This window comes from Suricata suricatta, chromosome 9 (genome assembly GCF_006229205.1).
Source record: "Suricata suricatta isolate VVHF042 chromosome 9, meerkat_22Aug2017_6uvM2_HiC, whole genome shotgun sequence".
NCBI classification, from domain to species: Eukaryota; Metazoa; Chordata; class Mammalia; order Carnivora; family Herpestidae; genus Suricata; species Suricata suricatta.
The window spans coordinates 72,145,017-72,214,304 of NC_043708.1; the positions used below are offsets into that span (position 1 = coordinate 72,145,017).

Here is a 69,288-nt window from a genome sequence, read left to right on the forward strand (position 1 = left end):
GCAATCCATAACAAATTACTAGATTCTGCTTTTTAAAACTGAAATAAACATTCTTATTTGATATCTGATTCTTACTGACTCATACACACCACTGCCAAGAATTCAGGAAATCTCCTTACTGTTTTTTAGTACTTAAGTACTTTACCAGGTCTCCTTACTTTTCATGGCACTATAGTTATTTGCATAAGTTCAGTAAGAATTTATCCTCCTTTTCTAGGACTCAGTTGGTTAAGCATCCGACTTCAGCTCATCTGATCTCACAGTTCATGAGTTCGAGCCCCATGGGGTGCTCTGTACTGACAGCTCAGAGACTGGAACCCGCTTTGGATTCTGTGTCTCCCTTTCTCTCTCTCTGCCCCTCCTCCACTTGTGCTCACTCTCTCTCTCTCTCTCTAAAATAAGTAAACATTTAAAAAAAATTTTTAAAGAATTTGTCCTCCTTTTTACCAGGATATAATGGAAAAATCAGTTATGCAACCAAGGCCTTGCCCAGATGTCATTTTTGAGAATGATCCTTGTTTAATCCAGGAAATCATCTCAGGAAAACGTGTGTAGTACCTGGTTTGCAGGGTCCCAGTTCTGCAGTAGGTGAGGAAGATCACTTCTTGGCAGGCCAGGAACTTTAGGAAATTGTGGGGATTCTGAGAAGAAAGGAATTCACCCAGATGTATAGGTACAATGCGTGAAACCTGGAGGAAAGGGTTTCTTGGGCTTGGTTTTTCTGAACTGAAGGTAGCAAACAGTAGAGGCTTTTAAAAGTCCAATCTGAGATTCCTGAAGGAAACTTCCAGAAAGAAGTAAATTTTGTGGCCTTGTCAATAATATATGGCTCTAGAGTTACAAAGTAGGTTAAGAAGACCTATGAGGTAAATGAACACTCTTTCTGCAAGTGTATAAATAATCAGGCCAAACTAACAGTGTTGCCCGTTACTTTCTTTCTTTCCCACTGAACTGAGAGCTGCTTAGCCTCTCTCTCTTATCCTCAGAGCCTAGCACCATGTCCGGCATGAAGACGGTGGTCCACGTTATTTACTGGAAGAATAAAACTCAGGTTATGAAATTGCATTTGTGCCTGATTCTGCCTGCGAGGCAGTGATAGAGCTCAGGGCCTCTGCTCACCAAGCGGGGCCTCCCCTGCCCAACTCCCAGCTGTAAGCCGGGGGAGCTGTAACTCGCAATTAGCTTCAAAAATACTCCAGGAGTAAATGAACACATAAATAAAAATAATAAAATAGGGAGGAGAGATGAAACAAGATGGGCAAAATGTTGATTATCGTTGAGCTGCGTGTGGTGGCCACTTGGGGATTAATTATACTCTTCTCTCCCACTTCAATGCACGTTTGAAGTTTTCCATATGAAAAGGTTTTAAAAATTGCCTTGGAGGAGAAGAAAATTACACAAAATAAGTCTGAGGTCTCTATGAGAAATGGAAATGAGGGATGAGTGAGTTCGGTCAGTTTCTTTGTTTTGTTTTTGGATTTTTGCAGTGATTCAAACCACTCCCTGACCCACTTTTGCCTTCCTCTTCTGGCTTTCTGCTCCTGGGACATTTGCAGAACACCAGAGGTTTCACAGGAGGGTGTGCCTAGGGAGGGAAGTGCTCAAGTGGATTATTTGGGCCCTGAATGCTGGTGAACCTCACCCCACACACTGGTCCTTTAGCTGAGCCAGGCCAGATCTGAGACTGGGCAGTGGCCATGAGTAGAAGGGGAATGGAATGCTCTCAGGGCTGAGAAGGGGGCAGGAGAGAGGGGTGTGTTTGTCTGAATCAATGGTGGATAGTAGAGGAGAGACACTGGGAAAGTGGGAGGCACAAAAGATTTGTCATTCCCTATCCCAACAGTGACACTGGAGGAAATCCGGATCAAATGTAGTCAGTCTGGCCCTACAGGCGAGGAAGCTGGACAAAAAAATGGGCATTGTTCACTTGCGTTAGACTACAAATGCTCCTTCAGATTACCTTCAGGTCAACATGGCTGCATATGGGGCCAGTGTTATTGGGAAACACAGGATAAAACTTCCCTCATGACCCCTCGTGACTCTTGAGATTTCTTTCCATTACACTCCAACAGAATTCTCCTCTACTAGCTTGTCATAGTGTGTAAGAGTCCACTGTTTGAGATCCATTTCTTTAACATTCATCTCCTTTCTCTGCTTTTTTTTTTTTTAAACAAAATTACACCCCAAAAGACTTGACACATTCGATTGGGCTTACAGTCAATATCAACTTAGTGTGATTCCTTTTAACAAAATGCATTTTCCCTGAGAGTGAAAAGAAATAATAGCTAACATGTAAGGTGCTAAGTAAGTACCAGAGAATTGTGTCAAGTGCTCTATTTACATTATCTCATCTAGCACTGTGAGGAAATGATACTATACCTCCATTTTATAAATGTGGAAATAAGGCTCTAGGAACTTTCAGTAAAATACCCAAGATCGTGCAGTCAGTAAATGACAAGGGCAGCATTTGAACGCAGATCAGTATGACTAAAAATCTCTGTTCTTGGGGCACTTAGTCAGCTGAGCTTAGTCAGTTGAGTGGCCAACTATGGCTCAGGTCATGATCTCACAGCTAGTGAGTTTGAACCTTGCATCGGGCTCTGTTCTGACAGCTGGGAGCTGGAGCCTGCTTCGGATTCTGTGTCTCCCTCTTTCTCTGCCCCTCCCCTGCTCATGCTCTCTTTTTAGAAGCTCCAATGTGGACAGGAAAAGTATGGAAATAGACTGTCAGGTTGGTGGGGGATTCTTGGCAATCCCTGAGGTATATGATGGTACTAGACCCTGAAAGTGAGAAAGAAAGAACACTAATAAAGAAATGTGAGTGTGTGTGTGTGTGTGTGTGTGTGTGTGTGTGTGTGTGTCTTCTGGAGTGGAAATTGACCACTTGTGAAATGGCTTATAGGTAATAACAACTCTTTTAGCATGTCCACAAAATAGTGAAAGGTAACTTCACAGAGAAAGAGCCAAACTTTCAAATGATTGTCATTATGTGATATTTCAACTTGAGGTAGTTGTCAAACAAGCTTTAGTGGAACTCCATTTAATTTAATTGGCAAAAAGCCCCTGAAGTCAAAAGAAGATATACCAGCTAAATTGGTGGCTTCTAATCTTTTAATCACAAGGACAGTTTATTATTCCCAGCCCTCCCGAGTCCGTATAAGTATTATAACGTGCAGCACTGTAACATTAAATTACAATTATTTCTCTTGCTTAGACTAAGATTAGATAACAAAGGCATCCAGAAAGTCCGGATGGCCCCCAGAAAGGACTTCCGGAGGTGGAAGCAATACAATTACATGAGCCCTGTTGGGAACCGTCATCAACTCACATGTCTACACATGATTTTGTCTGTGTATCTGGTGTTTTCTGTCTCACAGGATTGACTACACGAACCACTCCCAAAATAAAACTATAAACAAGAGCTGCACTGAAAAATATGTGCAGAAGGAAATAAGTCACTGATGACTAAAAAGAGAGACCAAACTGTGAAGAGATGTTTGCTGAGTAAGCAGGGGTGGTGAGTAGTTTTGAGGTTCAGTCAGGCCAGGATGAGAATGAGGAAGCATTTCTGACTCTGAATGAAGCACTGAGCCAGTGTCTTAACCCTGACACATGGCTTATAGGGAAGCAAGTCCCCAAATTTAGAATTTCTCTTTCTAATCTCCAAGTTCCCCCCAATCTCCTTCTTACAATATGTTTGCACACCTGTTGGTTTGTATCCTTTTATACTTTACCTTGTCCAAGAAAAGATAAAAGGCACCTTGCAAACTATCTACAATGAATGATAACACAACTCAAATTTAGGTAAGAGGAAAGAGAAAGAATACAGCTTATGGATTAAACTTTAATTGTGAGGATGCTAAAATCACTATTCTTCCCTAAGCCTGCATTTTGGTCCTCAAAACTGGAGCCTGTGGGTTCTTAGTCCGCCCCATTGACAGATTAGTTTAGGTAGATTAGGAGTTTGATTTTACAAATGGTTACTATTTACAAAATGCTGATCTGACCTGACGTAATTCTCAGACGGTACCAAAAATTTTAAGTTTTGCTATTATACTTATGAATCACCACAATATAATTTTCTCATTTGTATTAATAAAAAAAACTTACCAGAGAGAGTTTTTAATAAGAAGGAGATAACCAGGGTTGGCTCAATGGGTTGGTACAATTCAATAAAACTTAGTTTTAGTTAGTATGTTATTATGTAGTTAGTTATTATGTAGTTATTAGTTAGTATGTAGTCTTATTTACAGTACACTTGTGGTTTTCAGAGAGATTTCTAAAATGTTAAAATTAGCTCACAGACCTCAATATTTACAATCTTACACGTAAGAAAACAATCTTGAAAGGACAAAGGACAGCCAACAACAGTATTTTAAAAAACAAAAGAAAGAAAGAAAAACCCTAGGTCAAGAAAACAAACACAAGTGCCCCTCAATCTGCAAATGAGATATTTTCCTGCACAAAGAATCATCCCATGGGGAAACAATAAAAATAAAACTAAAACTTAAGAGTAAAGGGACTTGCTTTCTCTTCATGAAACCAACTCTGGTGCCCTGGTCAGGTAATAATGATTGTTGGGGCAATTAGCTGTCCGAGGAGCAGAAGCTTTTTCCATGGGAAGCCCATATACCCTGGTAGGGTCACCAGATGGACAAGCCAGTCCTACAGCACGGTGCTCTTATATAGCAAGTTACAAAGCCCAGGACAGAAACCACTCACCAAAGAGAAACTGTACCTTTTCTGTACTTTCTTGATATTAGAGACCAAGTTCATTTGGGTCGGTAGACCTTGGTGCAGAATTAGCACAGAACAGGTACACGGTAAGGGTTGGTAAAGCAGAGATGAAGTGAGGGAAGGAGAGAATGAGAAAGAGAGGGAGATATCCCAAAGCAAAGCTCTAGCCCACAGCCTGGAAGATGAGCTCAGAAGAAAGGAAGTGTCCTTTACTCCTGGACTCTAGTGACAGGCTTCCTGGTTCCTACGCTCTTAGAGAGTCTCTTTCTTTCCTCCCCTTGCATAGGGTTGCTTTGGCTTAGCCAGTCAGGTAAGTGATTGAAGTTCTGCCCCCAAAGATGAGAGAAGTAAGAAAAGAGAAAACATTTAGAATCTGTAGTAAGACATATTGATAAGTAAGATATTCAGACCTTCCTGAATTCATACTGAGCTTCTCAGCTGAGACACTGTTGTTATACAGGAGAATGGGTGCCTGGGTGGCTCAATCAGTTGAGCGCTGGAGTTCGGCTTAGGTCTTGATCTCACAGTTTGTGAGTTCGAGCCCCTCATTGGGCTCCCTGTATCAGCACAGAGCCCTCTTCAGATCCTCTGCCTCCCTCTCCCTCTGCTCCTCCCTGATTTGCACAAGCTCTCTCTCTCTCTCAAAAATAAACTTGGGGAGGGGGGAGAAAAGTGAACTGATGTGATGTTTACAACATCTTACTTTCAAATGGCTCAGGAAAAAAAAGTGTGTATGTGGTACAATGCTAACAATTGATGGTGGAAGGCACACTAGTGTTTATCACATTATTCTTTTGAGTTCTCTACAGGCTTCAAGATTTTCAAAGTAATAAGTTGGGGACAAAGTGGACATTAAAATTTCCAAAAAATATGTCAAACCCACTGTCCATAGACCAATCCCATAACAATGCCTATCTTGACTGAGGGATTCTTTTTTGTTCTTTTTTGTTGTTGTTGTGGTTTTTTGTATTGCCCAACTAGTCTACATTAACATTTATTACTTTTGTAATCACATAAGATTTTTATTCTATTTATCTTTATTTAAAACTTATTTTTAATAATAAAATAAAGGTTAAAACAGATTTATTTTAAAACTACCTATTTTTAAAGACCACAGCAAGGACTTTTCCTTCTGCCCCAGTGGCCTCTCTCACTGCACCAAACCCCCAGCTCCATCACCCTGAACCCAGACCCAGCCAGGCAAGCTCCTTACAAACCATACCCCTCGTCTGTGCTCCCTGCATGTCACTAGCTCCGTAACCTTCCCACAAACACTTCCCTCGTAAGCTACTGGCCACCAAAAACATACTCCATCTAAATTGCTCTAAATGGCTTCTTTCACCCCTGACTGCACCTATGTGCAAAGCTTCCACCCATAAACTAGTCCTTCCTGAAAGTTCCTGTGTAACCCTTTCCCCACCTATGCCCTCTGAGTCAGTCCCTGATGAATTTCTCCTGATGTGCTGCTGAAGATTTCTCAACTGCTAACACAAAGGGTTGCCCCTCCATGCCAGATGAAGCAGTGAATTGCTCCCACTTTTGTCTGGGATCAGTCACAGTTCCCATTCCTCATCTCCCATCCTGCAGCAGGCCCAGCAGAAATGGACACCCACGGATATACGGTCATTGCAGCAGGAATTTGCCACCAAGCTTAACTCCTCTTATATTTTATATTCAGACCTTTTATATTCAGTCTAACCATGTTTCAGGGCACCTGGGAGGCTCAGTTGGCTAAGTGTCCAACTACAGCTCAGGTCATGATCTCACAATTCATGGGTGTGAGCCCTGCTTCGGGCTTTGTGCTGACAGCTCAGCGCTTGGAGCCTGCTTCAGATTCTGTGTCTCTCTCTCCCTCTGCCTCTTCTCTGCTCATGCTCTATCTCTCTCTCTCTCAAAAACAAATAAAATTTAAATAAATTAACAAACACGGGATGTGTTTCCACACAATACCCACATGAGTCACTCCCTGTAGATTCAGAGACATGGAAATGGAAATCCTAAATTTGAGTCCTGAGTTAGCCATTCCTTAGCTTTGTGATAGTGAAAAAGTCAGGTGACTTTTCTCTAAGCCTCTCTTTTTTCATCTGAAAATTGAAAATGAGAATAACGTTAATAATACTTACTCAATGGTCTCTATCAATATCAAAAGGAAAAAAAACAAAGAATGTAAAATCTTCTGTAGGCTATAAGACACTGCAAAAATGTTACATGCGTGGTTATTCACATTAAAGGTCCAGTCATAGCTGGAGTGTCTTTCCCCGCTCCCACTAGCGATTAGGTCTTTCTCTACTTGGCTTTTTTTTTTTTTTCCTTAAAACCTGGTCACACATTTTGGGCATCAGTGTGAATGGTTCTTCCGGAATGACTGTGGCAGCGATTACTCCAGGGGAATCTGTCTATAATAACAGTGGTCTAGCCTCATTTAAAAAAACAAATTCCTCAACATAATAGCTACAACTTCCCTCTCTACTAGCCATTCCTCCACACTCAATCAGCTTTATAGTTGCTTCTTTCTCTCCACATCTCAAAGGCTAGCCACATTATTCAAGTAAGTCCCAAAGTTTGGAGCCTTTGGGGTCTTTAAACTAGATTTGAGTGTTGAGGTTCCAGGGAAGTCAGGTTACATTCCCTCTAATATATTTGAAGAGTATGGAACAGTCACTACCTGGCAGGGACCGCCTTGTAGAACTTTCTCTGCTGCCTTCTTATTGACAGCTACCGAGTCAAGCCAGGCTCCCAGTGTAGACTCATTTTCTTTCACTATCAAGGGCCCTTATTGCACAGCCCAGTTGTAACTGTACTATAAGCAAGCCATAAGGCACCGTATCAATAATCAATTAACGGTCCCATTTAACTCCCAGATAATAGCACAACCCATCTAGTCTCCTTCCTCGTTATACCCACGGCCCATTGGGTTCTTCTGATTTCAAGATGTCTCCCATCATGAAAAAATGTTTTGGTTTTAATTTTAAGCCTCTTTCTGTGACCCAGCATTCCTCCTCCAGCCACGACCTCCCTACATAACAAAATTTCTCCAAGAGGTTGTTTGTACATGTTATCTCTTCTTCCTCATCTCTCATCCTTTCTGGTATCCACTTCAACCAAGGTGTTCATCCTTGTGGCTGCACTAAGACTACTTGTCAAGCAAGGATTTGACCATTTGTGGGAAGCAGCAGCAAGGAGCTAGTAGGGAGGGTGTGGTTGAGCAAAAGCTCCGTGCCCTTACCACCCCTGCAACTGTCCCAGTTCCTCAGAGGTTAAATCTCTTGAGATAAGATGTTAATTGTACAAATGTCCTTCAAGCTTCCTGAGTAAAATGTTAATTGGATATATGTCCTTCAAGCTTTGGCAATCATTAAGGTAGTAATGTCTCCAGGAAGTGTGGTACAACGATAACAGTAAGAACAGAGAAAATGTTATCTAGAAGAAAAAAGTCTTTTCACAGCTGTGTCTGTGTTATGTATAAAACTACTTGCATGTGAGAAATTAAGCAGCAATATGAGCACCGCTCCTGTTGTCCCTCCCGTTTCCAACCTTTGATTCTCTCTCCTTTTCCTCATTCCCTTATCCTCGCGTCCCTGCTTCTGTGTGCCCCTGCGTGCACTACATTCTCTTCACTTGCCCTCCAGGACATCCTACTTCCCCCTACCTCACTAATGGTCACTTTCAACTCCTTTACTGGGTCCTTCCTCTCATTCTGATTTCTGTCCCTATATGATATCCAGATCATTTGCTTTAATTCCATCTATATGCTAATGACTTCCAAATTTGTATGTCTAGCTTACATCTCCTCTCTTTGATTTCAGATTCATTTATCCACTGCATACTCCTCTTGTCCACCAGGAGGTCCAGACTTCAAACTACACAACTAATAAAGCAAACTCTTGATTACTCACCGAAAGTGCTCCTCTAAGGGTGTCATCTCAGTAAAGGGCAATTCCATTCATCTAATATATCAGGGCAAAAACTTAGGAGCAATTCTTGATTCTTATCTTTTATCACATGCAATTTCTAAACTAGCAAGTCCTATCAGCTCCATCTACAAATATCTCCAGAACCTGACCTCTTCTTACCACCTTCATTACCGTCACTGGTGGTAACTATCTTTTAGCCTTGTCTACTGCAGTAGTTTCCTATCTGAGCTCCCTACTTCCATTTTTGCCCCCACACCATTGAATTTCTACAAAGCAGGCAATGAGGGATTTTTTTTTTTTAAAGATAAATCAGTTAAAAATCCTTTCAGTAGCCTTCATGCTCAGAATAAAACCCACATTTCTTACCATGCCCTACAACACCTGCCTACATCTTCAACCTTATCTCCCACAATCCTGTTGTTCACTCAGCTCTAATGCCATGGCCTTCTTGCTGCTCCTAAATTGCTAAGTCCTCCTGGAACCTTGATACTAGTTGTACCTTCTACTTCTACACTCCTCCCTAATCATTGCATTGCTCACCCCCTCATTTATTCGGGCCCCTGATCACATGACAGCTCCTCAGGGAGGACGTGCCTGCACTAATCCACTTGAAATTGTTCTCCCCTTTACTACTTTTTTTTTAATAGCCTTACTGAGATATACTTTACATATCATAAAATTAACCCTTTTCAGGTATATCATTCAATGACTTCGTAACTTTACTCAGTGATACAACCGTCACCATAAATCAGTTTGGAACATTTTCACCCCTGAATAAGATCCCTTAATACCCACTGAATTTCGTTTCCACCCTGAGCCCCAAGAAACCACTAATCTATTTCAGTCTCTACAAGTCTGTCATTTTTGGATATTTCATATAAATAGAATCAGAATAAATGGCTTTTTGTATCTGAATTATTTTACTCAGCTTGTTTTTGAGGTTCATCCATGACATAACGTGTCAGTAGTTTGTTTCCTTTTATTGCTGAACATATTCCATATATTTTGTTCACCACTTGTTTTTGTTTTCTGGTTATTATGAGTAATGTTGTTGTGAACATTTGTGTCCAAGTCTTTATGCAGATATGGCTTTCTTTCATTCTTTTAAAGACTTTAAGTAATCTCTACACTCAACATAGAGCTCAAACGCACAACCCCAAGATCAAGAGTCTCATGCTCTACCGACTGAGCCAAACAGGGCGCCCCTATGTGGATATGTTTTTATTTCTCTTTGGTAGATACCTAGAGTGAAATTACTGGGTCATATTGTAGGTTTATGCTTAACTTTTTGAGAAACGGCCAAACTTTAAAGTGGCAATAACATTTAACTTTCCCATGAGCGATGCATGAGGGTTCTTGTTTCTCCATATCCTTGCCAACATTTGTTGATGTCTGCCTTATCTATTATAGACATTCTGGAGACTTGAAATAGTCTGATTGTAGTTTTAACTTGCTTTTCCTTCCTCTATTACTATCCATTTCCTCACTTTGATTATTTTTTCTTAACATTTACCATTACCTTAGATATGTTTACATTCGTATTTATTTACAGATTGACTCCCCCAATTTAAGGTAAACTCCATGAAAGCAGGAATATTTTCTTGTTCTTCTCTGTTCTCTAATCCCTGGAACATTTATTAGGTAAATGAATAGACATACATTCCTCATGTGTTCCTCTTTTTCCTGCCAAGCAGCCCAGAAAAATACACTTGCTGAATGCCTGAGACACTGAAAAGCTTCAAGCTTCCTCAAGGCAGGCAACAGTTTATAAATTGATAATACTGGTTTTTGCATACATGGGCATATGTGCACATACATACATACCAGCATTTCTGTGTATGGCATAATCACCTGATTATCAAAAGGACAAAGTTCAAAATAAATGGAGGGAAAAAATGGACAAATGCAATAGAGGGTCAGGTAAAAGGTATGGTTACCTGAGTGGCTATTATGTTGCTAAATGTCAATACAAGGTGCAGATTGATGGCAAGACCTGACACAGGCATCCCTTGAATAAAAACTGAGGAGGATTATTTATCTCAAGGGTGCAAAATAAATCAGAGAGATGAACATATTTTCCAATTTAGGACTACAAACATCTTGACTCTAATGCCTTTACCAGAAAGGTGTATTGTTACTGAAACTCTAAGTAAGCAAAGGCCCCATTAGACTCTATGGAAATATAGCAGTATCTTTCAGTCCAGTCTAGTTGTACTCATAAGTGAGTGTGAATATGCCCAAAGCCCCTCCTTGGCTGAAGGCACGTCATGTGTCTAAGGGTTCCATGATACACAATACTACTGCAGAATGTGGTTTGGTTCTTTAAGGCATCTCTCTCAGACTCTCCAAGCTAGTAGATCCTTGTCTGAGAACATTCCTGAATTGAGTATTGTGGAACCATAACAGGGATCAATTTCCTAGGTCTTGAGAATCCTGCTAACAAGTCTTTAGACCAGCCATAAAGCTATCTTGAAGTGAAGAGTTAGTAAGTAGGAAATATTCTAGAAGATAGACAGCCAAAAAGAAGGACAGAGTAGCAGAAAATATCTGAAATTACTCCTACCATAACTCTATCCTAGTTTTTTTTTAAACACTAGTGGCTCTTATCCTTTTATAAAGGAGGAGGGAGGGTTGGCAGAGTCAGCATCCAAGGAAATGACCCTCTCCTGGGCCTCAAGTTCAGATACATAATTTTGCATTTCAGGAGCTTCATAGGCTCCCTTACATTCTATCCATGGATGTCCAGAATGAGAACCTTTCCACTCCAAAACAAGTATATCAAAAACAGCCACTGTGCCAAATATCAACTTTATCCTTTGCCAGCAATCAAATTATTTTCATACTTTGTTTGATGGACTGAAACTAACCATGATGGCAATTGTATATTGTTGGAGGAGGGGAGCAGTGAGATATTGAGCTGGAATTGACCTTAGACAACTTTGATGGTTTGCATTTATAGGACTAGAATACGTCAGTACTACACAGAGTAGTACTATATTCCTACTAATCTTTTATGCAGGACCTCAGGTAGAGATAGTTCCAAAGAAAACAGGAAAAAGGAAGACTAAGGCCAAAAAATCAAATAGCCAGTAAGCAAAATGGCATTAAAAAAAAACAAACCATGAGGGGCACCTGGGTGGCTCAGTTGGGTAAGTGTCCAACTTTGGCTCAGGTCATGATCTCAGGGTTTGCAAGTTAGAGCTCACAAGGGGCTCTGGGCTGTCAGCCCAGAGCTCTGAGCCTGGAGCCTGCTGCGGATTCTGTCTCCCTCTCTCTCTACCCTTCCCTTGCTCACACTCTGTCTCTCTCAAAAATAAACATTAAAAAAAAAATAACAGCGAAAAAAGAAAGAAAATAAGAAAAAAAAGAGATTGGGAAGAATGATTGTAAGTTTCCCAAAATGAAAAAAATCAGAACAAAAGTGAAAATGAAAACCAAATAGAAGAGTAGGGGGCCTTTGACCTGAAAAGGTCACTCCAAACAATATCAAATCTAATCTCTTCTAAACCTAAATTCTGGCAAAAAGATTAAAGACTGGAAATCTTCCATTTCCATTCAAGTCCAATTTTACAATAACAGAAAAACCAGGCAGAGAGCCAGTGTTTGTTCAAAAGATGTCCTTTAGAAACACAAAGTGGTTATGAAAAGCAGATGCCTGTTTACAAAGAAAAAAATGAATGCAAATCTAAGCCAAATCAGATTTAGACCAGAGGGCACAGCACAGGAAAAACAACTGTAGCCTCTCCCACCTTCTTTTAAAGGGACAGCAGTGGTATTATCTGTCTCAATTCCTTTGTTTTTTTAAAGTCCTAATGTCCATTCCTATCATAGACTTGTATGTATGTACGTATGTATGTGTGTATTTATAGTGGTGGGGAGGGGAAGAGAGACAGTGAGGAGGAGGGGGAATCTTAAGGACAACAAATACATATTCTTCTTGAATCTAGTATTCTATCTAGAAATTAATTTATGATGCCCTTTACAGGGTAAATGAGCAAACCCATCTACTAAGTCTAAAAAGCTAGAGATGTGCTTAAATATTCCACTTGTCTCTCTAGGACATGTTTTCAGATGGTCCTTCTCATTCCTGAGCCATCTCACTAAGAGCCAGATCAGGGGAAGACAGCTGAACACCACCTGCAATCTCTTGTAACTTCCAAGTAGTTTGCCCATGTCTCCTTAGAGACCTGGATACGTGCTGCTCTGATCACACCTCCTGTGATGACTCAAACATGCCTACGTTTTATAGCCCTGTGCTTTAGCTCACCTTGTGTGAAATCCTTTTACTGCCTTCCATCCTTTAGGGCTGAATTCAAAAGTTTTCTATGAAACTTCCCTTATGCAACCCAGTTCTCAAGGTCCAGTGTATACAACGGCTCTATCTTTTGGGCTCCCATTAGAGATGTAACATGTGCAATATTCTATATGATCCTAGATTAACGGGTAATGGTTTCACAAATATATCTCTTAAGATTGAAGGGCAGTTAAAGAGAACCACTGTTATATTCTCAGTTTAACATTCTTAGCTGACTGTTACAGAGGTAATTCAATAACTTGATTAAAAGAAATGTTTATAAGCCATCTCATTAGATGAACAAGTCGCATACATATCTAAAGGACACATAGTACTTGCCTCTAAACCAGCTTGCTTATGGACAAATGGCAGATGCTAGGAGATTGTCTCAAGGTCCAGGTAGGATTTTAGAGCTGGTGGGGTCAGGTACTTAGGTCAGTTACCAAACAAAGGATGATTTAAGAGGTTTTGAAAGCTTTCCATTGTAAATTGAAATGCCATTACTACTAGAGGCTCATCCAGCTAGATCTTTTATCAAAAGGCAAAGAGGCCTGGGTAGGTAGTGTGGTTTTGAAATATGCCATCCAGCTGGTTGAATGCAAACTGATGGTGAAAATAGTGCAGTGAACCAACAAGGGCAACACCTGATGTTGTGTGACAAGGGGGTTCTGACTGAGCAAAAGTGAAGAGAAAGGCGAGTACCCAGAAAGGAAGCAAGAGGGAAGGAGATGCTCTAAGAGAAGTATGAGCCAACTTCACAGGTTCGCCCCGGGCTGGCAAAACTCTAATCTACACGGAGTGGCTGCTGGCAGAGAAAGAGGTAGCATTGTAGTATTCAGTATTCACTACAACGTTGTCAGAATGCAGAGAAGGAATGTTGGGTTGTCATTAATTATGGCAGAAGTTACAGTAGGGAGGAGAAAGAAACCAACAGGAAACAGTCAGGGCTTAACAAAGCAGGCACTGTGGATCAGCCAAGACCAGTGAACTGGTTCAGATACTCATGAGGGTGCAGACAGGGAGCAACACAATCAGAAGGAAAAGGTCAGAGGCAAGGCTGGTCTGAGGAAAGCTGCCATCTTGTACCAGGTGTTAGCTCTTCCTTCATCTTCTAACATCTGTATCTTTCATCTTTGGTGTTCACTCATCCCTTCCTGCATTGACACACCACCTCCTCTCAGTTCTTAGAGGCTTGTCTCAGAAGCAGATAGTCACACTGGACATGTGATCTCAGTCTTTCATGCCAAACTTGGCCTGTGCTCTAAGCCTTATCCCCAAATGCACAGAAACATGAAGAAATAATTTCATCTTTTTTATTCTCAGAATATGAATTGGTACTGGACTGGGTGGTCTGGCCCTTGTGGGAGGCGGAATGAAGTCTTCAGGAATGTGGTATCATCTTATCTCAAAGAGATAGCAGTAGGTAGTGTGCCAAGTTCACAGTCCAAATCACACCCAGAACAAATACATGGCTGTGTGGTAGGGCGTGGGCTCTACCTCTTGAGGAAGAAGAGGGGTAAAAACTATTTTGAGACAGCTGAGCAACAGAGGAGCCAGCACAGAAGGGCCTGTAGGAGAAACAGATCTTCCTCTCCTTTCTCCTACTACTGAAGGGCAGAGAAACATGACCCCAGCAAGGGGCCAAAGCAGGTAATAGCTACTTGGATCCTCTTAGGAAGAGGCCAGACCTCTCCAGAGCTGGTTAACTGCCTTTGCCAGGCAGTGGAATACTGGCCATAAGAATAGAGATGAACTGTTCTAATTTCTGTGCAGCTTTCTTCCCGGCCTCTAGTACTTCCTCGTGAGTGGCCTTCTCCTTGGTTTCATAATCCGTGACCACTTTGTTAGTGATGAGGGAGAAGCCAAAGACTCGGAGTCCACAGTGCCTTGCAACTATAACTTCTGGCACTGTGCTCATGCCTGAGGAGAGAGCGGGAAAACAACTGTCAGGGTCCCTTAAGTCAAATCTTCTCCCAGTTTACAGTCTAGGTCTACAGTCTTACATCTTTCCACCCCTATTTTACCAGACCCCTCCCAGGTCAAGCCTCTAGCCCGAGTTCCCCTTCTCACCAACAGCATCTGCCCCCAGCTTCTGCAGCAGCCGACACTCGGCAATAGTCTCGAAGGAGGGGCCTGCCAACATCACATAGGTGCCCTCCTGCAGCTCTCTCTGCTCCCCCATTTGTTTCCAGGCACTGTAAGCTTTCTGCCTCATATCCCGGTCATAGGCATCAGACATGGCAGGGAAGCGAAGTCCAAACCTAGGGCACCGGTTGGAATCTCAGATTATTGGAACATAATGAGCTCTGACTCCCAGACAAGTTCTTAAACTGCACCCAGCTATTACACACACACACACACACACACACACACACACACAAGATACATACTTTTCCTCATTCGGCCCTACAAGAGGGTTCGAACCACTGAAACCAGGGAGGTTGATGTGGTCGCGGATCAGCATGATATCTCCAACCTCGAACTTGGGGTTGAGTCCTCCGGCTGCATTGGTGACTACTAGGGTGTCCACACCCAGAAGGGAGAAAACTCTCACTGGGAAAGTCACCTTACAGACAAAAGATAAACGATAAGAAAGTGTTCTTTAAAATTTCCACCAACCCACCCACACATATATGCATGATACACACCATGAAAGAGAAAGGAGGGGACCAAAGTCATCCTAGCCCAGGTAGCTAGGTCATGAAATGAGGCTGAGAACTTTCTCCCCCTTCTTCTGGATCCAACCAGGCTTATGCCCCTGATTTACCTTGGAGAGTGGGTAGCCTTCATACATGTGGAACCTGCCCTGCATTATCACGCAGGCTCTGCCATTCAGGAACCCAAACACCAGTCGACCGGCATGACCTGGCACTGTGTACAATAGAAAGGAAGAAGAACGGAGATAATGTTTCCATACAACTCATATCCACGGAACACCCAGTACAAGCCAACTCATGGTGCTCAACGTGGGAGGGTATACTTAAGCAAAAGATGACATCACTAACTCCTTTCAGAAAGCTGAAGTCTGGCAGAGAGAGGAATAAATCATAAACTTACCAATAACTATATAAGTACATCCTGAGATTAGAGCAATGGGGGTAAGGATGTTTGAAGTGAACCACATATCACAGGAAAGATTATTTTTTTTTAATTTTAGAGAGAGAAAGAGTGTGAGCAGGGGAGGGGGGCAGAAGGAGAGACAGAGAGAATCTTAGCTTAAGATTCTCCGTGCTAAGCTTGGATACTGATGCGGGGCTCGTTTCCACAACCCTGGGATCGAGGTGAGCCAATATCAAGTTGGCTCAACTAACTGAGCCACGCAGGTGTCTTAAGGGTTTTTTTTTCTTTTTATTTATTTTTAAGAGAGAGCGAGACAGCATGAGCAGGGTAGAGTCAGAGAGAGAGGGAGACACAGAATCCGAAGCAGGCTCCAGGCTGAGCTAGCTGTCAGCACAGAGCCTGACACCAGGCCCGAACCCACAAACCACGAGATCATGACCTGAGCTGAAGTCAGAAGCTTAACTGACTGAGCCACCCAGGCGCTCCAGGTTTGTTTGTTTTTTTTAAGAAAGTTCAAAGGAATGAGCAAGCCATATTCCAAGAGAATAAAAGTGAGCAAAAAATATAGAAAAAGTGGGTAATAATAAATGCAGTGAATGCAGTCCTTATAGACTTTTCCAAAATTTCTAAAGTTCTCAAAATGTGTATGCTTATTTATTACCCTAACTAAACCATGTGCCTCTTCACTCTTGAAAGGGAGTTCATAGTATATTCTAGCTTCCTGAAAAGGTTACTGAACAACAGGGAAAGGAGCTGAGTGTGGACCCACGCAAGTCTTCTCCACGATGACCCACAAAACAGTCCTCTGGGAATACTGCCCCCGGTGGGTCCTGCAGTGGCTTGGGAATGCAAAAGTAACTCCCCACACAGACAGAATAACCATTATTACCATTTCTCTTGCCTGGCATTTCTCCTCTAATGGAGGCAGCCAACCTATCCCCTAGGGAATGGGTGGTCAAGAGAGAGGGACCAAAATTAAGAAAAAGAGTTCAGCGATAGTCAGAGACAAAAAGTTTGTTTAAAAAAAAAATTACCAGGGGCTCCTGGTTGGCTCAGTAAGTTAAGTGTCCAGCTTTGGTTTGGGTCATGATCTCATGGTTCATGGGTTCAAGCCCCACGTCGGGCTCTGTGCTGACAGCTAGCTCAGAGCCTGGAGCTGCTTCGAATTCTGTATCTCCCTCTCTGTCTGACCCTCCCTTGCTCACACTGTCTCTCTCTGTATCTCAAAAAAAAAAAAAAATTTTTTTTAATTACCAGTAATAATGCAGAGATGACAGAGTTAGGAAAACCTGAATATAAAAAATAGGCTGATAAAGTTTAAAAATTAATCCACTAATAATTTAGTGCAGTGCCTTTCTCAGTGGGAGGGAGGAATTGCGGGTGGGGCCAATGTCATTGCTCTTTCCCTTAGAAAACTTTGCACTTTGCCCTCTTTTTAATATTTCTTTACCCAACCTCCATCCCCACCTCCCTGCTTTGATCTTCCAATCTTGCTCCAAAGGGTTTGAAAAATATCTGTGCAAAGTCTTAACTCTCTGGAGAAAAGAGGAAGGAAGGTGGAAATTTATAAAATTAATAAATATATCATGCGAAGTTAGTTATCTGAGAATAAGTAAACCATATAAACTACCTTTGTACTTATTTTACTCGGTCCCTCCCACCCCTTTTTTCCCAGAGAACTGGCTAAGGTTGTTAACCTAATAAGTTTCATAAGCCCTTAGTAGAAACTGTCGGTAAATTTAAAAGATTCAGCCAACACAGGAGGGGTGGGGGGCAGCAGCAGGGGCACCTGGGTGACTCAGTCAGTAAGGTGTCTCTTGACCTTGATGAGATCAGGTTATGATGTCGTCCTAGGATCCAGCCCGGAGTTGGGGTCCTCACTGACAGCAGAGCAGAGTCTGCTTGAGAGTCTCCCCCATTCTTTAACCCTCCCATGCTCTCTCTCAAAATAACACACACACACACACACACACACACACACACACACACACACAAGGGGGCACCTAGGAGGCTGTTAAGCACGACTTTGGCTCAGTACATGGTCTCAGTTTGTGCGTTGCAGCCCCACATAGGACTCTATGCTGACAGCTTAGAGCCTACCCCGCTTGGGATTCTGTCTCCCTCTCTACCCCTCCCCTGCTTGTGCTTTGTCTCTCTCTCTCTCAAAAATAATAAACATTAATTAAAAAAAAAAGACAACAGTATTCAGCCAACATGGAGAATGCTGAAGGGAAGTGGAGAGTGGTGAAGGGCAGTGCAGGGCCTCTACGGGAGGCCCACGGTGGACCCATAAACCCTCAGGGTTAATCCAAGTTATCACTTATAGGAGACTATCCACCTCATTTTTCTTTCATACCAGTCTACTTTTTCAGTGTTAAAAGGGGATGGACAGATCGTGACTCTCAAGCATCCCACAAAGTAGGTGGGTCATGTTAGGGGCAACTTTTACTTGCTCAAAAATTCATCTTACATTAGCTGCGAGGATTCGTGTGTCACTCTAAATTGTTATTTTCCTTACTCATGAAGTTTAAGGCATGGCCCTTTCTTTTTGTTTTTCATTATTTTTTTTATTATTTATTTATTTATTTTGAGAGACAGCACGAGCAGGGGAGGGTCAGGGAGAGAGAGAGAGAGGGAGGGAGAGAGAGCGGGAGAGAGAGAGAGATACAGAATCTGAAACAGGCTTCAGCCTCTTGAGCTAGCTGTCAGCACAAAGCCCAATGTGGGGCTTGAACCCATGAACCATGAAATCATGACCTGAGCTGAAGCTGGACGCTTAACCGACTGAGCCACCCAGGCGCCCTCCCCGCCCCCCTTTTTTTAAGGAAAGGCTACCCCCAACATGGGACTCAAACTCACACCTGAGACCAAGAGTTGCATTCTCTATCCACTATGCCAGCCAGGTACCCTGGCCCTGGCCCTTCTAACCACAGCCTTAGAGTTTCCTGGCTGTTATTAGGATGCTGGATATGCTACCCTCAGATCCATCATTGCTCCAGGGTGCACAGGGAACACCTGCTCTTTCCCTCCTTCAAAGCATCAGTGTGAATCAGGTCTTGTGCATTCGTGTGTCAGATGTGTATTGTGTCTGCAAGAACACAGCAGTCAGTGTGTTCATTTGTTGCTGTGCACCAGTGAGTGCCTTATCCCGAGATAGGAGCTAGAGCTGGGGAGTTTGGGAATGGCAGGAAGACAGGACAGGGGTCACCTGACTTTGTCCATATAATCCGCAGACTGAAAGAAATGGGAGGGATGTATGCTGGTGGGTGACCACGGCGTGAATGGGGGAGGAGTGCGAGTGAGGTGCTGCAGAGCTTTAAGGGGCTCTGAATCATTAGAGCATAAAAAATACGTCATCATATGCTACCATTGCCACACACGTCCCGTCTGTATTATGAAATTTCTACTGGGGGAATTTCCTTCTAAGATCATTCTGATTCTTAGTGGTCTTTTTTTCCTCTCTTAACCAGGTTGTCTTTAGTCAAATGCTATTCAGGATAATTAGGTGCAGGGCTGGTAAAAGCAGGGCCTTCTCATCAGAATCCCATCAGTATCCCTCAGTCCAATCCCTCACTCCCCTTTGCCAGTACCTGTACTTTGGGAAAAGTTTGGTATCTCACTGTAGTCAAAACTCTGGGCCTCAGTTAATTTATTGGCCAGACCTCCTAACCCAGAACCACAGATCACTGCCACTTGAGGTCGGTGCTTGGTGCGGCACAGAAGCCATTTTGCAGTGTTCTCATAATCTTCATAGGTAAATCTAGGAGAAAAGGAAAATCAGGTTATGTTTTGCTCCCATTCCAAGGGCATCATAGACTAATTACCTTCAGTTCACAAAGGCTGCTAGGAGTGCTGGGGTGGGAGGAGACCCAGAAGAGGCCAAAGAGCTACCCTACAAGGGCGGATCCTCTCTCTTAGCAGGGGCCACACTACGCTCATCCACCCACCCACTCCTCTTTCTGAATCAGACCCACTGAAAGTATGATGGGAAAGACCCTCCTCATTCCAGAGCCTGGCAAAAGTTAATGATGCCTGTGTTTCCACCCCCAGCCCCAAATTCAGTTTTGCTACCACTGGCAGGTTTAATTATTTCTCTTTATGAGAAGGATTTAGAGAGGAAGGGATGATAAGTCTACAGAGAAGTACAGGGAAATAATAAATCAAGAAAGTAAAAGGACTGAGGATGAAGGCTGAAAAGTATACTCGAAATGGTATTAAGACCTTCCTTAGAGCAGTGACAAACCCAATATAATGCCCAACCCTCCAATCCTCCAACCTATCAGTAGGACACTCAAAATGTAATTACTACCCTGAAGGCAAAGATAAACCCAATTTCCTTTTGGATCTATGCCCTCCAATTCCTCCCTCAGACACTTTTATTGGTTGACCCCCGCCCCCCAAAAAAGGCAATGGGAACACTCCATGATAGTAATCTATGTGCCAGTTAGTTCCCCCAGATTCCTATTTCTGGGACACCCATACCAATATAGATCCCTGTCAAATGAAATTGCAAGGAGTAATTCAAGACTAATCAAGCACAAAAGGAGCAGACGGAGTCCACAACTTTGGTTGTCAGTGGCTGAAACAGACCTGTTTCAGCATCTGATTGAAAATACAAATTCTGAGCCTAGAGATCCATAATTCTGGGCAGTATCCCTAGGATCTTTTTTTTTTTTTTTTTTTTTTACAACTGTCCTAGGTAATTCTGATTAAAAAACCAGGTTTAGTGACTTCCGGTCTAGAGGAAAGCAGAAGTCAACCTGGGTTCTTAGACTCAATTCTGTCTTTTTAAACAAATAAGTATGTTTCAAATTCTTTCCTCAGGTAAAAAGAAAGGTCGGTAATTGGCCACACCTATCTTGACCCCACCTATCTTATAGGTAGTTTGAAAATTAATTAAAAATTTATCAGTAAGCTCCGCTCCCTGCCTTTGTTCTCCTCCCAACCCTCTCCCATCTCTCTTCTCTTCACCAAGGTTCTTTGCAGTTCAGAGACCTAACCACATGCACTTACCATACCCACACATCCCCAAGAACCAGAACCTCTCACAATTCCAGTCTAATTCTTAAACACCCATCTGGAAAAATCAAAAGTTGAAGGAGGGGACAAGTGGAACTGAGGTGTGACAGAGCTGAACACAGCTAACCAAGCCTCCAAAGGAAATTCTTCTCTTCAAAAGCAGAGCCCTTGAAACCAGATAACTCTACAACAGGCTACCCTCTGGGAAGTAGCTGGGTAAGGGATAGGGGTGGGGACAGGGGAGCTGGAGCCACAGGATGCAGGAGAGAGAAGCAATGAAATAGTAAAAAGTTAATCAAAGAGCATCCCCAAGAGGTGCAAAAGAAATGAAAGAAGTATGAAGCCCTGGTCACCTAGCATGTCTAGCGACTGCTTATAGGACTTGTTCAATTAATAAGAATTTCCTTCTCTCCTTGGAGACTTCATCCACAACTTATTTTAATTTTTTTTCTTTTAGGGGCGCCTGGGTGGCTCAGTCAGTTAATTAAGTGTGGGACTTCAGCTCAGGTCATGATCTCCCAGTTCCTGAGTTCGAGCCCCGCCTTGGGCTCTGTGCTGACAGCTCAGAGCCTGGGGCCTGCATGGGATTTTGTGTCGGTCTCTCTCTGTCTCTGTCTCGCTGCCTCTCCCCGGGGCCGGGCTCTGTGCTGACAGCTCAGAGCCTGGAGCCTGCTTCGGATTCTGTGTCTCCCTCTCTGTCTGCCCCTCCCCCGCTCACGCTATGTCTCTCTCAAAAATAAACACTAAAAAAATTTTTCTAAATACAAAAATAAATTTTTCTTTTAAATTTTTAAGTAGGCTCCAAGCCCAACGTGAGGCTCGAACTCACGACTCTGAGATCAAGAGTCACATACTCCAGTGCTTAAGCCAGCCAGGCGCCGCGTCCCCGACTTAGTTTAATTGGATCTCCAATTTGGAGGGAAAAGAGGTGCTGAGAGGAACTTCAGAGAGCTCTCCTCTGAAAGAAGAACCAAAAGAACCTCGCGGCTTTACTTAGACTCCGCAGAGGAAGTGAAAAGCACAAGGAGTGAGTGCGTTGATCTCTTCCCGGCTGCTGGTCGGCGTGGCTGGAGGATAGGGAATACGCCTTCCCTACAACTTGCACATCAGTGAGTGCGCACACGCACATAAAATACACCCGCCCTCTTTCCCAAGTAGAGTGCACGGTACCACACGTGTCCCCTTCCTGCTCCGGTGGCGCCACCACTACCCGATTCCTGCGTGCGCCGCCCCGGCTGTGGCTGGCCGTCTCACTGCTCTGCCGCTCTGCAGCGCCAAGGGTTCCCCCCGCCAGGCGTCTCTACATCTCGCCGAACACTCGCTCTCTCTCCAGGTCCCCCAGGGCCCAGGTGTCGGGCTTCCAGGTCTCAGTGACAGCCATTCCCCCTCCCAGGGACCTCCCAGGTTCCCCGGGCCTGGTGCTCGTCTCACCGGTTCTCCATGGTGTCACCGCCGCCTGAGGAGCCCGCCCTTCTCCCCTCGGATCCGGTCTGCTGAGCAGGACCGCCCTACGTCGAGCTGTCCCCGCCGGGTGCGGTGTGCACTGTGAGAGCACTGTTACTCGCTGCTGGCTTATATCCCAGCCCGGAGTCCCCAACCAATAACAGCCGAACACGCAGGCCTGCCCCCATCTCCATGGCTACACACCCAGATTCAATCGCCCGAGGATAGGCTAACAACTTAATCTGCATTCTTTGCAGCACGCCCCACCCTACTCTCTGGGGACATCTACCACTGTATCCCTATGTGCACAGGGCTGAAGTTTCCCTCTAGGAAGTCTATTCCAGAAGAGGGCTGGAAGCCGGGGGAGATCCAGAAAACCTTTTATTTGGAACCCCATTCCCGGATGTCTAGAGCAAACCGTGAGAGATTTGAAAAGAGAAAATTTTAAACCTTGTATCCTGCAACTCCAGAATGAAATTAAGTGAGCCTGTGTCTGAGATGTGTCAAGCAAAATTTGCGATGAGGCTGCGAATTTTTTTGCGGTTTTAGGAATTGCAATTTGGGAGACTAGATTTGAGAGGAAAACCAAATAGTGCTCCTCTGAGGGGAAAAAGCAGAGCCTTTAAAGGCAAAAAAAGAAAAAGAAAACAAAAGGAGGGTGGGGGAGATTCCAAGAAGACTTATGTAAAATGTTTTGCAAAATTATGATTGACTGAAACAGTCTAATTTCAGTTAAATTTCAAACTGGCTTTCTTGAACTGCAGGAAGCCAAGATATTGCAGTTTGGCAGTGAACTGTATTTAAAGTTCATGTTTTCTCCAGAGATGGACTTGCATAAGCCCCACTTCCCTAATGGCCTCCTGACTCCATTTTTCCTGACAGCAGTGATTCCATTTCAGTGTTTTCTTTTCATATTTCCCCCTTTGACCAAGACCTTTCCTTGGAAATCATTAATGACAAACCATTGGATCATCTGTGGTTTACTTATTTAGGAAGGTTCATTCCTAGAAGGTCACGCCCCCCAGAGGAGGGAAAATGAAATGTTATAATGAATGCCACTGAGAGCATATAGTCACAGCAACAAAGAGGTTTTCAGAAAGCAAGTCTTAGGCATTGTCCTCATCTTAAAAGTCCATGAAGTTGATAGTTAACTTATCTTCAGGGGTTGCCAATGGATAGCCATGGTTGATTATTTTAAGACTTAGTGTGTCCGTAATTTTGACATCTTGGATGGTCAAACAACAGGAAGACATACAAAGCATCAGTAATGTAATTATAATTAAAAAGGAATACTTAAGAAAAATAATAAGTATGATTATTTGTAATCCAGATCTTAGAAGGGGAGTACTGTGGGGAGTTAACAGAAAAGGTCTGAAAACTTAAAATGAAAGTGAGTTAGAAGGCTAGAAAAACTCCTTTTAATGATGGCAAGTGGCACTTTCCAATTCAGCCTGTTATAAGGTGTTAATCGAGGTGCAGCAGGAAGTATTAGTGATGGCACAGACTTGGTCAACATCCAGGAAGTAATCCAAATCTCTTCTGTTGTCTTGTACAACTGAGGCAGGGCAATCTAGAGACCCTTGAGCTCTAATGGCCCTAGCAGTGGATCAGGCTATTCTATTTTTCTTTTTTTTTTTTTTTAAGTAGGCTCCAAGCCCAGCAGTGTCACAACCCTAGATCAAGACCTGAGCTGAGATCAAGAGTCGGATGCTTAACCAACTGAGCCACCCATGCCCCCCAGATCTGGCTATTCTATTAACAGTCCAGGGCAGATTCTTAACCATGACCTATTTGCAGCAGATCCCGCCAGAAAAAAGGATCCCCAAATCCATTCCTTCATTAGGGTTGTACCCTGTAGAAGGTCACAGTCCTGAGAATGTCCATAGCCATTGTCTTCCTATTTGGAGAAGTTATCATCTGGGTAGTCTTTTATAATGGAGAGAACTCTCTTGTTTCTATAGTACGTATTTAGGGCAGGAGAGATCCCTGTGACCAACTGAAGTATAGTGAAAGGAGAGATTGAATAACCTAGGAGATATTGTTCTGTTATTTTCTGACTCTCTAGGCAGGTAAAAAGTGCCAAGGTTGCCACTTGTAGGCATGGGCAAAAATATGTCCCGTGGGAGGGCAAAATACTCCTTTTTAAGTCTGATTATGGGTAGAGTCATTTGTAGGTATGGAGGGTAGGACAGGAGAAAACCAGGGGTCTATTTTGTTCAAGCAGCCAGATAAATGCTTCTTTTGATGGCATAGCTTAGTTGAAAGAACCTCGTACAAAAGAGGATCTCACAGTCAGAAGTGTCTATTGGAAAATCAGTCAGACTCCTGTATATTTTTATGTGCCAAGGCAAGTGGCAGGTAATTCTCTTTTTTAAATTTTTTAAGTTTATTTATTTATTTTGAGAAAGAGAGAGAGAGAGAGAGCACAAGCAGGGGAGGGCAGAGAGAAGGAGAGACAGAATCCCAAGCAGGCTCCTCGCCATCAGCATGAAGCTGAACTGGAGCTCAAACTCACAAACCAAACCATGAAATCCTGACCTGATCAAGAGTCAGTCGCTTGACTGACTATGCCACCCAGGCACCCCTGGCAGCTAATTCTTGATGAAGTTTAGAACAGGATTGGAGGGTGGCTATCCATGGGAGATTTGAGCAGGTCAGTTCTTGAGCTGGGATTAAGGTAAAGCAAGGAGGGTCTCCCTTTCCAAGGAGGTAAGGCTATTTTAACATGGTAAGTAAGGTCAAAAGGGGCTGTCTGATTTATGATGAAGTTGGAGAGAAAAGAGAGGTTGTGAATGGGTATGACCAAAGGGGCACTGTATCTTCCATAGCCTGTAGTTGCCTGATGGCAGATGCAATAGTCAGAAAAATTTTCTGCCTGTACTGAACTCCTGGGATATTTATATGACTGTTTTTCCTCTGTGAGAAAAGAGGGAGGAGGCATCAAGTCAGGAAAATCATTTCTTTAAATGAAAGAAAGGAAAAGAAACTAAAGGAGGATAATAGCAACACCAATATAAGAATGAGAAGATACTATAGTAGTAGAACTGGGTTTTAGCCAAAAGAGGGATTTTACCACCAGTGGAGAATCCCAACTTTGTGTGAAAGAGCAAAGATCATAAGGATTCTAAAAAGAAGGAATAATTTAAGAATTTCAACCAGCTTAATTCATGTATTACTGCAATAATTGGCATCTCTGGGTTTTGTTTTGTTTTGTTTTGTTTTGTTTTGGGAAATGGGAAACAATAACGTAATTAGAGTAACTTAACCAAAGAGATTTCAGCAATGAAAGGAAACCAAAGGGTTAAACAAAGGGTCAGAACTATGATAAAGGATTGATAAATTGGTCTGGTCCCGACTTTTGCAAAAGCAGTCTACATCAGATGCTGGTGGCTTCTAGTCCAGACTCAAAGCATCACTTGGAATAGGTTTAAGTTTTCTGGAAATTCTTAGTTGGATGCCTCTGGTAGGTACAGAAGACCATTTAGGAGGAAGACCCTTTTCTAAATGAGAAATATGAATCCATGAGTTAGGTTAGGAATTTCCTTTAAGCAAAACTAGTTGATACATGCTTTTATCTAGCCTCATAGACCTGCCAGTAGTAAGTTCAAAAAGAGATTATCTGTTCTTTCCAAGAGGAGTTAAGCAAGACCAGGAGCAGAACTTTAGGCCGAGGCAGTTTAAAAGACACTATTAGTTTAGCTACTTTAATGATTCCACTAGTACATTCTACCAATCCTAAAGAGTGGGGGTGATAAGCACAGTGGAAATGTTGCAGAATGGGCCACATTTTGCAGAGAGATTGGATTACTTGGCTAGTAAAATGAGATTCTAAATCGCTATGAAGTTTAGAAGGAACTCTCTAGGTAGGAATAATCTTTTCTAACAATGTCTTGCCTGCTGTTCTGGTGGTGGGTCTCCAACATGAAAAGACTCAATCTACCTACTGAGAAAACTTACAAATCATTGCTAATATATGTTTATATCCTTGGGAGGGAGGCAACCGGATGGAGTCCATTTGCCATACCTTGAAGGTCCTGAAGGCAAAGGGAAATGTCCCATACAAGTATGAATAGGCTCTCCAGAATTATGTTTTAGGCAAATCTAATAACTCAGGTTTACCTGTGAGGTGGCTTCTAGTAGTATTGTCTTCCCAATGAGACCATCTTCTCACTTCTAATGTGCCAAATCATGTATATATTGCAGGACTGTCTCTATAGGCAACCACGGAAGATGGGTTGATAAGATCTATCCATTGATTTTATTTGAAGTCTGTTCATTTCTTTCTATTTTGCCAAACATTTAACTGTTGAGCTTCTGCTATTTTGCCTCTTTGATCATCAGCAAATTCAAGAGGCATGGAAGTTGCAGGTGCCTTTATTAAAGGTGAGGGGCTGACTTAAAGCTGCTGAATTAGTAGCTACATCAGCCAAATGATTTCCTTTGCTTTTCTCTGTTTACCATAGAATATCCTGGAATTTTAATGATCACCAAATCCGGGCTGTTGAATAGCATTTAAAAATTTTTTTAATGTTTATTTATTTGGGGGGCGAGGCAGAGAAAGAGGAAGAAACAGCATCCAAAGCAGGCTCCAGGCTCTGAGCTGTCAGCACAGAGTCCAATGTGGGACTTGAACTCATGAACTGGGAGATCATAACCTAAGCTGAAGTTGGATGCTCAGCCAGCTGAGCCACCAGGCACCCCAGATAGCATTTAATAGGTCTAATACATAAGAACTATTTTTTATCTTCTGTTCAGAAGAAGCCAAGAAACCTCTTTGTTTCCATAGCATACCAAAATCATGAGCAAGACCAAAGGTGTATCTACTACTGGAATAGATGTTAGCAGCTTTATCTTTACCTAGAAACTGGCTCTAGTTAAGGTCAAGAGTTCTGCCTTCTGAGCCAGAAGTGGCCTTTGGTATGGGTTTAGCCTCAGTGGTTTCAGTTAAAGATACTGTAGCATAACTGGCTAGGTGGTGACCGCTCTGATCCTTTAAACGGGATCTGTCAGTAAGCCAGATTAATTCAGCATTCTTGAGAAACATTTCTTCTAAATCAATCCAAGGGGTTGAAAGTTGGTTAGTCAGCCTTAAACAGTCATGAGAGATTTCATCAGTTGGCAGAAGAAGAAGCGGATGGGGTTTAAGGTGTTACAGGAAGCAGTGGTCACATGAGGGGGCGAGAAGCAAAAATTGTTCATTGAAGGTTAGCCTGCCCGTAGATAAGAGCTGAGTGCAAGGAGAGTGAAGCAAAGTGTCTACAGAGTGGGGCACATGGATGGTAAGTAGAGAGCCCATCACTCTTTCTTTTATATGTTGTAGCAAGTTGCCAGTAGCTGCTGTTGGCCTCATGAGAAGGGAGGCCCTTAGCTACAGGATCTAATTGTTTGCTCTGATATCCTATGGGCCTATGTTGATTCCCCATGGCACTTCCGGTTCTGTTGTGGGGGGGGGTGGGAAGGCAACTTGTAATTAAGGTGCGCAGTGCAGGTAAGTCATGAAGGCTGTCTTTAATGAGGATTCTTGAGACTTTTTGACCAGATGAGAGGTTTGGTCTGATCAGCTTTAGGAAGAGACTATAAACCCTGGACTATGCCAAAAAAAAAAAAAAAAAAAAAAAGAACAAACAAAAAACAAAAGCAGTGGAATCCAGTTCTTTAGTACACTGCTAGTGCTCCAGATCCTCTGAACTCTTCTTTGCACTGTGGCAGGGGAAGGGTAGAATGCCCTGACTGCTGTCTGGGTCTAGATGGAGGCCACGATCAGTGATTAGATGCCCCAAGTATTTAACTTTAGGTTTGCAAATCTGGAGCTTCTCTTTTGACATTTTATGTCTTTTTTTTTTTTTTTTTTTTTTTTGGCTAATTCTCAGAAGAGATGGAGAGTATCCTCCAAGGATGTCTCCTTTGAGGGGAGACAGAGGAGGAGATCATCCACATATTGCAAAAAGGAAGAATTCTGGAAAAGAAAAAGTGACATCAGCAAATCAGCCTTCAGAATTTGAGAAAAATGAGTAGGGCTTTTGGTATAACCCTGAGGCATAACAGTTCAGGAAAATTGTTGACTTTCCCATGTAAAGGCAAACAGGTATTGGCATTCAGGTCACTACAAAGATCTATTACAGTGAAGGTTGTGCTTTCTGGAGATAAGACTGAAAGTAGAGTGTGAGGATTTGGCACAACTGGGTGCTGAGGGATAACGATATTATTGGTAACTCTTGAGTCCTAAACAAACTTCTGTCCTCTTCCACGGGGTTTTTATACAGGAAGGAAGGGGATATTACAAGGGCTTGTATTTTGTTTTTTGTTTTAATTTTTGGGCCTTATTTAATATATTCCTCAATTATAGGCTTGATTCCTTGAATAGCCTCTGTATATAACGTATGATGGTAAATATTTGTCAGAGGTTTTCTTTCATCCGCTAGAATTTTTATAGGCGCTGCAGAGTGGATGTGACCTCTACTGGTGTCATGTTTTTTGCCCAAAGTATCTCATGGGTAGAATCTTGGAGCTATGTTATTAAAGAACACAGGGACAGGGGATCCTTGGCTGGCTCAGTCCATGGAGCATGCGACTCTTGATCTCAGGGTTGTGAGTTTGAGCCCCACGTTGAGTGTAGAGATTACTTTAAAAAAACAAATCTTAAAAAAAGATAGAGAACACAGGGACAGTAACCAAGAAATCATCTTGAAATTTTTCAACAGGTTCAAATGTAAACATATTTCCTTCTTTGGGGAAAAAGATATGTATGCCTCACGGGCCTCAAGCAAATCTGATCCTAAAGGTAAATAACTACTAAAGGACTAAAAGGAATTAGCAAGTCCCTTGGATAAACCCTAACTGAAAGGGGACTGGTAATGATTTTAAAACAGTTACAGGTATATTATAAACTCCCATGATTTGAGTAGTTCCAGTATTCCTGGGGAAGAGGGTAGGAGAGGCAGGTGGGGTTAAGGACGGTGTTGCCCACGCCCCTGACCCCCTCCCCTGTCTCCAGGGCTTTGGTCATCTTATCTCCCACAGTGAAATCTATCTCCTCCAAAGGATTAATCTGGAGGATGGAAACAAACAAACAAACAAACAAACAAACCTGTGCATATAACGACAAGCCCAGACCAGCCCTAAGGCTGAAATCTGACTTGTTTTCCTGGGAAAGATGTGGTGAAAATTGAGGGCTAATCATCTTGTCATCACCTCTCAGGTTTGAGACAGTTCTTTTCCCAGTGCCCCAGGCCTTTTTACAGTATTGGCAATCCCTTAAGGGGTGATTTGCCTGGAAAGTTTTGGTAAGAAGGCTTAGTCAATTGTTGTAATTGCATGTTCATAATTTGGGTTGCTTATATTTGAGTATTTAGGGCTTGTGTGGGTTTCTTTTTTGTTTTGTTTTGAATAGCTTTGGAGAGCTTCCCAGCAATAATTAACTAGGTCATGGAGTTTCATAGTAACCCAGTTAAGTTGCAGGGGTGTTTTTTGTTTTGTTTTGTTTTGTTTTGTTTTGTTTTAAGTCACAGGTCTCTAAAATCAATCAATCAATGAATTATTATTTTATCTGAGTTGCAAATTCCTCTTGCAGACCTTCAGTAAAAGCAGAATTTAACAAGGTAGAGGTATGATGGTCAACTTTTTCAATGCCAGATAATTGCTTAAAATTTTTCTCACATCTTTCAAAATAATACAAAACTCATTTATCAGATGTTTGGAAACATTTTTTGGATTTTTTTTTCCGTTTTTTTTTTTCCGGTGAATAGTATGGGGGAAACCACCAGGAATCTCTTTGTGGAGACTTTTAGCTAATTTTGGGCTTCTTTTATGTCTAAAGCCTTTTTGTGGGAAATAAAGGATCTGTCCATCCCCTTTTTTGCATCCATTCTCTAGCAAGTCTTTCACCTACTAACATGAGAATGAGCTGTTAAAGATCAGAGAATCCTGGCATATAAATTTGGACTACAATCAAGAATTGTCTAGCAAAACCAAAAGGGTTTTCTTTAGGGTTAGGTAACTCCTTGGTAATAGCTCCTAGTTCAGCTTTAGTCCAAGGAGAATGAGAGGCCTGGGATCCTAAAATGTAATCTCCGGGTTTAACTATAAAAGATGCTACACGTAGGGGGTGGTCTTGAGAAGTCTCCAGATAATCATTGTAGAAAGGAAGTTCAGCAAGCTAGTGAGAGAGGGATGGTAGACAGATAGGCAGGGGGGAGCAGACGGAGGGAGGGATGGAGCAGCAGAAGATTCTTCTAGTTTAGTAAGTTTCTGAGACTATTCAGAATTTGCCTTAGTTTAGAAGTAGTATCCTGGAAAAAAGCAATTTTTGAGTTATGAACACATTTTGAGGCCTTGAAATGATAATTAAAGTAAGGTTCCCATAGGGCACCTGGGTGGCTCCAGTCAGTTGAGCACCCCAACTCTTAATTTCAGCTCAGGTTATGATCCCAGGGTCGTGGGATCAAGCTTCAGATCAGGCTCCTCGCTGAGTGTGGAACCTGCTTGTGATTCTTTCTCTTCCTCTCTCCCCTGCTCAAACTCTCTCTTTCAAAAACAGACTTCCCATTTGGATTGTTTAGTCCTCTATCCTTTCTCTAATTGTTTGCACAGATAAACTAACTTAGGAATTTTGAGAGAACCCTAAGTTGGCCAATTAAATTTTAAATCATCCCAGGTTATTATTGTCCAGAGACATAGGAATTTACAGGAAGAGAGCCCATAATTCTTATACATAAAACCAGTAGGATTTCCAGAAGAAAGCTGCCCAGCAGCCTGACCCTCAGAAAGCAAATTGCATTTTCAAGAGAAACTGAGCGCTCACCAGGGCAACAGCCAGGAAATGAAGTCCTGAGAACAAAAGTGGGAACAGAGGACACTCAACTAGAGCAGAACCTCAGACTGGGAAGTTCAAGTTACAAGAGGACTCATCAGATTCTGACTGGGGCTTACAGGGCACAAAGGACAGACCCTTGTAAGCACTTTATTTGAAGCTCTGGCAGAACCAGAGGAGGGAGATGAGATGCTCTCTGGTCCCACTTCTGATGTCATGTAATGTCAAACAAAATTTGCAATGAAGCTGCAAGGCAAACAAAGATTTATTTGGGGCCTAAAAAATTCCAATTTGGGAGACACAGGTTGGAAGAAAATCCAAACAGTGCTCTGCTGATGGGTAAAAGCAGTGGGTCTCTAATAGCAAAAAAGGGCATTCCAAAATGGCTTACATAAATTGTTTTGCAAAATTATAATTGGCTAAAAGAGCTTAATTTCTGTTGAATTGAAGCTTTCTATCTGGGGCTGCAAGAAAATTATATTGCAGTTTGGCAATTTATATTTATTTATTACTAAATTAAAAATATATACTTTTTCAGAGAAAGAGAGGGTGCACGTGGGGGAGAGGCAGAGAAAGAGGGAGACACAGAATCTGAAGCAGGCTCCAGGCTCTGAGCTGTCAGCACAGAGCCTGATGCGGGGCTCAGATTCACAAACTGAGATCATGAACTGAGCGAAAGTCAGACACTTAACCTACTGAGTCATCCAGGGGCCCCAGCAATGAATTATATTTAAAGTTCATATTCTGTGCCAAGGTAGACTTGCATAGCCCCGCTTCTCCAGTGGCCTCAAAGCTCCACCTAGATGTGCTTTCCTAATAGGATTGACTTCATTTCAGGTTTTTCCCTTCTGAAAACTTGCTGGAGAAAACAAACAGGATAAACCTTAGAAACTGTGCTGAACTGGAGGTTACAGAATTTGGAAGAACTATAAGCTCTAAACCCAGGACCCATATGGGGAGAAGAAAAAGTTGTCAGGGAAAGAATTCCTGGATCTTATAGCAAACAGAGAAAGGGTGAGATTGGGGCGGGGATGGTACAGGGACAGGACAGGCAAATGCAGATAATCCATTCATTGACACAGTACTGGTTCCAAGCAATTCAGAAAACTAAGGGACTCCTCATAGTAGAACTACACAATATAGCACCTTTGTAAGAGCTCAGCTATTTCCTCTTCCCACTTTTGCAAGTTTAATTAAGCTGACATACAATTACAAATCAGTGGCCCTTGCTTAGCTATCGGAATTCTCCATCTGTTTCCAGTCTCCTGAACACAATCTTTCCTGCTTGCCATTTCACCCACCTTACCCACTGCTATGGTCCAAGCCACTGTGTCCCAGCCCTGTCTCTGTCTCATTCATGGAACTGAGTCCCATGCCAAATGAAGGTTTTATTTTATCATCATTATTGTTATGTTATTATTATTATTATTATCCTTATTCATTCAGTGATTTTAGCAAAGGTAACAACAGGGTACTCTAAAAGTAAAGTTCACTCTAGTAATGAGCAATGAACAATTGAAACATTGAAAGCACAATTTTTTGAAAATTTATTTATTTATTTATTTATTTGGAGAGAGAGAGAGAGAGAGAGAGAGAGAACGAGCAGGGGAGGGACAGAGAGAGAATGGGGACAGAAGATCCAAAGTGGGCTCTGTGCTGACAGCAGACAGCCCTATACGGGACTCAGATTCACAACTGCGAGATCATGACTTGAGCCGAAGTCAGACACTTAACCTGACTGAGCCACCCAGGTCCCCTAAAAGCACAATTTTAAATGATGGATGAGATCAGTCCTAAGTAAAGATCAGCCCAAGGAAATACTTATCCATCTTTGATTGCTGAAAGTTTTTTTAATATTTTTTTTATGTTTTTTAATTTATTTTTGAGAGAGAGAGAGAGACAGCGAGGGCAGGGGAGGGTCTGAGAGAGAGGGAGACACAGAATCTGAAGCAGGCTCCAGGCTCTAAGCTAGCTGTCAGCACAGAGCCTGACGTGGCCTGAACCCACAACCATGAGATCATGACCTGAGCCGAAGTTGGACACTTAACTGACTGAGCCATCCAGGCGCCCTGAAAGGTTTTTTTTCTTTTTAATTGCCCAAATCCAATCCAATTTACACAGAAGACAAGATTATGACATGATTTATGACATGATTATATTTAAGAAAGTGCAAACTTACTCAACTGATTTTATGGACTTTGTCTAAAGTAAGCGTATGTAAACCAAAAGAAGGTGATCTATGATAAATCTACCAAAAGAAAATTGGCGACCAGGCTCAGTCTTCTGTAGTGTTTCTTCAGCATCATGTGGGGAAGTGTGTGTGTGTGTGTGTGTGTGTGTGTGTGTGTGTGTATACACACACACATACATACATATAAAAGGTGTTTATATGTATATAAACACTCTGGTCACCAAAGAAATGTACTGTTGTGTGACAGGCAAGGACATTTACCAGACTGCTCCTTGGCCAGAGTGACATAACCTTTAGAACTTTACAACATACTTCATTCTGAAGTCATATTCAGCAACCAGCCTCCAGCACAATCACTTAGACCCCCAATCCCATTGGATTCAGTGGCCCAGAGAGGAGTCTGATGAGGCCTCCTCAGACCACATCTTTATCTTGTGGCCTATCCAACAAGAGGGCTTAGACTCACACCAGACCCTACCTTAAATCCTATCCTACCCCATAGCCTTGGATAATTTACATCTCCTACTCCTGCCTCACTAGTTTTTGACCTCTGAAGGGTACAGACTCAGGCATTTCGGAGTGTGTGCATCTGCTGCACAGTGAACACTGGTGTACAGCAGATCCTTAATGGTCAAATACATGAAATGTTTATTATTTCTCCTTAAGCCATCTCAAGCCAAGTCCCCATACTCTATTCCTTTATGACCATTTTGATCTGTTTTCAACATCCCATTCCAGAGGGTCCCGGTTTCTCAGTTTACGGTGTACTTAATATCTCAGCAACTTTTTAAATGCTTTTTAAAAATGTTTATTTATTTTGAGGGAGAGAGAGAGCGCCAGCAGGGGAAGGACAGAGAGAGGGAGACATACAATCTGAAGCAGGCTCCAGGCTCTGAGCTGTCAGCTCAGAGCTCGATGCAGGACTAGGACTCTCACAAACTGCGAGACCATGACTTGAGCCGAAATCAGATGCTTAATGGCCACCCAGCTGCCCTCTTGGCAATTTTTTATAGCACCCATAGGTCAAAATAAGCCCTTAACACATTTATGTTTTAAGTACCTGGTTCCTAACAATTTAGCAACCATTTGGAAAAAATACACACACATTGAAAGAAAAAATATGTGTTTCTATTTCTCTGGTAACCACAAATGATTACTAAGGGGATGTGTGTGCCTGTTGGTCACTGCACAACTTCTCAAACCTTGGAACCCAACACTGCTGCCCTATTTCCTGTTCTGAGCTGAGTTTTAGACAGTCCTTACTTTTTTTTTTTTTGTCAGGGGGAGCTACTAAAACCCAAGTTCACAAAGATATTTTGTCATCAGAAGGAATGTTGCAACAATCTAATGTTCATATTATGAATTACTTTGAACTGGTAGTTTGCTAAGTATACAGAGATATTGAATATGGCTGTGTTTCCCTTAAACATTTTAAATATCCCATGGTACCCTTGAGAATTGGTATGCTGGCACAGAGTTTGGGAACTACGGCCCCAGTCACTCCATGCCACCTCCATTCCTGAGTCTATGTAGTATAGATGAGTGGACTCTGTAATCAAACTACTTGTGTATGAATTCCCTCTCCACCCCTTAGTTACAGGCTGTGTGATCCAAGGCAACTGAAAGTCTTCACTATGCCTCAGTGTTCCCATCTGTGTAGTAGTAGTAAGAATAGTATTTACTGTTGTTGCAAGAATTGTATAAAATGCCTGTTAAGTGTTTAGATAAGTGCCTGGAATTATAGTAAACATGCAGCAAACGTTGGCTATTATTATTATTCTTCCTCATTGTCTATTTTTCTTTCTGGTTTCTCTAGACTCACCTAACCATTAATTGGATCAGAAGAACTAGAGGTACACACAGTCCATCAACACCAACTCTTATCATGCACTGTTCGAAACAGTAGCCACTAGCCAAATGCGGCCATGTACATGTAATACCATTAAGATGAAATAAAAATAAAAATCCAGTTCCTTAGTTATACTAGCCACACTGCAACTGCTCAATAGCCAGATGAGGCTAGCAGCTGCCATTACGCACGCTAGAGAAACATGTGTATCATCACAGAAAATTCTATTGCACAGCATTGTTCATATTTTTTCTAGACACTGCTACCCTGTATGTACCTAAAACAAGCTTGAACTATGTTTTATTTTATACTCTTAGGGCTCCTGTCATCAGGAACCAATAATCAAATCAGAGTAATTATAGTGTGTTATTGTCTTATTACAGATTCTTCTGTCTTCTCAGTCACCCTTCTTCTAACTTCCTAGGGACTCTTATGTTCAGGCACATAGTCAGTAACACATCCATGCTCCATGCTCAAGATCAAGGAAACTGCAAAACACGAAGTGACAGGTTCTAAGTCACTCTGTATTGCTGAATGGAGAGATGCCTCCAGAGAGTGACTTCCAAGGTCAATATTTATAGAAGCAGGCTAGGCTTGTCCAAATTCTTTAGGTGGGAAACTTATTTTATTCCTGCCCTGGGACTGAGATTTTTCATTCTCCCTAGACCACAACATAGATGCTCTCCTATTTAAATACCTGCCCTGGCACCACCAAGAAACTTTGACCTCTCATGTTTTCCAATTTCTGAAATCTAAATTATTGTTTTAGTTTTATTGTTTAGTTTTTGGTCCCTGTTAAAAGGATCCATTTTCGTTTCTCTTCTCTGAGATCCCTATGTGTGCTTCTCTCAGTGGCAGGAACAGAGTGAAAGCAAAAAGACTGACCTAACATTCTCAATTCCAAGGACCTGAGCTCTCAGACTGGGAGGCTGACTATAACCCAAAAGAGAGAACAAAGGACTTAATGCCTTTGGGGCACCTAGGTGGCTCAGTTGGTTGTGTCTGACTCGTGATCTTAACTCAGTTCTTTATCTCAGGGTCATGAGTTCAAACCCTGCATTGGGCTCCATGCCTAGCATGGAGCCTACATAAACAATAACAACAAACAACTAGACTATACCCTACTTGGCTGAAAGCCTGTATACAAGATTCCTACTTGGCTTAAAGCCTGAAGAAAAAATGCTTCAAAATCTTTACAGTTTCTTTATATCTTCAATCACAGACTTTTAAGAAATATCTCATCAAAATTCATGATGTTAAAGCTGTAACATTCTAGTCCCAATGTGACTGTATTTGGAGATAGGGACTTTAAAGAGGTAATTAAGGTTAAATGAGGCCATAAGGGACCCTAATCCAATATGACTGGTGTCATATAAGAAAAGGAGGAGACACCAGGTATGTGTGTGTACAGACAAAAGCTACATGAGGACACAGTGGATAAGGAAGCTATTTACAAGCCAAAAAGAGAGGTCTGTTGACACCTATATCTTGGACTTCAAGCCTCCAGAACTGTAAGAAAATAACTTTCTGTTGTTTAAGCCACTGGTCTGTTGTATTTTGTTATGGCAGCCCTAGCAAACTAGTACACTTCTCAATGTAAGTGAGAAGACCCCACCCCACAAAGAAGATGGCACATACCAGGGATAATATTGAAACTATTTACTTGTATCATACAGGAATCAACCACGCAGAGCCAGTGCCGGCCATAAGCACCTGGTGCCAGCCACACTCGAGTACCTCAGTGGGCTATTCACCCTGGTTGGGACTGTAGGTGACAATATTGCTCAGTACACAAATTCACCTCAAGATGGTGCTTAAGTTCATTCATTCATTCATTCATTCATTCATTCATTCAATAGCCATTTATATAGCCATTTCTATGTGCTAGGCATTGTGCATAAAAAAGGCTCCATCCCAAATATCATGTATTCTGCCACCTCTGTGTTTCTGCCTTTTTCAGTCTGGCTGGCAAATGATATGAGTGCAGAAGCATTAAACTGTAAGTCAGAAGACCTGGACTTTTAGTCCCATTTCAATCTCTCACCTAGCTTAAGTGACTATAGCTTACAGAGCCTCAGTTCCTATATATTTAAAATAAAGTGTTACCTTCTCTGTCCATCTTGTAGTGGGTTTTGAAATCAAAATACAAAAGTGCTTTATCTTAACTGGGAGCAAGTTACAAATATTATCATTATTTTTTGTATTTCTCTGCCTATTGATCTACTTAAGACAGAGCTCAAATCCAAGTTATCCATGCACAGTAATATTACAATCCTTCTTTATATTTCTAAAGTTTTCTCTGGCTGCTCTTGCTGGAAGTGATTTCTTCTTTCCCTGGATTTGGATGATACTCTTTAATTCATTTGGCATGAAGCACATTTTGCATCATGAATTTCTAGTATTCATATTTTTCCATGTAATAAAAGATTACTCGTGCTGATATTTATACTGTGAATTTTCATACTATGTTTCCCTAATGAGAGTGTGCATTTCGTAAGGAGTGTCTTACTCAAAGAGTAGATATGTAACAAATGTGAGTAGGTCTATCTATCAGTTCAATTCACTCACCTGTAGTAGGTCAAAAAGCATGGCCACCATAATTTGCAGCTCCTCCCATCAAAGTGTGAAGTCCATTTCCCCATATCTTGAACCTGGGCAGCGTTATGACTTGTTATGACGATTAGATGCAGTAGGAATGAAGTTGTGCTAATGCTAAGGTGAGGCATAAAGACGTCTTACAGCTTCTCCTTTCACCCTGTTGGACCATTGCCCTAAGCACCACCATGCTACAAAGAAGCCGCATCAGGCCTGCACATACAGTTGCCAGACATGTAAGAAAGGCCATCTTGGACCATTCAGTTGTTTCCAGTCACCACTGCACACTCATGAATGAGCCTGGGTGAGACCAATGAAAGAACCATCAAGCCAACATGCAGAAGCACAAGGAAAAAACACACAACACTTTGTTTAGGGTTGTTTATTATGCAGCAATAGACAGCTGAAAACCAGAAGACATAGTCCTGTCTTACACACTCATAGAATTTTTTTCCTACCTCTTTTATGGCCCTTCTCACAAATTACTACCTTGCTCTTTGGGTAATTATCTTCTGACCATTACAAGATTGTAATGTCATTGAGGATGAAACAATTCATTGGTCTTAAATTTCCCCTAAAGTACTATATCCAGAACTGTAGGTAGTAGGTCATGAATCCATTTGCAGAATAAACAATGGCACCTTCCAAGGGAGTCTTGGAATTCAAGTCCCAGAGAAATTTATTATAAACTACTTTTCATCGTGAGAGCACTTAGGCAGCCACTGTCCTTCCTTAACTCTGTCCCACGCCTATCCAGGGGTGGTTAGTGTGTGGGTAGAGGTTAGTGTGCCATTGAAAGGGAGCTATAACAGAACATATTCAGGGATTATTCCATCACACCTTCTTCAGTGCCTCATATACCTGTCAGACAGAACATACTTTTTATTGGTTAACATTCACTTCTCCTTTTGCTTCTCTAACTACACTCCCCTATATTTAACCTATAATGAACATATCACCAAGAGCCCAAACTAGTAAATAAACAAGCCATTTTACTGTTACATCCCTTTAGGATCCTTGGTAGTGTATTCAGTTATCCCTCCCACTTTTTTATAAAGATAAAACTAGATTTAAATAGGCACCAAATATGGCTTTGTTGATGGTGGAAAGAGTCATAAAAGAACAGGTTTTGGAATATATGTATAACCAAGGTACAAATAATGAATGCTGCTCCATTCTAGAGTGAACACTTGCACCTGTGTGCCAGAACCACCAGAAAGAGCAGCAAACTGGCCTGTCCCCCTGTAGAGTGACAAACCCTTCCCCATTTTGGATCCAGACATTCCTTAGTTCATTAAGCATCTGTAGGACCCAACTGGTGAGAGAGAGGAGAGAGTGTTTAACTAGAAGCTGCCCTGGGAGAGTTGTGTCTAAAAAAAGTCAGAACCCGAGTAAAGTCTCCAGCTCCTGTCTCAGCCACAAATGCTGGGACAGCAGCAATTCCTTTACCATTAAATATATGTGGTAGGTTGTACTGTTCGGTTCAGCTGAGAGGCTTCTGGCCAAACTGGCCATGGTCCTTAGAGTTGTTTTTTCAGTTCCTTGTTGCCTCTCAGAGGTAATCCAAAAGAGGATTTTCACTTTTTACCAGAACAGCAAAATAGCTTTCACTGTTTTGTAGCTAACTATGGTGGAGACAGTTTGCATGGTAAAAGGGAAAGTGGCACCACCAAGCTCCTTCCCTGGGAACTACACTTAGCACTAAGCCGCCATTGATTTAAATTGTCTTGAAGCATCTGTGCTTTTTTCCCCCGTATATTTTGTTCATCCGTTAGCAAGATGTGTCCTAAGGCATATGAAAACCCTAAGAAATTGTTTTGGGGATTTGAGACTACTCAAAAAAATTTTTTTCCGTGATTGTCTTTTCATTATATTTACTTCAGCTTAGGAAAAGGTTTCATAGGACTCAACTTTCGGTTATGGGTGGCTGGAGGAACTTGTAGTCTTATCTGCTGTGCAAGTTGAGTATGGATTGAACAGGTGACTGAGCAGCATTGGTTGAATGTTTAAACGTCTCAGGGGCTCACGAGGTTTTCCAATACTTGTCAGAATAACCTCCATTGGCAGTCTCCTCGCTGGGACAAAGTTGAGACTAAAGACGGTCTCATCTTGTCAGCAAGGTAACCTTGTACTTAATTGGTTAACTCAATCAAAAACACTTAACGCATATTAGGATTGAGAGGGGTCACGAAATTTTGTGAAATATTAGATATCCTTGTAGTGACATCACTCATAAAAGGTAGTTTCATAATCAGGGATGCGGAGTGAGAGGGTGGAGTCTGCACGGCTGGTCCCTGGAGAAGCCAGTCTTGTGTTCTGTTCCAGAAGTAACTCCAGCGAGAAAGGCTGGATGATAATCTTAACATTTTAATCAATTTCCTACTGGTACGTCTTTACTTCGACTTTTTCTAGGTATTTCACTGAGCAGAGTGGCTAACTGTCGCCAGCCTTTCCTCCTCTGACTACTTATAACAAGCTCCAGCACTTTCACTAGAGCCACGCCCCCGGGTTCTGGCCTAAGTTCAGACCAATACAGTTGCACTTCACGAGTCACAGGACCCGAGAAGCCAGCCAATAGGAGACCAATTACAACCGCAAAGAGGAGATGTCTTTTAGTGGTATCTTTGGACCAATGAGGAGCAATGATCATGCACCCGCTCTGGACGCGTAACAGAGGACGCCTGGTTTCCTGAAACAGGTGACCAGTGAGCTGAAGCAGCCTAGTCCCACCTCCTGGTCTGGAGGTAACGCGATGGGCCACGCTTCCAATAGCTCGCAGAACCTCTCGTCACGTGCAGTTTTTGCAGGCCCAGCGGCCTCCGGGAGGTCATGTGACAGTTGACGTTACCGCGGCGCTCCCCAATGGAAAAAAGAGCTGCCTTCGCAGGACCAAGAATTGATTTATCTCCACGAATAATAGCACGGCGGGGGCGGGGATAGCCTATCACGTGCTTGCGGGACGGACTCGGGCGGGGCAGGCCACTGGTTGCGGGGCGAGCTGGGCGCGCGGCGCGCAGGCGCCCTGGGGACCCGGTAGCGGCGGCGGCGGTGGCTGCGGAGACGGCGGCGGCCAATAGAGCCGGGTCCTTGGCCGAAGCAGGAGGCGGTGGTGGCGGCCATGGCGGCAGACGGAGAGCGATCCCCGCTGCTCTCCGAGCCCATCGACGGTGGCGCCGGCGGCAACGGATTAGTGGGGCCGGGCGGGAGTGGGGCTGGGCCCGGGGGAGGCCTGACCCCCTCCGCACCACCTTACGGAGCCGGTAAACATGCCCCGCCCCAGGGTAAGCTGGGGTGGGTCCGAGGTGTTCCAGGTGGGGTACGCTGAGAGGCGGGAGGGGGCGGGGCCGAGGGCGGGGGCGGGGCCGAGGAGCCAGGTGCAAGGCAGTTGCACCTGTGACTGGGTGACGCTCTCTTTCCGCGATTGCTACCGGAGCTTGGGAACCGAAGGGGGTTCTGACAGAAGCACTGATTATAAGAAACCCGCCAAGTAGATCAGAAGGGTTGAGGACCAAAGAGTTCCCTGACTCCGTGGAGCATCAGTGGGGGTGTCTACAAGTGATGCCACCCTTCTTTTTACTCTCCTCTCCAGCATTTCCCCCGTTCCCTGAGGGACACCCAGCCGTGTTGCCTGGGGAGGACCCACCCCCTTACTCACCCCTGACCAGCCCGGACAGTGGGAGTGCCCCCATGATCACCTGCCGAGTCTGCCAGTCTCTCATCAACGTGGAAGGCAAGATGCATCAGCATGTAGTCAAATGTGGCGTCTGCAATGAAGCCACTGTGAGTTACACACATCTCTGAAATGGGCCCTGTTTCATGGATCCTCTTTCTGATCCCTTGATTCTAGACCCTCATGTTCAGGTGTTAGCCTAGTGGTAGTCATGAAACCCAGGTTTCAGTTCCAGGAGTCTCACACCGCCTTTTCCCCAGCAGCCACTCACCAGAGCTGATGTTTACCATCCTGCACCTTCATACCTATTCTGGATACTTAAGCCTAGTCTTTATTTGCAAATCTCATACTGTATGCTTTTCTTTCTTTTCTCTGTCCTGGTAAGACCTTATCTGGCTAAGACCTTATCTCTCTGATCTCTCCTCAGAAGGTGTTTTTGGAGGAAATGGAAGGGATTGGAATTTGAGGTTTGCTTATCGATGTCCTCATTATTCTTTAGCCAATCAAGAATGCACCTCCAGGGAAAAAATATGTTCGGTGCCCCTGTAACTGTCTCCTTATCTGCAAAGTGACTTCCCAGCGGATTGCCTGCCCTCGGCCCTACTGGTAAGAGGCATAAGGTGGGGAAGAGCATGAGTGGGAATGATTGGAAAGCTCTAAAAAGGATGAATGCAGAGAGTATAAAGGTGAGAGCCTGGTGTTTATTTAGGAGGTGGAAAAGTTAAGGACTGTTGTATCTTTAGAATGTTATGGCCATCTTTTTCAAATCTCAATAAAAAGATTGAGATGAAATGGTGTCCTTTAGGGAAATAGAGAGTCTAGAGGACTGAGTGGATTATCTTCAGGTAAAAGGGAAACTAGAGACCTGAAGTTTAAGCACTGCTGTACCTCAAGATTCCCTTGGGCTAGGGTTGGGATGGGGTAGAGTATATGCTGTGTACAGAGAAGTAGAAGAACTTAGAGAGGCAGGGATTGGGGGCTGTGAAGGAGGGATAGTGTGGGCATCCTTAGGATTAAAAAATATTTAAATATAGACTTTTTCTCCTTTACAGCAAAAGAATCATCAACCTGGGGCCTGTGCATCCAGGACCTCTGAGTCCAGAACCACAGCCTGTGGGTGTCAGGGTCATCTGCGGACATTGCAAGAATACTTTCCTGGTGAGGAGGAGCATTGGGAAGCCTTGGGAGGAAGCGGGAGAAAGGGAAGTAATCATGAATATATTTCTGAGTTATGATAATGAATCCTGAGAAGGTCTGTTCTCATTTCCTTTCTGTTCCACTTCCTTCCCTCCCCTGCCCCAGAGCCTTCACTGGACATGACCCTGCTTCTATTAATTGGTTTCTCCTTTTTTTGTTCTCCATAGTGGACAGAGTTCACAGACCGAACCTTGGCCCGTTGCCCTCACTGCAGGAAAGTGTAAGTGATTGGAGAGTGGCATTGTTGGACTAGTAATTGTGAATATATACAATAAAACCTGCAGGGCCATTGCAAACATCCATTTGTTTGCTTCCCCACAGGTCATCTATTGGGCGCAGATATCCACGAAAGAGATGTATCTGCTGCTTCTTGCTTGGCTTACTCTTGGCAGTCACTGCCACTGGCCTTGCTGTGAGTTACCTTGATCCAGCCCCTTTCATCCTTCAGATTCATCTCTATAGCCTACGATTTAGGAAATGGCTACCCTAAGAAAAGTGAAGGAAACTGAAGGGTTTTTGTTTGTTTTGCCTTGTTTTACTGTGCAGATGAGCTGAAGTTGAAGGTAACTGATAAACAATCTTCATTGTTAACTATGGGAATAAAAAACAGCATCTTCTTTATGCAGAAGACAGGGCAATGGAGAAGTGGCTTAAATTAAGAGTTGCTATTAGGAGACCTGGCTCCCTTGTCTGACACTAAGAAACACTGACAGATGTCTGGGATTGTACAAGTTATATACCTGCCTAGGGGAAGAGAGCACAACTGCCCTTTAAGGTCTCTTACAGTGGAGACACATGGATAGGACACCAGGCACTGAAGCTCCCATTCTGTGTTCCTGTTACTAGGGCTTTTAGAAAGTGGTGAGAGATCAACAGTAACCCCATCTCCCTTCTTCACCAGTTTGGCACATGGAAGCACGCTCGGCGATATGGAGGCATCTATGCGGCCTGGGCGTTTGTCATCCTGTTGGCTGTGCTGTGTTTGGGCCGGGCCCTCTACTGGGCTTGTATGAAGGTCAGCCACCCTGTCCAGAACTTCTCCTGAGCTCCATGACGACCCACAGACTGTGCCTGGCCCCTTCCTGGTGGGGACAGTGACACTACAAAGGGAACCATGGTAAAAGGCTCCCTCGGCTTCTGTAAGGGGAGCCAAGCAGCTGCCTTCCTTTTCCCTGGGGAGAGGCAGGAAGGAACCAGTCCCTCACGTAGGTTTGGAGGTGTAGATAAGACCACTGCTGGCCATCTGCTTTCCTCCAAAGGGCTGCTGTTTAGGATGAAATAGGCAAAATGTTGCCCCTAAACCTTGGTCCTAAAAGACGGTTGTAGCCTTGTCCTTCCTATGTGCTCCCTGAGAGCCATTCCTGTCCCTTAAACATTCCAGGGCAGGGTGGGGGTGGGTAGCCCTGGGGGTTCCCTCCCTTTTGTGCACCATTAGGACCTTGCTGCTGCTATTGCACTTCACCAGGGGCTGGCTCTGCCTCCATCCCCTGTTTCCTGTCCCCCCGATTCTGTGTCCTGGGGGGGTGGGGATGGGGTCAGCCACTGCTCTGTACAGAACCACAGGAACTGATGTGTATATACTATTTAATGTGGGGTATGTTCCCCTAGTCCTGTGTTTCCTTTAATTCCTCCTTCCAACCTTACCCCCCAGTTGCAGCATTTAACTGGGCTGGATAAGGTTGCTGTCTTGGGGGAAGCTAGGGATTCATCCTGTGCTTGTAAATAAATAAGGTCATGACTATCCTTTTCCAAGTTGTTTATCTTTATATGTGAAAAGACAAGGAGAATTTGTAGTCCCACAAAGGGGTAAAATACAAAGACAGCAAGGCTGAAACTATGGCTCTTTATTTTCATGTGGACAGTTCAAAGAAAGTCATCAGTAGCTTTTGTTTAATGTGTAAAAAAAAAAGGGGGGGGTTTTAAAGGAAACCTAAGTGTTACTAGGAGCCTGGTTGAAGGCAGATTTCTTTAAAGAGCAGTTTTTAAAGAAGTTTGGGGAGGTTAAGTTTTAAAGCTAGCTTGAGGGGCTTATTTCCCCCAGCTTAAAGTAATTTAGGGGAGGTGTCACAGTGCTAGGTACAGGGTGATAGGACAGTGGTCACTGCCCAGGGCCTTGGAACGGATCTTGCTGTCACACAATGCAGGTAACAGAGAGTGAGACAACAAAAAGTAATCAAGGCGCCAACCAACATTTTTGGATCGAGCATTCATCATGTAGGTCCAAAAGGTATATGCATAGGCCGTGTTGGGGTAAAGGTGCCGGAAACTGTCAGCCAGAGGCACAGCCTCTAATAATTCCCCAAAGCCTTGACGCTCCTGTGGAGTGAAGCCAGCATTCTTTTTGTTTCCCTTGGGGTTGCGAAGGTCGATTTCTTCATGAGCCACATTGAGGTCCCCACATAGCACAAGGGGCTTGCGGGAAGCCAGGCCCTTCAGGAACTTGCGGAAGGCTTCATCCCAGCGCTGCCGGTACTCCAAGCGGACCAGACCTCGGCCTGCATTAGGTACATAGGCTGTTACCAGCACAAATGCGTCAAATTCAGCCACAATCACTCGGCCTTCCTGATCATGTTCCTCCTCACCTACAGAAAGTGAAACAAAATCAGCATAAAAATGTGTACAGAATGGGAAAGCAAAGAAAGTAACTCCGATTAGGGTCTGGAATGAATATTAGCAATTGGTTTGGAAGAACTCAGGGATTAGGAATCAGCAGGGTCTCACCAATGCCATAGGAGACTTTGAGTGGGCACTGGCGGGAAAGCAGGCCCACACCACTGTACCCTTCCTTGTCTGAAGGAGCTGACCAGTACTGATGGGACAGTCCAGACAACTCTTGAAGTTCAGCTGGTAGTTTGTTCTCTGAACATTTGGTCTCTTGGAGGCACAGGATATCTGGGGCTTCTTCCTTTACCCACTGTGAGTGAGATGAAAGGTAGAAAAAATATTACCAATTCAGATATTTACTGAAAACTGTGCCAAGTACTAGAGATACCACTGCTTAGAGACGAAGTTTGAGTCTAGATGCATGAGATTTTAACAATTCTAAATTATATAACTGGCAACTAACATAAAAAAGATTACATCCAACACCGAAGATTGTATTTCTTCCATAGGCAGTGGATAGCCATCTAAAATTTTTAAGCAGTAATTTTGTTGAAGTAGATTCTAGGCCATACTTGGGGCTTAAACTCAACTACTGGTGGACTGAGCCAGCCAAGCACCCCTAAGCAGTAGTATTTAAATGGAGGACAAATTGCAGATGAAATGGAGCAAGTGCAGTACCAAGGTTTTTGCAACATGCAGGGGAAGAGGTGAAGTCATTTAATCAATGGAAATAGGCTGTAAAATAGACATTTAGAAATAAAGAACTTTAGGACTTGGTGAAGCCCCTCCTCTTAACTCTTGCACAAATTTAAAAAAAAAATACAGAGAAGGGAAAAAACCCCTACAGATTAGGACTAAAACAGGAAAAGGTGATTAAATCCCAAGATCATTCAATACTAAAGAATGTCTCTTCTGGAACCCTCCCTGAATTGCACTCACATCTAAACCTTTCTTTTTAATCCAGGCTCGAAGCCCATCCACATTCCAAGAGCAGATCTTGAGCGTAGCCGATTTACCGCTGGGTGAGGTTTTCTTATCTGGGGGGTCCTCATACAGGACCGGCCCTTCTCCTGCTGCCTCTTTTTCGTTTTTCTTTGCTCCAACCTTACTCTTCTTGGCTTCTGGCTCTATAAGATAAGTAATATACAATGATAAAAGTTGGCAGTATCCAACTTAGATCCGGATTTGACCACATACGCGCTGAGAGCTTGGCAGTGGCTGCGACTTCCTCAGCCTGCAAAAACGCATCGAGCAGGTCCATACTTCCCGTTCACCGTTGTTAGGAAACCCCCTGACGGCAGCCTCTAGGGAGAGGGCCTCGTTTCATTCTCTTACCAATCTTGGGCTCTTCCCCGTCTTCTGCCACAGCTCCCTTTTTCCCACGCTTCGGCATCACTATAGCGAAAGCCCTTCTGAGCCCGTACCACGTCGCCCGACGAAGTATTTTTACCGCGTTCCCTGCAGACGAGAAGAGGTCGTGAAACCAGCCAAGGCTGGGGAAAAAAGATTACTCCCTCGAGCGCCCCCGCACTAGGTACCGCCTTTCAAATTAGACTATCTCTGAATCCTTTCCCCGCCTCCATGCACCATAGGCCCTTCAGCCCCTCACCCACAAAACTAGATCATTTCATTGTGCCTTGTGTCGTGCTCGCGAGACCTGCCCTCCGGCCAATCGAGGGCCTAAAAGACGGTCCCGACTTAGCTTGCAGATCAGACGATCACGAAACCCCTCTGCTGGGCAAAACATGAGCAACCCTGTATCTGACCTGCTCGGGTCCCAGCCTGGCTCCTCCTTACCCGAGCACAAAGAATTCGTGCACGCTGTGCCCCCACGTGGGTATCTGGAGTGGTCACGTGATCTGAGATGGGCCGCCTGAGGCGGAGGCAGACGCGTGATTGGACTGTCTGGAACCACGTGACAGGAAGGCTGGCGCTTCTTCCCCCTCCTTCTGAAACTCTCCAAGGGATTGAAGGCCCCGGCCTTCCATTCTTGGGCTGTTTATTGGCGTGCCAGATGGACGACTCATTCTGTCGCCCTGGCCGAAGATCCCAATGCTGTGCAAGAGGGGGAAAATCAGTGGACAAGGCTGGCCGGACAACAGGAGAGAAGTAAAGAAATGGATGGGAATATAAGGAGCAGATGCCGGCTCAGCGTCCCTGGCAGTTAGGAGGACAGGTCCTTGAAGGGGCCTTGGGGCCGCTGTGATGACGGGGGGCGGGGCTGGCGCGGGCGCGCCGTCCGGGGGAGTTCTGTGGCGTCTCTTGATGCACGCTAGTACCTGGCCCCTGGGTACGCAGTCTTCTTGTGCCCCCCGGGATCCGTGGCCCAACACGGCCTAGTGAGAGGTCCACGGGTTCCGGTGGTAGCTAGCTCTGCTGGCGTTTTCTCCAGGGCTCAGCCATGCCAGCGGTGCTGGGGTTTGAAGGCAGCGCTAACAAGATTGGCGTGGGAGTGGTGCGGGATGGCACGGTGCTGGCGAACCCGCGGCGGACTTACGTCACGCCTCCCGGCACAGGTGCGTGTGCGGGACTCACAGTTCACAGCGCCCTTCTCCGCGCGGCAGAGCCTTTCATCTGCCTAAACGCTAGCAAAGTAGGGCGTGGAGCGCGTTGTACCCTTACAGAGCTGTTGACCCGAGTCAGATATATGGGACAGATTAATATCACTAGACTGACAGAAGAGTCACAGACACTTGCACCTAGATCTTCTGGGTTTGTTTAGCTTTCATTGAGCGCTTTTTATGTGCTTATCGTCAGCTGGATACAAAAATAGATGTTTTGGGCTGCTGTGGAGTCGGACCCATAAAGAAAACTTTACTGTATGATGAGCAGTGTAACAGATGCAATCAAAACTTTCTAGAATAAGACTTGCAGCTTGGGTGTAAGGAACAGCAGTATTCATTTTCAGTATTTGTTTTTGGATTTATGTACCTTACTGTTAAAAGGAATAATTATTCCTGCATTATTGAGTCTTGAGAAAGAAAGAAAATTGCTAGACTTATTACAACTTTTAATAAGTGTTGCTTGTATGTTATTACTGTGTTGTATTTTGTCTGCCCTCCTCTTAAACTTCTGCATATGCAGGAGAGGACTACTGACTTGCATATAGCTGAAAAGCCTCCCTGAACAGGTGATGTGACAGCTCACTCATTAGAAAATATGTATCTGTGTTTAGCACTCACTCTTCTAGGCTATTTGGGACCAGGAATACAAGGAAAAATAAAATAGCCAAAGTTTTGAAATGTTCGTGATTAAATTGTGGGAAACTATGGGTGATTATAATGCTAGAATGGTTATATGACACAGTGTATGAAGTACAATGATATGATCATGCATAGGGTTGGTAGGGTCACAGAGATCACTAAGAGATATGAGTTAGGTATGCCTTGAATTGAGTCCTGAAGGCTTAGTAGGAGTTGGGTAGGAATAAAGGCATTTCTGAGAGCTGGTCCTCCCCGCTGAACAGACCAGAAAGAGTGTATCTGAAAACCTGGAAGACAAGATGCTTGAGGAAAGTGAAGGAGACTCTTCCTGGGCGCCTGGGTAGCTCAGTCGGTTGAGTGTCCCACTTCGGCTCAGGTCACGATCTCATGATTTGTAGGTTTGAGCCCAGAGTGGGGCTCTGTGCAGACAGCTCGGAGCCTGGAGCCTGGAGCCTGCTTCAATTCTGTGCCTCCCTCTCTCTCTGTTCCTCCCCCACTCATGCTCTGTCTCTCAAAAATAAACATTAAGAAGTTAAGAAAGAAAGAGACTTCCTATACTGTGTAAACCTTAAAAATAAAATGTCCAGTTGTTTGACCAGTAAAATGGGCTCATTTAGGAATAGTAGAGAATTGTGATTCAGATCAGGGAAGCTATGGCAAAACCATAGGCAAAGCTGGAGACCAAGGGAAAGGATTAATCTTTTATAGGGAAGTGGGGGTAGTTGGGAGGGACTCTAATTTTAAATTAGTCCATTGAAGTAAACTGAGAGATCCAAGTGTAGTGGCTCTTCATTGGCTGGAAAATCTCTTCCTCTTGCTGAGGTGGTAAATTATAGGCTTCTTCCTGTTGGGAATGCAAAGTTATGTTCTCTTCTCATTGGGGTCTGCAATCGAGAAGGAGTGGTAGGGTGTAAAAGCTTCCCCATATGGCCTCCTGACTCTGTTTTAAATGAGATTTCTTTTATTATTTCACAACTATTAAAACACCTGTTTATGACTTCTACCTATTTTTGCTTTAGAAAAACTCTGTTTTTGTCTCCTAGGATTCCTTCCAGGTGATACTGCCAGGCATCACCGAGCTGTTATCCTGGACCTGCTAGAAGAGGCACTAACAGAGGCTGGATTAACCTCCCAGGATATTGATTGCATTGCCTACACCAAAGGTATAGCTGGGAGACTGACAATGGAAGAACATACCTGGAGCCTGGCTAGGAACAGCTGGAATAGCCTGCTGTTCTCTGCTACCACCACCGCTCCTCCCACACCTCACACATCCCTTCCTTTCCCCAGCTCGGTTTTCCCCCATGTCTGTAGGATTCTGACTCCCATTTCTATCCCGCTAGGCCCTGGCATGGGTGCCCCACTGGTTTCTGTGGCGGTTGTGGCCCGCACTGTGGCCCAGCTGTGGAATAAGCCATTGCTGGGTGTGAACCACTGCATAGGCCACATTGAGATGGGCCGCCTCATCACCGGAGCCACCAGCCCAACCGTGCTGTATGTCAGTGGAGGAAATACACAGGTATTTGGAGTATTCCATCATTGTTTCATAATTTCTAAGGATTGTATCAGCAACTTTCTTGTTGTTCCCAAATAGCAGCAACTCAAGAACAAAGCTAGGCTGTCTAAGATTTTATACACTAGAAAACGCACAAGAACGTTTACAACATTGCAGATTTAGACAAGATCATCAGAACGTTAGATGGCTTTCATATGCATAGTTATAAAGATAAAAAATTTCCATTTAAAGAAGGAAAGAAGGGCAAGGATTGAGGTCTTCAAAATAATGAAAGTGTTTTTACTTTTATTATTCTGAAGCTTTTTTTCCCCCCTGTATCTTCGCAATTAAAACTGAGGGATACTATGTGATTTCTTTACAGTAATTTCTTTTAAAAATACAGCAATTTCTTTTTTTCTTTATAGTAATTTCATGTTTTGTTTTATGTTACTGGTGGTAAATAGAAGTTGTTGTTTTAAGAGTGTGAAAATATAAAGTGTTAAAACATTTTATAAGGTAGAAGGTATTTGAGGTTTATAAGTTAAACCAGAGTTGTTTGGGGTACCTTACGAGATCTTTTGAGGTTGGGATTGGAGAACTCTAGCCTTCCTTTCCCATAGAACACCCGATAGGGTTATTGTCAGAAAAAGTCATTGTCCCCAGCTTATGAAAGACTTAAAGCTTCATTTTTGAAATAGTTATTTAAGAGGAAGCACATATTCCCATGAAAAGGATGTGGGAACTTTTATAGGTAGAAGGCAAATAGCTGGCTGGGGCCTGAAGGATGTCATACAAAATTAGGGACTTGAGGTATGGAAAGTAGCAATGGAGACTTCCAAGAGCTAATGAAGAGGAACAGAGAGAGTTTTCTCTTTCTCTTTCCTCTTGAAACTTGGTTAGGTGGGAAAAACAGGGAGGATGATTGGTAGAGAAGAGTAGATACCAGAAGTAGAAAGGCAAGATTTTTTTCCTTCCCTTTTTGTGGCCAGGCTTTTAACAGCAGAGTATGATCTGCATCAGAATGGAGGAAATCCTTAGCAGCATCAAAAAGGGAAAGGGACTTGTAGTCTTAATGAAGCGCTCATTGTCAGGAGTATACGTGTAGGTGGGTGATAAATATTCTCTGTGCCAGAAGTTGGTCACACGTGAAGAATGCACTTAAGTTGATTGCCAGCACTGAGTTGGGTGGGCCGTTGGTGTGACCCAGTGTGAGATTTTTTAGTTTTTCAACTCTACCTCTTGTTTTGTTTCCAAATAACCCTGTCCTGGTGGGATAATCTAGAAGGACTCTGGTTGCCTGCCTCTAAGCAGGAAAGCCTGTTCCTAGTCCATATTGTCAAGACTGCATTTAAAGGATATATTAGGAACCTCCAATGTAGAAAAATGTATTCAAAATGAGATTTGCTTCTGCCTGACCTAGGCTACCTTCTGTAGACAAGAAATCTGCTCTGGGAATCGTCAGGGTACATATAGGCTTCTGAGATAAGAGCTATGAGAAAGTAGCTATTCAGGGCTTGGGTAAGTTCTGTTGTTCCATTTGTCATCAGAAGCTACAGTGGCCTCGTTGATCCTCCGCTGTGCTCTTCCCCAAAGCCAAATACTCCTCTTTACAGACTTGGTTTCATGGACATCCTCATCGCCCTTAGGTGATTGCATATTCTGAACATCGTTACCGCATCTTTGGGGAAACCATCGATATTGCTGTGGGTAATTGCCTGGATCGTTTTGCTCGAGTGCTGAAGGTAAGCCACTGGGGCTAGAGAAAACATGAGACGTGGATGAATTGGAAATGGAGGAAGAAAGTGGTAAATTAGCTTCTTACGCTTCCCAGATATCTGACTCCTTGCCCTTTTTCCTTCTGCTAGATTTCCAATGACCCAAGTCCAGGCTACAACATTGAACAGATGGCAAAGCGGTAAGGGGGTATGAGGTGGGAGGAGCTGCCTGGTGGGGCTTCGGGGGTTTCCCTGTGTGTACGTTAAGAAGGCTTTGGAGGGTAAGCAGGCAGCTAACTACAGGCTGAGTGCCTCGTATACTCCCTCCCACACAGAGGCAAGAAACTAGTTGAGCTGCCATACACTGTAAAGGGGATGGATGTCTCTTTCTCGGGGATCCTGTCTTTCATTGAGGTGAGTGTGCGACTGGTGAGGAGAGAGCACTTTCATGCTTTGTGATGAGGCGTATCTGTTTTGCTCACCATCGTATATCCTGCCTATAGCATAGCTCTGGTCCATATTAGATACTGAATAAATTCATTTAGCAAATATTTTTTAAGCATCTTCTGTGTGCCAGGCACTCTTCTAGGCAATAGCAACACAGGATGGAGCAAAATAAAAGTCCTTGCCTACTTGAAGCTTACACTCTAATAGGGGGAGGGGGTGACAGATGAAGAAACAAAGAAGGGAGCAGATAATAAAAAGAGCCAGATGATGATAAGCATTGTGGAGAAAAGTTAAGCAGAATAAGGGTCGGGTGGGAGGTTGGGGGTGCCGAGGCAGGCATTTGTGATTATTGAATCCTGAATCCGTGTTCCCTGTTCTGTAGCTTAATGCCAGTGAAAGGCAAAGTGTACTGTAGATATATGCTAGCCAGTTGAATTGTCATGAAACATGGTGATTCTCCAAGTGTACTGACGTGTCATCCCCAAACCACAATTCATTATTTTATGTTTTTTATCCTCTTTAATTACAGGATGCAGCCCAGCGGATGCTGGCCACAGGCGAGTGTACTCCTGAGGATTTATGCTTCTCTCTGCAGGTAATGGGATAAAAAGTTGGGACCAAACGTTGGGACTGGAGGACCATTTATATAGTAGAGCAGAACTAAGCTGGGATCCCCTCTGGTGTTTACACCTTATCTGTCCCCCACAGGAAACCGTGTTTGCAATGCTGGTAGAGATCACAGAGCGAGCCATGGCACATTGTGGCTCCCAGGAGGCCCTCATCGTGGGAGGTGTGGGCTGTATGTATCATTGAACTGTGCCCTTCTTTCCTGTTCTTGCACATTTGCATCTTCCTCCTGATAGTCTTAATCTCTAAGAGTTTGGGGAAATTACTGGTTTCCGCTTCCCAATCCTTGCTCCCTAAACCCCTACTTCATTTTTGTAAGTAAACGTACATAAGGTGTACAGCTGGACCCTGCAGAAGTGGCTGAAACTAAGCCAGCCCTACCCCCTGCCTCTTTATAGGTAATTTGAGGCTACAGGAAATGATGGAGACAATGTGCCAGGAACGTGGAGCACGGCTTTTTGCCACCGATGAGAGGTAAAGGCCCTTTTCCTTTCTTGATTTCTTCTTTTTTTCCTCTCATTACTGTGATTTTTCTCTCATTACTGTGAATTTTTAGGCCCTTAGAGCCCAAATTTTGTATCTCTTTTCCTTCCTAGATTCTGCATTGACAATGGAGCCATGATAGCCCAGGCTGGCTGGGAGATGTTTCAGGCTGGGCACAGGACCCCCCTCAGTGATTCGGGGATCACACAGAGGTGTGTACCTCTTGGAGGGGTAGACAGGATGATGTGGGAGGTAGGCACAGATCAGCAGGGAAGAGCATCCAGGCTCACGAAGGCAGAACAGAATGGAAGCTTCTAAGGGATAGCTGTCCACCCAGTTTTTCCTGTTTTTTCACAGGTATCGGACAGATGAAGTAGAAGTGACCTGGAGGGACTGACAACCTTAACACAATTAGAGTAGGTGGTGCCCTAAGTACAGCCTACAGGAACTTGGACCTTAATCTCTGTCTGATCTGGGTGTCCTGGGGAGGCTGTGGACTCCTGCCTCCCATCATTTGAACCTCAAGTTGATTCAGCAATAAAGTATTGTTGGTTTTGTATGTTGGTCATTGGCTTGTGTTAATCAGAAACAATACAGAGTTGGCACTGGATAATGTCTTGTTGACGGGGTGAATGGAGAAGGAGGCAGGGGTCAGAGCAGCACCTTGGCTGACTGCAGGGCTGCTGCTGTGGGGCTGAGATCGGGGGGGGGGGGGACCTTAGCTGCCCTTCTCACATCCCCTTAATCACAGCGTTGTCATAACTAATACTATTTCAGTGTCAGGCTTTATGCTGAGCGTTTTGTGTTTGTCGCCCCATTTAAATTCTCTGGAGTAGGTACTCCGGGCTTGCCTCGGAATAGCCTAGGGCCAGATCTAATTTTGTACTAATTTATAACTCAAGAGCAAAACTGTCCCTCCTCCTTGCACTTCCCCGGTGGGCTGAAGGGGTGCCCTGGATCCACATCCCTCCCTACCACAACCCTCCGGAACTAACAGCTTGCCCTTCACCTTGTTTGTCCATCACCACGAGGAGTCCTAATCCGGCAAGTCCCCTTTTAGCTTTACACTCGAATGACTGTTCCTCTCCACCCCTTATTTGTTTCTCCTAAAGTTCTTTTGTGCTCTCTGGAACTAAGCTGGTTAATAGTAAAATTAGCTATGTCCTCAACCTCTTTCCTGAATGTTGTCTTTACATTCCTGTTCAGAACCCTGGTTTCCCCCTGAGAACTCTGCTTCTCTTATGTCTAATGATGGTGTTTTCTCTCGCACATCCATTGTACCCCGGCGCTGGCAATGGTAGTGTGGGTGTCCTCATTTCTCCTTGTACTGTGTTCAGTCTGTTCCCTCTCAGTTCTAACACACCTGAGCTTTGAAACACATGTCATCCATTAACTGTACTGTTCCCCAACCGCTCCTGTCAAAACCCGATGATTTTAGTACCTGTGTAGATGATCCTTCTAATGCTTTGGTCTCAGCTCTGCGCTCCTCCCGTGATCATAACCTCCACCCCCATTGCAGCCACTCATTCCTTGGTCCTAGTGGAGGCCTGCAGCTCCTCCAGATTTCAGTCTGAGCCATCTTTCCTGTCTTTGTAGCTCATTCCCTTTAGTGCACTGACTCCAACAAGTCATCTCTTCATCAGGCCCTAACATCTGTTGCTCTTCCTTTCCACTGGCCTCATCCCTTAAATGTCTTCATTTCCCTCCAGCTAAACTCCAGACATGAGCACTTCAGTGCAAACACCTCACCTCCCTCACCTCTCTGGCTTTTGTTAGCCTCAGCTCTTTACCTACTCGATTCCTAGCCCCGTGCAGCTAAATAGGCCAGCAAAAAACAGGCTGACTTTTCTTACTTTAAATTCATCATCCGGACACTGAAGCGGGTCCTGTATATTCCTTCGTCCTTTTGCTTACCTTGTTTCTGGTAACTGTTTTATTATACCTGCTGACCCCTCAAATCTCCCATATCTTCTCCCACCCCCATTCTCACTCTTGATTTGTCTCCTATGTTAATGAAAAAAGAGAAGCAATCAGAAAATGTAGGAGTACCTGGATCGCTCAGTCGGTTGAGCATCTGACTTCGACTCAGGTCATGATCTCAGGGATTGTGAGTTCGAGCCCCACATCAGGCTCTGTGCTTATAGCTCAGAGCCTGGAGTCTGCTTTGGATTCTGCTCATGCTCGTGCTCTCTCTCTCAAAAATAAGTAAACATTGGAAAAAAATTTTAAGAGATTAAAAAAGCAATCATAAAATGTTCACAAGCTCCCACCACTACATCTAATCACCTTCCAGTTTTTATACCCACGTACTCTGCTTTCCCTCCTGTTACTGTATACCAGTATCCTGCTAATACCTGTTACTAACTCAGCTGGGATTGAGTTTGCTCCCCAGAGGCTATTCGGTTGTCACAACTGGGACACAGGACTACTGGGCAGAAGCCAGGGATGCTGCAAAATATCCTGCAATGCACAGAATGGCTTCTCACACAAAGAACTATCTAGGCTAAAATGTCATTGGTGTCAAGGTTGAGAAACTGTGCTATAAACAAACTATCCATGCTCCTGTCCAACTACTTCTATGGTACATTCCAGTCCTCTAGCCTTTCAGGACATCTCTCGACACTTCTCTCTCCTATTTATGTATTTATTTATTTAAATTGTTTCAATGTTTGTTTATTTTTGAGAGAGAGGGAGACAGAGTGTGAGCAGGGAGGGGCAGAGAGAGAGAGAGGAAGACACAAAATCCAAGCAGGCTCCAGGCTCCAAGGTGTCAGCACAGAACCCTATGCAGGGCTCGAACCCACAGACCATGAGATCATGCCCTGACCCAAAGTTGGAGGCCTAAGTGACTGAGTCACCCAGTCACCCCTCTCATTTTTTTTAGAGTCAATATTTGCCTTTCTTTCCTAGATCTTCCTCTGAGCACACAAATATGCTGTCATTTTCCTCATCTTACAAATACATGAATGCCTCTTGATCCAATTTCCCCTTTCAGTGGCTCTCGTTTTCTGCTCCATTTTAGAGCAAAACATCTTGAAAGAGTTGTTTTCTGGTCCCAATTCCTTGTTCAATCTACTCCACCAAGACTGTTCTTATCAACGTCACCTGTGACTTCACATATCTGATGGCGTATTCAGCTTCATCCTGCATAGACTGTCAGCAACATTTGACACTCCCTCTTTGAAACACGCTCTTTATTTGGCTTTAGGACATGTTCCTTACCGACTGCCCTTTGTTTCCTTTGCTGGTTTCTCCTCACTTCCACAACCTAATAACTCTCTAGAGTTCAGTCCTTGGACCGCTTCTGTATTTATTTACAGACACACTTTCAGTAATTTCTTCCAGTCTTACAGATTAAACCATTTCGGTGTGGATGACTCTGTTCTGAATATCTAGCTGCCTATCTGCATCTCAGCTTGGATGCCTAACAGATATCGTAAGTTTAACATACAAAACACTGGACTTCTTTGCTCCTCATCTTACTGCTGCTGTCTTCCCTATTTCAGTGAATAACTACCCAGTCCATCTAATTGTCCTTGTCAAACGCCCTGATGTTACCTGACACCTCTTTTTCTTCTCCAATTCACCAAGTCACATGGGCTTTAACTTAAGAATATATCAAGAATCCTGTTTCTTACTTCACTGCTGCCATTACAGGCCAGAATCTCTGTCTCCCAAGATTACCACAGTAGCTAGTGTATCTGCTTCCAAGATTGCACACTTGTAGTCTGTTTTTAACACAGCAGCCAGACTGGATAGTGTTAACATAGTCTCCGGTTATGTGACTCTTCTGTTCAAATCCCTCTGTGTCTTCCTATGTTGGAATAAAAACTAGAGTCCTTTAAAGGCCTGTGAGACCCCCCAGGATCTGCCCTCCCCTCCCCACTTTCTGCTTTGACCTCATTTACTGCTACTCACCTTGTTCACCTGCTCCAGTGACATTGGCGTTTTTGTTTTTCCTTAAACATTGAAGGTCCCTGAAGGTCTTCATACTTGTTGCTTTCTTTGCCTAGAAAGCTCTTGCCTCAGCTATAGCTTGCTCCATTAGTCTCATAATCTTTAAGCCTTTGCTCACCTTTTCTTCTTTTTTTTAGTGAGGTCTTCCTGACAATCCTACTTAAACTTGCACCCCTCTAGTACTTTGTAGCCCCTTTCCCTGTTTTATTTATCTTCATAGTACTTACCGCCTTTTTTTGTCTTTTTTCATTATTTTTTTTTACTTCTTTACCTATTTTAATTTCAGGAATAAAATTTAGTGATTCGTCACTTACATATAACACCCAGTGCTCATCCCAAGTTTCCTCCTAATGCCCCTTGTCCTTTAGCCCATCCCCCACCCAAAACCTCACCAGCAATCCTCAGTTTGTTGTTATCTGTATTTAAGAGTCTCTTCTGGTTTGCCTTCCTCCATGTTTTTATCTTATTTTTGCTTTCCTTCTCTTATGTTCATCTGTTTTGTATCTTAAATTCCACATATGAGTGAAATACATGAATAGACATTTTCCAAAGAAGACATCCAGACGGCTAACACACACTTGAAAAAGTGCTCAACGTCACTCATCATCAGGGAAATACAAATCAAAACCACAATGAGATACCACATCACACCTGTCAGAGGTCTATTCATGTATTTCACTCATATGTGGAATTTAAGATACAAAACAGATGAACTTAAGAGAAGAAAAGCAAAAATAAGAGTATTTGTCTTTCTCTGACTAATTTATTTCCCTTAACATAATATATTCTATTTCTGTCCATGTCATTGCAAATGGCAAGATTTCATTCGTTTTGATTGCCAACTAATACTCCATTGTATGTGTATGCCACATCTTCTTTATTCATTCATCAGCTGATGGATTTTGGGCTATTTCCATACTTTGGCTATTGTTGATAGTGCTGCTATATAAATGGGATGCATGTGCCCTTTTGAATCAGTACTCCTGTATTCTTTGGATAAATACCGAGTAGTGCATTTGCTAGGTTGTAAGGTAATTCTATTTTTAATTTTTTGAGGAATCTCCATACTGTTTTCCCGAGTGGATGCACCAGTTTGCATGCCCACCAGGAGTGCAGAAGAGTTCCTCTTTCTCCACGTCTTTGTCAACATCTTTGTTGCTTGAGTTGTTAATGTTAGCCATTCTGACAGGTGTGAGGTGGTATCTCATTGTGGTTTTGATTTGTATTTCCCTGATGATGAGTGACGTTGAGCACTTTTTCAAGTGTGTGTTAGCCGTCTGGATGTCTTCTTTGGAAAATGTCTATTCATGTATTTTGCCCATTTCTTCTCTGGATCATTTGTTTTCTTGGGTGTTGAATTTGATAAGTTCTTTATAGATACTGGATACTAACCCTTTATCTGATAATGTCATTTGCAAATATCTCCTCCCTTGCTGTTCATTGCCTAATTAAAAAAAAAATTTTTACATTTATTTATTTTTGAGAGACAGAGAGAGACAGAGTGTGAACAGAGAGGGGCAGAGAGAGAAAGAGACACAGAATCCAAAGCAGGCTCTAGGCTCTGAGCTAGTGGTCAGCACAGAGCCCAATGCAGGGCTCGAACCCATGAACCGTGAGATCATAACCTGAGCCAAAGTTGGACACTCAACCAGCTGAGCCACTCAGGGGACCCAGTTCATTGCCTATTAGTTTTGCTGATCGTTTCCTTCACTGTGCAGAAGCTTTTTATCTTAATGATGTGCCAATAGTTCACTTTTGCTTTTATTCCCCTTGCTTCCAGTAAAAAATTGCTGCTGCCAAGTTTCAAGAGGTTGTTGCCTGTTTTCTCCTCCAGGATTACAATAGCGTCTTGTCTTATGTTTAGGTTTTTCATCCATTTTGAGTTTATTTTTGTGTATGGTGTAGGGGAGTGGTCCAGGTTCATTCTTCTGCATGTCGCTGTCCAGTTTTCCCAGCACCATTTGCTGAAGAGACTGTCTTCTTTCCATTGGATATTCTTTCCTGCTTTGTCAAAAATTAGTTGGCCATATGTTTGTGGGCCCATTTCTGGGTTCTCTTTTCTGTTCCATTGATCTATGTGCCAGTATCATACTGTCTTGATGGTTACAACTTTATAATACAGCTTGTAGTCTGGAATTGTGATGCCTCCAGCTTTGGTTTTCTTTTTCAGGATTGCTTTGGCTATTTGGGGTCTTTTCTGGTTCCATACAAACTTTAGGACTGTTTGTTCTAGCTCTGTGAAGAATGCTGGTGTTATTTTGATAGGGATTGCATTGAATACTACTTTGGGTGGTATCGACATTTTAACAATAGTTGTTCTTCTAATTCATGAGGATGGAATGTTTTTCCATTTTTTTGTGTCTTCAGTTTCTTTCATAAGCTTTCTATAGTTTTCAGCATATAGACTTTTCACCTTTCTGGTCAGGTTTATTCCTAGGTATTTTATCGTTTTCGGTGTAATTGTAAACAGGATTGATGCCTGGATTTCTCTTTCTGTTGCTTCATTATTGGTGTATAGAAATGCTACTAATTTCTGTACATTGATTTTATATCCTGCAACTTTGCTGAATTCATGTATCAGTTCTAGCAGCTTTTTGGTGGAGTCTTTTGGATTTTCCACAGAGTATCATATTGTGTGCAAAGAGTGAAAGTTTGACTTCCTCCTTGCCTTTTTGGATGCCTTTTATCTCTTTGTGTTGTCTGATTGTTGAGGCTAGGAATTTCAACATGATATTGAATAACAGTGGTGAGAGTGGACATCCTTGTTGTGTTCCTGACCTTCGGGGGGAAGCTCTCGGTTTTTCCTCATTGATGATGAAATTATTAGCAGCAGGTCTTAAATATATGGCCTTTATGATCTTGGAGTATGATCCTTGTATAGCTTGAGGGTTTTTATGAAGAAAGGATGCTGCATTTTGTCAAATGGTTTCTCTGCATCTATTGAGAGGATCGTGTGGTTCTTGTCCTTTCTTTTATTAATGTGATGTAGCACATTGATTGATTTGTGGATACTGAATCAGTCCTGCATCCCAGGAATAAATCCCACTTGGTCGTGGTAAATAATTCTTTTAATGTATTGTTGTTTATGGTTTGCTAGTATCTTACTGAGAAGTTTTGCACCCATGCTCAACAGGGAAATTGGTCTGTAGTGCTCCTTTTTAGTGGAGTCTTTGTCTGGTTTTAGAATCAAGGAAATGTTGGCCTTGTAGAATGACGTTGGAAGTTTCTTTCCATTTCTATTTTTTGGAACAGCTTCAAAAGAATAGGTGTTAACCCTTTTTTTAAGTGTTTGGTAGAATTCCGCTGGAAAGCCATCTGGCCCTGGACTCTTGTTTAGTAGGAGATTTTTGATTGGTGATTTAATTTCTTTACCAGTTATGGGTTTGTTCCAATTTTCTATTTCTTCCTGTTTCAGTTTTGGTAGTTTATATGTTTCTAGGAATTTATCCATTTCTTCCAGATTGCCCAATTTGTTAGCATATAATTGCTCAGAATATTGTCTTATTATTGTTTGTATTTCTGTGATTTTGGTTGTGATTTCTCCTCTTTCATTCTTGATTTTATTTATTTGGGTCCTTTCCATTTTCTTTTTGATCAATATAGCTAGGGGTTTATCAATGTTGTTAATTCTTTCAAAGAACCAGCTTCTGGTTTCATTAATTTTTTCTACTGTTTTTTGTTGTTTGTTTGTTTTTTTATAACATTGGTTTCTGCTCTAATCTTTATTATTTCCCTTCTGCTGGTTTGGGGCTTTATTTGCTGTTCTTTTTCCAGCTTTGTTAGGTGTGAGGTAGAGTGGTGTATTTGTGACCTTTTCTCTTTCTTTAGGAAGGCCTGGATTGCTGTATACTTTCCTCTTATGACTGCCTTTACTGCATCCCAGAGGTTTTGGGCTGTGGTGTTTTTATTTTCATTGGCTTCTATGTACTTTTCAATTTCCTCTTTAATTTCTTGGTTAGCCCATTTATTCTTTAGTAGGAGGTTCTTTAATTTCCAAGTATTGATGGTCTTTCCAGACTTTCTTGTGGTTGATATCAAGTTTCATAGCATTGTGGTCTGAAAATATGCAAGGTATGATCTCGAACTTTTTGTACCTGTTGATGACTGATTTGTGACCCAGTATCTGATCTAGTCTGGAGAATGTTCCAGGTGCACTCAAGAATAATGTATATTTTGATGCTTTAGGATGAAATGTTTTGAATATACATGTTAAGTCCATTTGGTCCAGTGTGTCATTCAGAACCATTTTCCTTGAAGATATCTGCTTAGATTATTGCCCATTGCTATAAGCCTCCTACTGTTATGGTATTATTATCAATGAGTTTCTTTATGTTTTTGGTTCATTGATTTATATAGTTGGGTTCTTCCACGTTGGGGGCATACATATTTATAATTGTTAGATCTTCTTGGTGGGTAGACCCCTTAATTACGATATAATGCCCTTACTCATCTCTTGTTATAGACTTTATTTTAAAATCTAGTTTGTCTGATATCAATATGGCTATTTCAGCTTTCTTTTGACAACCATTAGCATGATAGATCGTTCTCCATCACCTTTCAGTATGCAGGTGTCTTTGTGTCTAAAATGAGTCTCTTGTGGGGTGCCTGGGTGGCTCAGTTGGTTAAGCGTCCGGCTTCAGCTCAGGTCATGATCTCACGGTTCGTGGGTTCGAGCCCCGCATCAGGCTCTGTGCTGACAGCTCAGAGCCTGGAGCCTGCTTCTGATTCTGTGTCTCCCTCTCTCTGACCCTCCCCTGCTCATGCTATCTCTCTGTCTCTCAGAAATAAATTTTTAAAAAATTAAAAAAAAATAAAATGAGTCTCTTGTTAGCAGCAAATGGATGGATCTTGTTTTCTAATCCATTCTGATACCCTGTGTCTTTTGATTGGAGCGTTTAGTCTATTGGCATTTAGTCTTTGTTGGTTTTGGTCTTTTTTGTTTTGTTTTGTCTTCTCCACTCAGAAAGTCCCCTTTAAAATTTCTTGCAAGTCTGGTTGAATTTTTGTTTGTCTGGAAAACACTTTATCTCAAAAGAAAGCTGAAATAGCCATATTGATATCAGACAAACTAGATTTTAAAATAAAGTCTATAACAAGAGATGAGTAAGGGCATTATATCATAATTAAGGGGTCTACCCACCAAGAAGATCTAACAATTATAAATATGTATGCCCCCACCATGGAAGAACCCAACTATATAAATCAATGAACCAAAAACATAAAGAAACTCACTGATAATAATACCATAACAGTAGGGGGCTTATAGCAATGGGCAATAATCTAAGCAGATATCTTCAAGGAAAATGGTTCTGAATGACACACTGGACCAAATGGACTTAACATGTATATTCAAAACATTTCATCCTAAAGTATCAAATATTTTATACAGTAGCCTTGGGTATTTGTTTATAAGTTTTTATTACTATTATGGGATGGAGGGATCCTAGAGGGAGGACATTTAGCACTGCAGACCCAGCTGGTACTGCTTAGTAGGAGACTTCTTTCCTTAGGGAGCTTTGGGCTTATGGCTGAGGCTTCCCTAGATAGGCTCACAGTTTATAGATCCAGGAGACTAAAATCGTGGCCTTGGGTACTAACTTGTGAACAACTCCTCCTAGCTCAGTCTCTCCCGAGTCTCTTATATTGACAGTATACAGGGTCGGTGTGTCCTGCTGATTTCCACAGATGAAGGCATTTGCAGATGTTAGGCCTCTGGATAGCATCCAGTCGAGTCATATATAGGGCCCCAGGGCAGGCTGAATGAGGGATCAAAGGTAGGCTCTTGTTACAAAAGGCAGTCTGAGGAAGGGAACCTGTTCCTCAGCTTACCTAATCATTGGACCAGCCCTACCCTTGGGATCTTTGCTCTGTGGTTTGGAATCTTCCCAGACTCACATGGCTATGACTGCAGCATCCTGGGAATATTGCCATAGGACTCCATGAAGATATGTGCCACTCTGACTACACAGTTAGGAAGAATGAGCAGAGGACAGGTGAGCACCATGGTCAGTTCCTACTCTGGGACAATTTCCCTACTTATTGGCCTTGTTTCTATATACCTGCTTTTTATTTGCCTGTAAGTCCTGCTCAGAGATGTAGCCTGAAGGAACAGGAGTATTGAGAAAAGCACACTTCAAGTTCCCCCTTTGATGGTGGCTGTTGTACCTGGTATAAGGCCACTGAGTCTTCAAAAGCCTTTTGGCTGCAGAAAAAAAGAATTCCAGATTCAGCAAGAAACAGAGATCAACTCTTTCCCACCTGCTGGGGGATTTTAGAGAGGATTTCGGGGAGAAACCAAGAGTATTAGGCTTTTCCATCTCACGGCACAAGGGAAGCTGGTAGCCATGATTCTCGTGGCATCTGCTGTGCTATGGAACAGCCTTCCTCAGGGAACCTTACCCTGACTACCTAGAATTCTCTTTCCTTCCTTTTCCTCACTGCCCCTCCTAGATTTGGGGAAGCTGGTTTCCTTTTATGGCTAGAGCAGGGATTGAAATCTCAAAAGCCTGTAAGAACCAGTCATTTACATCATATCAAAGAATAAAGTGGACCAGGTGGGAACTGTGGCAAACTGAGGAATCAGTGCCCTACCCCGCGGGACAGCAGCTACTCAGCCACAGCAGAGCGTGTCAGGTGGGACGGAGGTCCTGAACTACCAGAGGCATGTTCAGTGCTGGCAGTGAATTTTAAAAATTGTAAACACTGTACAATCTGAACTCGTGCAGGTAAGATCCATTCCAGGGGCCTCCAGTGCTCAACCTCACCAGAAGTTCTTGACGTGGTCCTGCATATTGGTCAAGTTCACTGACTAGGATAGTGCCATGTGAGAGGCGCTCGTCTGGACTGAAGAGCTCCAGTTCACATCTGCTGAGGAAGAGGGGGCGCAGAATGATTAGAAGTGGGGCCTCACTTCTCAGGTAGGAAAGGAGATGAGTTACTCTTGGTAGTTGTGGGCTTCTTACGGTCATCGACCTCATGCACTCCCTCACTCCCTTACCTACTTGCTGTCTTATTCACCGGATTTCTTGTGGAATATAAAGAGCAGCAGCAAAAGGATAAACAGCATAGTGCTACCCACCAGGTGAGAAGGAATGTGATAAGCAAACAGAGCTGAGAGCCCAGGAGGGTGAGCCAGGGGCTGTACCTGTGGAAGGAAAGGCACTAGACTGCAGGGGAGCGTGAGTGCAGCCTGTCCCTGTCCGAGCCTCAGTACCGCCCACTCTTGAACCCCAAGAGTGCTCCTGCAGCTCTCTCAGGTCCTCCCAGCCCTGTCAGTGTAACCGCATACTAACACATGCCCATCCTAACCATGCATCTGGTGAAGGGAAGCAGGAAACCACCAAAGTTGACAAGGGGATTAGGAGCAGAGGAAAAAGTTAGAGATGACAGGGGTGGTGTTCAGATCAGCTTTGGGAGAGATCAAAGGTCGGGAAGTTGGTCTCCAAATGAGTCATGGGATTGGGGACTAGAGAGACAAGGACATCATCGTATTGTGGCTTCCTTCCCTCATGCTCCCCCCTACCCACCCACCTCTCCAACTTCCATGCATCCCACCACCAAGTTTACAGACATTTTTTCCACTTTCAGGACTCGGCTCTAGAAAAGAAGCTTTAGAGTTAAGCCCTAAAAGTAAGAGGCGGGACAGTGAGGGCCATGAGTGGAAAGGTGATTGATGAAGCCCTGTGTGGGGGTGGAGAAGCACTCACCAATAAGGATGAAAGCTACAGCAATACAGAACATGAGCAGATAGCCTCACATAGGTTCATGGCTCCTGCCATAGCTTTTCCCAAAAAAGCCAACCACTGGGTACAGTTTATTCTGGCACAGCCACTGTAAGAAGGCATAGCAGTCATTTGGGGACACTCCCAGGAAGAGGCTCCTACTTCTATAGGGAGGCAAGAGTGAGTGAGGAGCACAGAGGAAAGAGTTGAGGGCACTTAGAGGTCTTAACAGGAGTAAAGGATGGGAGTAGAATGTGGTGAGATTCCTGATAATGTGGGGAGGGAAAACAGGAGGCAGATGGTAGAATGACACCCTCCCCAAACTTCGCCTTGATATACAGGCAGACTTTGAATTTTGCTGTGTGAGCTTGGATTGTCTCTTGAACACCAGCCAACCACAGTCCCCTCCCCCTCCCTAAATCATCATCTAACCCCTGGTTGCTGAGACAGAGCCCTCTTGTATTCCTCCTCCTCAAAAATATTATACTCTTAGGATGGCCCCAGACTCTACATACATTTTCTCCATTTCCCCCCAGCCTCTTGGTAAGATACCAACTAACCTGGAAGCTTTTGGGGGTTGAAAGGAAACAGGAAAGGGCAGAGGACAGAATGATACTGAGGGTTCCAGTAGACCTCAGGGGCTTGAAGGCAGACACCATGCTCATGGCTTGAAAAGAGCAGGCAGAGGCAGAAATCAGTGCGTTTCAGAAGCAATGCATTCCACTCATATTTTCACCTAGCTTTCCTGGAGGTTGCAGGGTATATTAAATTTTATCTTGCTCTTTGAAGGTTTTACCCCACACATAAATCCCATTAAGTCATTATTGGTTTTTGAGCATCTCCTCTATGCCAGGCAGTGGGTTAGGTAAGGTTTATCTCACTAATCTTGCCCCTCTTTGTTCACTCGCCTCGTAGTGATTAGGGAGCACATACAGGCAAGACCCTTGCTCTTGACAACTGAGAAATCCTAGCCATATGGGCACTCTGGCCCCAGGCAGCTTCCTTCCACACGCCCATGCCAGTCCTACTTCCTGGAGCATCTCCAGCCATACAGAAGCCTGGAAATGAGATTGGGAACACACATTCCTTCGTGGGGAGAGAACCCCATTCCAAAGCAGTAGGACTATCGAGGTACCACTAATGCCAAAGAGGGGAATGGAAGTTTGTGTGTAAGGTTTGGGGGAGGGGGTGTGTCCAAACAGGATAATCAAAGAACATTATACAATTTGTTAGTGAAATGAGGGATGGGGAGAAATGGTGAAGGAAGGTGCAGTGTGAGATTACCTATGTGTAATCTACTTTTGATGTGATTGATGAGGCCTCTTGCCATTTCACCAGCTATACCCTAGGCCCTCAGAGAGGCAAAAACCAGGGCTCCAGGTCATTCTGCACAGAAGGCCTTGCCAGTTGTGGCAGAGATGCACAGGTAGTAAAGTACCTCCACAGGATGGCAAGGATAGCTGTAGCAGGGTCCTGGAAACAAGAGTTGAACTGTTTAGTGACAAGAGAAGGCAGGGAGATAATGCTCCATGCCTGAACATGGTTCTCACCTTGAGGTCTCCAGAGAGACATCTCTCTGAGCACCCCAGTGGCTGAGGGGAAGAAGATGGAAAACATGCCAAAGCAACTACCCTCTGGACCTCACCACTGTGGGATCATATTTTCAAAGAAAATGTGATTTATGTAAAAGAACAGAGAAAAATTATGTTTTTGAGGGGCACCTCATAGCTTCCTGTCATTCAGCCAAGGTCATTACCCCTCTACCCAGTTTAGTGTCAGTGACTTAGGCTGAGACAAATAAGGTAAGATTGTAAACTGGCCAGCCCAGGGACTTATAGGACTCTGATGGTCCGCTTGCAAATGTCATGCAGAAGCAGAAGTCAAGGGGTCTTTTCTGAGGAGGCTTGGGCTAATGAGGTACCCTGCTCCAAGGGGAGGTGACATTCAGAGGCATGCCTTCCCTTTAATGCATTTCTCAGCCAGCTTCCCACTGAGTTCACCTAAAGAAACAAGTGGCTTATAGGCTGGGATTTGTGGGGAGGAATGTCCCTGGCAGATAGTTGATAAAAGAGAGGATCAGGAAGATCATTAAGATCATTTGGGCTGGGAATACAAAAAAAAAAAAAAAAGTGTGAATGGAAGGAGAGGAGTAACTCCTCTTCCTCACTCTCCCATCCTCCAGTTCACTTTTCCATCAGCCTTTTCCCATAAAGGGGTCTAGCTAAATGAGAAAATGGGTGTTCTTTTCCTTCTTGCCTCAAACTACAAAGCATCCCTTTCCTTGCCAGAGGGATGGCTCTCAAGATTGTAACTATCTGGGAGCAGGAAATGGCATTTCTCATCTGGTAGTGTTGTCTAGTGCTCATCCCAACAGATCTCTAGAATAAGTCCTTATTTTTCCCTTAAAGAGTCGGTGTACGGGGTCTGTTCCAGCAAATTTGTCCAGTTTTGGGTTGGGTCCCTGAGAATCTGCTCTACCAGTGGGAGCACGTGTGTGCATACATTCACATCTCTCCTTCCGGATCTGTCCAGCTCTCTCCACCACCCCCTCAGTTCTTACCACTACCTTTACTCCCTGGCTTCTGCCTTAGACATCCATTCCACACTGGCTGTTGCCAGGGACGGAAGGACAGTCATGGTCACCATGCCCACCAAGCATAACTCGTTTCCCCGATCTATCTTAGGCAGCTGCACCCATGCTCCTGGAAGGACAGAACATTGAGGTAGTGGGTCAGAGAGACTTTATTGACTCATTTGATGCCTCCATCTGATTTTTTTTTTATTTTTAATTAACATTTATTTATTTTAGAGAGAACTTGAGCAAGGAGAGGGCAGAGAGAGAGAGACACAGAATCTGAAGGAGACTCCAGGGTCTGAGCTGTCAGCACAGAGCCCATGCAGGGCTGGAACTCAGGAGCATGAGATCATGACCTGAGCCGAAGTGGGACACTCAACTGACTTGCCCAGGCTGGAGTCACAAAAAGTGCAGGCTGGTGGTGAGCTGACTTGGGAAAAGGGTATACCAAGGGAGGGGATGAGCATTGGCCTGAGCAGGTTTGAAAGGATCTCTGTGAAGCCTGCCATGTGCATAGCCATGACTAATACGTTGGTGAAAGTGAAGATGATCTAGATGGAAATGCCAAGCTCTGGACTAAGGCTGCATGAAATAAGGAAGTACGTGCCATCTGAAAGGAGAGGAAAGAGGAACCCATCTGGTCTCACTCCTCCCCCATGTGAACGCCAGCCATCCTCTCACCAAGTCCTAAGGGATAATCATGCTTTACTTCCTGGTTAAGTCAGCTTGTTGGGTCAATCAATCCAGCCTGGACCTGTCTTCTTATAGGCCAGGGAATTCCCCCTCAGGTGCCCCTGTCCCATCCCACCTTCCCAGGAGAGGGGAGGAAGAGGCCTCATTGTCCGTTTCCCTTAAGTTTCTTCCCCAGGAAGATATCTGGAAATTCAGTGAAAAACGGCGGGATTTGGGGGGATGAGTCTCAGGATAAGAAAGAGGTGTTATCCTGGGCAGAGGCAGTGGCTGTTGGTGTCCTATCTCAGAGTGCTTATGCCCCCCCCCCACCCCCCAACCCGTCCAGTCCAGGACTTTGGTCCCCGCAGCAGCAGAGGTCACCCCACTTTCCACTGGTCCATCCTCATCCCAGGGACCTTGGTGAGGGTTAGACTCCTCCAGATTTCCTGAGCACACAGGGTTGGGCCTCTATCTCACCAGCGACCTCACCTGGGGACAGGGAGGAAATTACAAACTGCGGGTTGATCACCTACGGAGTGCAGCCCTGATTGATCCCTTCCCCGTCACCCTCAGTGGACTCATCGGGTTATGTGTGCGTTTCAAGTCAGTTTGGTTTGCTCCAGGGTCTTAGCTTTATCGTGCACAGAAAAACTAACAGACAAAGCCTAGAACTGACTCCAAACACACCCTTCCCTCTTCTGGCCCCACATTGCGGGGAGGTGTGCGCAGTCCAGACTCTCTTCTCTCTCCCTCTCCAGCCCCAACTGATGAACGCAGCCTTTCTGCCCTGGCTCACTCCACCCGATCCCCACATCCTCCTTGGCTTCTGAATTTGACTCGCTCAGCACAAGGACGTGACCTACAGGTGGAAGGGGGGAGGAGGTCATCTCGGGACGGAGTCCGGAGGATTGGGTGTCAGAGTCTGGGCACCCGGAGCCCAGCTCCGCAGCCCGTCAGCGCTGGCTATAATTAGTTGGGTGGGGCAACTTTCTCACAGGATCCAAAGCGAAG

At 43.7% G+C, this 69,288-nt stretch overlaps 4 protein-coding genes and 1 non-coding gene across 8 annotated transcripts; 2 read left to right on the top strand and 3 right to left on the bottom strand.

Moving 5' to 3' along the window:
- Nucleotides 1–14,244: 14,244 nt before the first annotated feature.
- PNP (purine nucleoside phosphorylase) lies at nt 14,245–22,583 on the bottom strand. The gene is made up of 6 exons (XM_029951245.1): nt 22,456–22,583; nt 19,596–19,765; nt 15,713–15,816; nt 15,336–15,511; nt 15,016–15,206; nt 14,245–14,865 (listed from the first exon to the last, which is right to left on the bottom strand). Exons 1-6 carry the CDS (start codon nt 22,464–22,466, stop codon nt 14,648–14,650), a joined length of 870 nt encoding a protein of 289 aa, XP_029807105.1. The 5' UTR covers nt 22,467–22,583; the 3' UTR covers nt 14,245–14,647.
- LOC115303058 lies at nt 18,391–18,541 on the bottom strand. The gene has a single exon (XR_003913783.1). It is a non-coding gene; the product is annotated as a U12 minor spliceosomal RNA (small nuclear RNA).
- An 18,304-nt stretch (nt 22,584–40,887) lies between the features above and the next one.
- Nucleotides 40,888–44,525, top strand: PIP4P1 (phosphatidylinositol-4,5-bisphosphate 4-phosphatase 1). 2 transcript variants are annotated; one of them, XM_029951246.1, is made up of 7 exons: nt 40,888–41,192; nt 41,501–41,691; nt 42,081–42,187; nt 42,634–42,739; nt 42,946–42,998; nt 43,100–43,190; nt 43,680–44,525. In XM_029951246.1, the coding sequence occupies exons 1-7, from the start codon at nt 41,030–41,032 to the stop codon at nt 43,821–43,823; spliced, it is 855 nt and encodes a 284-aa protein (XP_029807106.1). In that variant the 5' UTR covers nt 40,888–41,029; the 3' UTR covers nt 43,824–44,525. The 2 variants fall into 2 exon arrangements, with proteins under 2 accessions (XP_029807106.1, XP_029807107.1); XM_029951247.1 differs by having other exon boundaries at nt 40,888–41,171.
- An 82-nt stretch (nt 44,526–44,607) lies between these two features.
- APEX1 (apurinic/apyrimidinic endodeoxyribonuclease 1) lies at nt 44,608–47,266 on the bottom strand. Of its 2 annotated transcripts, none has more exons than XM_029951244.1 (5): nt 47,180–47,266; nt 46,718–46,840; nt 46,322–46,509; nt 45,500–45,692; nt 44,608–45,360 (listed from the first exon to the last, which is right to left on the bottom strand). In XM_029951244.1, the coding sequence occupies exons 2-5, from the start codon at nt 46,773–46,775 to the stop codon at nt 44,843–44,845; spliced, it is 957 nt and encodes a 318-aa protein (XP_029807104.1). In that variant the 5' UTR covers nt 46,776–46,840; nt 47,180–47,266; the 3' UTR covers nt 44,608–44,842. The 2 variants fall into 2 exon arrangements, with proteins under 2 accessions (XP_029807104.1, XP_029807103.1); XM_029951243.1 differs by having other exon boundaries at nt 47,149–47,212.
- A 54-nt stretch (nt 47,267–47,320) lies between these two features.
- Nucleotides 47,321–53,911, top strand: OSGEP (O-sialoglycoprotein endopeptidase). 2 transcript variants are annotated; one of them, XM_029951241.1, is made up of 12 exons: nt 47,321–47,491; nt 47,775–47,898; nt 49,629–49,748; nt 49,929–50,104; nt 51,727–51,822; nt 51,946–51,995; nt 52,131–52,209; nt 52,772–52,837; nt 52,951–53,041; nt 53,268–53,343; nt 53,466–53,564; nt 53,710–53,911. In XM_029951241.1, the coding sequence occupies exons 1-12, from the start codon at nt 47,435–47,437 to the stop codon at nt 53,747–53,749; spliced, it is 1,074 nt and encodes a 357-aa protein (XP_029807101.1). In that variant the 5' UTR covers nt 47,321–47,434; the 3' UTR covers nt 53,750–53,911. The 2 variants fall into 2 exon arrangements, with proteins under 2 accessions (XP_029807101.1, XP_029807102.1); XM_029951242.1 differs by lacking the exon at nt 47,321–47,491 and adding an exon at nt 47,541–47,558.
- The last annotated feature ends 15,377 nt before the right edge of the window (nt 53,912–69,288 follow it).

Bases quoted from the DNA above. Each gene is read 5' to 3' on its own strand.
- PNP (XM_029951245.1), bottom strand. The intron at 15,207-15,335 runs GTATGTATCTTG...CCGGTGCCCTAG, and splicing joins GTAGGGCCGAATGAGGAAAA to GTTTGGACTTCGCTTCCCTG. The intron at 14,866-15,015 runs GTGAGAAGGGGA...CTCTCTCCTCAG, and splicing joins GCTGGGGGCAGATGCTGTTG to GCATGAGCACAGTGCCAGAA.
- PIP4P1 (XM_029951246.1), top strand. From the start codon at position 41,030: ATGGCGGCAGACGGAGAGCGATCCCCGCTGCTCTCCGAGCCCATCGAC. The intron at 41,193-41,500 runs GTAAGCTGGGGT...TCTCCTCTCCAG, and splicing joins TAAACATGCCCCGCCCCAGG to CATTTCCCCCGTTCCCTGAG. The intron at 41,692-42,080 runs GTGAGTTACACA...ATTATTCTTTAG, and splicing joins GCGTCTGCAATGAAGCCACT to CCAATCAAGAATGCACCTCC.
- APEX1 (XM_029951244.1), bottom strand. From the start codon at position 46,775: ATGCCGAAGCGTGGGAAAAAGGGAGCTGTGGCAGAAGACGGGGAAGAG. The intron at 45,693-46,321 runs GTGAGTGCAATT...TCTCACTCACAG, and splicing joins TTAAAAAGAAAGGTTTAGAT to TGGGTAAAGGAAGAAGCCCC. The intron at 45,361-45,499 runs GTGAGACCCTGC...CACTTTCTGTAG, and splicing joins CAAAGTCTCCTATGGCATTG to GTGAGGAGGAACATGATCAG.
- OSGEP (XM_029951241.1), top strand. From the start codon at position 47,435: ATGCTGTGCAAGAGGGGGAAAATCAGTGGACAAGGCTGGCCGGACAAC. The intron at 52,838-52,950 runs GTAATGGGATAA...TGTCCCCCACAG, and splicing joins ATTTATGCTTCTCTCTGCAG to GAAACCGTGTTTGCAATGCT. The intron at 53,565-53,709 runs GTGTGTACCTCT...GTTTTTTCACAG, and splicing joins GATTCGGGGATCACACAGAG to GTATCGGACAGATGAAGTAG.